Raw genomic sequence first — 62467 nt, 5'->3', positions numbered from 1 at the left:
TACTTCTGTCTTGTCAGGATTCAACCTCAATCTGTTAGCTGCCATCCAACCTCCAACCGCCTCCAGACACTCACACAGGGCCTTCACTGGTTCTGATTTGAAAGAGAGGTAGAGCTGGGTATCTTCCACATACTGATGGACGCCCAGCCCAAACCCCAATGGCTGCATATAGATGTTAAAAAGCATGGGGGAGAGGACAGAACCCTGAGGCACCCCACAAATGAAAGTCCAGGGGTCTGAGCACCCATCCCCCACCACCACTTTCTGAACACGGCCCAGGAGGAAGGAGCGGAACCACTGTATGACAGTGCCCCCAGCTCCCAACCCCTCTAGGTGGTCCAGAAGGATGTTTTGGTCGATGGTGTCAAAAGCCGCTGGGAGATCCAGCAGAACTAGGAAACAGCTCTCACCTTTGTCTCTAGCCCGCTGGTTATCATCAACCCGTGTGACCAAGGCAGTTTCAGTCCCATGATGAGGCCTGAATCCTTACTGGAAGGAATCCAAATGGTCAGCTTCTTCCAGGCATGCCTGGAGTTGTTCAGCAGGGCAAAGGTAGCAGCAGGAGTGGCGCTCTAGGAGGCTGAGGCAGGCAAGGGCCCACAGGACAGCTCACTAACTGGCCAGGTGGAGCTTGCTAGCTCTGGGAGAAAGCCTGTGATTCCTCATCTGTTGTAGGCTTGGAACCAGTGAAGGTCACATGCCTCATCAAGCCCAGGTGCTGCAATCAGCATGCAAAATACAAAAGGGAAGCAGAGCTTAGTTGCTGTGTCTGCTCAGCTGTCCATATTGAGGGACCTTGACGTGTGTGCTCCTGGATCTCTATGGCACTGTGCTTCAGGTTTGACTCGGGAGTGTATCCTGACTGTTGGACTTCAGACTTGGCTACTTGGATTGACTCTGGACTGTGTTTTCTGACCTTGGAACTTTGCTTGTGTGGATTGAGCCCTGGACTTTGGACTTGACATGCTGTCTTGCTGCCAGGTAGGCCAGGGGTTCAGGGCAACCAGTGAGTGGTTAAGGAACAGGAAGTAGAGTAGGAAGAAAAATACGGTTATAGATGGACCAGTGGTCTGGGTATATGGAAGCTTCCTATGGGAGTGTTCCTATGACCACCTTGGAGCATAGGGATGCTGTATGGTGTGTTTCACATCTCTTCCTGCCATAGCTGTTCATATCAGCATGGCTTCATGTACACACAGGGGGCACTGATGTGATGGGCAGGGATGTCTTCACTCTATAGCTAGAGGTGAATTAGGAATTAACTCCATCTGGTGCGAAGCTGGTTTGAGAAGCAATGCACTGAGCAGTAGCATTTCATAACAAAGCACAGGATACATATGCATTTTGAATAATGTTGTGTGAACACAGATTAAAAATTAAGTCAGAAGTAGCAACACTTCTAAATAGCCGCTGGCAGAGCGCGTCAACTGCGCGAAAGGCGCCGCGCCTGCCTCCCTTCGCTTTCTCGCATCTAGTCGGGGCGTCACGTGAGGGAATCTGCCCTTGAAAAAAATGGCGGGCCTCCCAGGCAGAATGACCAGAGTCTGCCCGCTGCACGCGCGCCAGCCACCCGCTCCGAGAGCGGCAGCTCGGCTTGGGCAGAAGGCGCTCGGCCGGCTGCTGTTGGGGTGCCTCAACCCCGCGTGCGTGTGTGTGTAAAGAGACGAAGAGGGAGCTGGAAGGAGCCCTTCCTCCTGCTGTCCTTTTGCCCAGGGTGGGAAGCGGGAGAGCGACACCCGCGGCCACACGCGCCACTGACAACAAACACCCTCGCAGCTGCTGCTCCGGCGCCGCAGCAGGACAGGCGCGCGCCCTCATTCTCGGGATGGCGGGCTAGCCGGGCGCGCTGTGTGGCTCGCTGAGATGGAGTCGCGCCGCGCGCGTGCACAGCTAGCCTCGCGCAGCATCCCTCCGCGGGGGGGGGGGACAAAACGCAGCACCCCGAGTCAGCTCCCCCTCCCTCCGTCTCTCGTCGTCCCAGTAGACGCGCACGCACCTGCTTTCCTTCCCATCCCACACGCGCGCAGAGAAAACCCCCGTGCCTGTGGCTGAGGAGAAGCTCCGCGCGCTTTGCAGAAGCGAAGGGGCGGAGGGTAGTGAGAGAGAAGAGGCGGAGCTTTCTCGGCCGCGGCTGCTGCTAGGTGCAGCAGTGCGTGTGTATTCGCCTGTCGCTGGGGTGGGATTGTTGCCCGCGGTAACCAGGGAGCCAGCAGCCCGAGGCGTCTGGCAGCTCCGGAGCCCTGGGATTCGGGAGAGAGGCAGCGGTTCGGGTGTCGTCCGCAGAGGGGCCGAGCAGGGAGCGCTGGCCAAAGGGGAGCACCAGCAGCTGCGAAGAGTCCCGGACGGGGAGCGTGAAGGAGGTACAAAACCCACAGCCGGCATTGGAGGGCTCTCGCGTCCCTCCTCGCCGGGCGGCGCAGAGGGGATGCTTCTGCTTTCTGCGCTGTCATGTCCGTCGAGGAGGCAGGCTGGGGCAGGGCAGGTACAAGGGACAGCATTGCTGCAGCCTTCGGAATCGGGCAGGTGGAAGGGCGCCTTGAGATCTAGAGCTCTGCATCAGCGACTCGCAGGCAATGAAGCCGGAGCCTAGGGCCATCCAAAGCAAATTTGGGGCAAAAGTCGTTCTCTTGATTTGTGGGGTTCTCAGCTTCGTGGGCGACTGAGCCACATCTAAAATCAAGTATTTGTTTTATTTGGGCGGAAAACAGCCCAAAAACCGATTATGGATATTTATCCAACACAAAATACAATGTCGACTGGGGAGGGATGGCAGGGTGGGCAATATTTGCAAGCGGTAAATTGGCAGGGGAAGACAGGAGTGCCTGGCGTGCTCTGGTCCATGGGGTCGCGAAGAGTCGGACACAACTAAACAACAACAACAAGCTGGATATACCTGTCACTCTGATAGTTTATATTCAGCTCATGTAACTGAAAGCAAAATAACACTGAAAATTCCGTTAGTCCATAACATGCCAGCACTGGAGATTCTGTTGGTGGATTAGCTCAGCCTAGGAGGTAGTCAGTTGCTCAGTGATTTACAGCTCTTTCTGGTCAAGGCACCTCATGAAACATTTTGTGGGTTGGTACTTTTTATCCGCTGGGCTGTTCTAACCTTGTAATTTGTTGTTGTGCTACTACTGATTGTAACACTAGTAACCAGCTTTGCACACAAAGCAGTTCATGCTAATGCCAAGAAATCAACAGCCTTCCTGTGTGTGCATGTGTGACTATATTTTTGTCCATATGGCTTTGGACACCTACAGGGTGCTGAGATTCATAGAATCAAGTCATAGAATTGTAGTGTTGGCAGAGACCCCAAGGGTCAAAACCCCTGGACTGTTGTCTGAGCAGAACTAAAAGCATTGTATTATTTTATTCATTCATTTAATTTATATACCACGCTTCATCAAAAGATCTCAGGGCAGTTCACAAAATAAAAACACAAGATAAAAGCACAAATAAATAGTCAAAACAATAACCTCCCTCCCACAAACACTTTTAAAAAGCTATGTGTGTGATACTAATCCTGGCCCAATTTGTAAATAATGAATTATGTATTTTATTTCCAACAGAGGAACAGGTGTATTTTAGCATTTGATCCTAACAAATAACTGCATAATAAAATGTTCATAATTATAGTTTTTTCCAGGGTGGTGGTGGTGGTGTTTTAAAAAAACTATTTTAGAAGAAACAAATCTTCTAAGAGCATTAATCAATGTCGCAATGCTTCATACACTTCTTTGTGAGAAAATCTCTTTGAACACAGTAATTTACTTCTGAGTAAACATGCATGACATTGAGGGGCAAGGCTGGAGTCTTGGGCATATTTGCAGCTAGTCTGGTCGTTTACATGCTTATTTGCTGATAGTTTCACTGAAACCAGGGATCAGCTACTCAGTAGGTGTGCAGCTACCACATAGGATTGTGGCTTTACAAGGAAACAACTGTCATTGAACTTAAAGCATGTGCAGGATCAGGATGTTTAGCTTAATAAATGGCATACTAGAAACTTAAAGGAAACATATTTCACTATAAATGTTGCCCCTCCTTACTTTATGAGCTTTTATTTGTTATATACAATAACTTCAATTTTGTAATAGTCTTGGGGCAGTCATTTTATGAAAGCAGATGTTATGTTCAGGAATGCATGATACATTTTTGACCTAGTACACACTGTTTCGGATCAAAGTGGAAGCATCTAAACTAGTTTTCTCCAGTTCTTAAAACTTGTGTTACCTACTGTGGCTCCCCAATCCAGCATCAATAGCTCTCTATGGTTGAGTATGCAATGGTATCTGCACACAGTTGTAAGCTCAGGGGCTGTTACTGAGTTGAAGGGTCAATGAATGTGAGAAGTAATTCTGCACTAACAATGTGACAGGTTAACTCTGACTCCCATCTCAAGTCACTTAAGTGGAAAAAAATATGAACAGTGCAGCTCTTTAGGAATGTTTTATGCTCAAGTCACTTTGGAATAATGGAGCAGAAAGGGAGGTGACCACCTGAAATCACCTCATTGGTGGGAGGATTTATTCTACACAGGGCTTGACTGGTGCCATCTACCTCTAGAACCCCCCCCCCCTGCAGCTTAACACATATTTTCTCCCAGTGTCCCATCCACCCCCTTCAATGAGGCTTGAGACTCACTGAGCTAACCTCAAGTAGAATAGTATAAAGTAGTATGCAGAACTTGTTTTCTTCTTTCCTTTTCATTTGTGATGAGGCTGGCTCTGATTCTCAACTTCCATAATTTTTTTTTAAAATTTAGTGACTAATGATTCTACTGTTTGTTACTTATTATGAACAGGATGGACCTTAATCTTCGGACTGCCCAAGTATCATGTGATTTAGAAAGCTGTAGAGGGAGCATATGTTGTATTTCAAACAAAAAGTTTACTTAATGGCTTGGAAACAATAGGTTTAAAAATTATAATGTGTATCTTGGCTTATTGAAGCTGAATTATAAATGTGAAAGACCAAAAGTTCCCCACTCCTGTTCCATAACCAGACTTCCTCTCACTCTCCAATAGTACCTCATCTGTGGACAGTGTTGTCAGTTCTGAGACAGCCAGTCCACCATCCAAGCGTAAAGTGGTCACCAAAGTCCAATCGAATGCAAAGAAGGCTTTGCTAAAATGGGTGCAGTACACAGCAGCAAAGTGAGTAATCTGTAGATTGATATTAGCTAAATGATGTAGTAATAATTTATGGCACCAGCATGAATTAAGAAAGTTTGGGCCAGAGAGATCAATAAAAATTGGAAAGGAAATTGGCTTCTGTCAGAATGGCTGTAAGAGGCAATACATTGTCAAAACACTTAAAATTCTTTTCCCAGTTTGATATCATGAGCAGAGCAATTCAGTGCTATCAGATTTTGTACCTTACTTCACCAATTGAATTTTCCTTCACTTTGCCAATGTATCCTCACAACTTGGCCTGTGATTGAATATAACATTCTCTTTGTAAACATCTATGTAATTTTACAATACCAGCTTTAATTTCATATTTCCACATAAAGAAAAATATGTGTATTTCTGTACCTTCAATTTTAAGCTTTTAGAACATAATGGAAAGAAACCTTTGGCCTACAGTTTGTGGCACTGCCTTTGTTTAATCTTAACTGAAGCCAGAAGAGTGTGGGATATATAAGGCATCAGAGGAAGATGACAAGACAGAGAAACTTAGATGAAAGCAAGCAACTGGAGCAGTGTATAGTAACAGCTTTCAGCTGTTTGAATCTCTTAACAACTTTCATCAATAACATATGTAATCAGACTATTAACCAATTCGTGTCTGCTTTGAATAGCTGGTGGACGTGAACAACCTACAATTCAACTGTCTGTGATTTTGGCAGTGCTGGTGTACTATCCATCTAGTCAGTTTGGACAGTTGCTATCTAATAGCCAGAATGGATTGGACAAGAGAGAATGTATGTTTTTCTAGATAGTTTCACTAGTGCAGAGTGTGCCTTTATGTTGCTTGCCACCTTCTGAGTATATGACCAGGATAGGATATGACCTTGATAAATTAGGTAACTCTGCAATAAATAATGAAACGAAACTGAGCAGGAGACAGCAATATCATGTCATTGCAACAGAGGGCAAATACTGTTCTGGGATGTACTGATGGAAACATAGTATATATGACACAAACACCAATCCTTCAGTTTTTCAAGGACAACTGCAGTGTTCCCTTTCTTGTTTATTCCTCTGCCTTGTAAAGAACTCTCCCAGCATTACTGTTGTGGACTTCAAGGCTATTATCTAGAAGTTAACTATTTCATAGGCAGAATTAACAAAGTCTGTTGGGGTCCATCATTCAGTCTCCACACGCTTATTTAGTCATACATAAATGAGAGCTTGCATGAATACGAGTTGAAAAGAATGACTGGGGGGTTTATGTCAAACCAGGAACAGCAACTAATTCAACTGAAAAGTAAGTTCTGCTCCAGGCATTGCAAAAATTGTAACCCAAACCCAGGTTAATGATATAAGTGAAGATAAAGGTTGGGGGTCAGAACAGGTTGTTACAAAGTAATTTCTTCTTGTTGTGAAGGCAAGCTGGAATTGAAGTCAAGGATTTTGGACGAAGCTGGAGGAGTGGTGTTGCCTTTCATTCAGTTATCCATGCCATCCGTCCAGAACTAGTGGACTTGGAGAGGTTGAAAACGAGATCGAACAAGGAAAATTTGGAAGAGGCATTTACAATTGCAGAGTCAGAATTAGGAATTCCAAGACTTCTTGATCCTGAAGGTAGCATATCATTGAATTTAACCACTGTTGAACTGTAACCCTGTTACCTGTAATAGTAACACTGTAACTCACCTTAGTTTTGGGTTTGGGAGGGAGTTCTTTTTAAAATACTTGTGTGTGTGTGTGTGTGTGTGTGTGAGAGAGAGAGAGAGAGAGAGAGAGAGAGAGAGAGAGAGAAATGTCCTAACATTTTATACAGTTCAGCTTTGTGTTAATTTACTGTCTTCCTCATTCTTTTCAGATGTGGATGTGGATAAGCCAGATGAGAAATCAGTGATGACCTATGTAGCACAATTCCTGAAACACCTCCCAGATCCTCATAATGCAGCCAGTGATGCACAGGAGACAGATGTATGTTCTTAATTCTATTTTACATAGACTGCACAACTTTTACACAATATGTGCAATGTGGGCAATATTTTACATAGACACTCATTCTGTATTCTCTGTTTGTCAAAGCACAATAGGGTTCTAAAGAAGCTAGGAATAGTTTGAGTTGAGAGCTGTTGAGAGAAGTACAATTTAAGGGGGAAAATGTGAATAAATGTTTGCAATAGAAAGAGAAGAGGCAGTGGACTTGAACTGCTTTCTAATCTCAAGGAGCATCAGAAGTACCTTTTAATAAATAAACTGTTCAACTTGGCTTTAAGGATATAATTCCAATAACTGCTTTCCATAAGTTTTGTTGAATCAGTTTGCTTTCCTATCAACTATTAAGCTATATGCAGCCCAATCCTGTGCAGATTTACTCAGAAGTAAGTCTAATATAGCTCAATGGTGCAGTGTGTGTAGGATGGCAACATAAGGGAAAATATATAAGTAAAGAATGCATAATTTATTACAGTGCAAATAATTGACATGGGGATAGACGTTCATCTGTCCTTTCTAATTCACTTGGATTGTCAAGTAATTTGCTGGATCTCCTGCTACAAGGCCAGTTATTAAGGTGGATACTCACATGAAGTGATGGTAGCATGATAGACTTATTCACTAGATCACTCGTCACATGAATCTTATCACGAAGTGATTACAAAAATCACTTGTGACGGTGACTGTATGACTTTATGTGCCTCTGTTGTACTGTTTTGTCCCACAGATGCTACTTAATTCTTTTAATCTAACGTTTTCATACTACTTTGTGTGATATTTTAGTTCTGTTTTCATTGGCTAACAGTTCATCAGTTTTCACAGAGAACCAAGGTTTCTTTTGTTTCTTTCATGCAATTACACTAGGAGATACAGTAAAATATATTCAGAGATTTTCTGTTAGTTGGTATGACTAGTCATGTGAAGTCTCAAAGAGTCATGCTGATTGGTACTTAACCATTTCTGCCTGTAAAATTGTTTATAATTGGTATTCACATGTGCCATAAAGCATAAGAAATAAACAGTGCTCTCTCTACTTCCAAAATTGTGTTAGGATGAGGAGGTTAGCAAAGGTGCAACCACACACACTAATTTAGTGTCAATCCAAATACAGTGGTGCCTCGCTAGACGAAATTAATTCGTTCCACGGGTCTTTTCTTATAGCGAAAAATTCATCTAGCGAATCCCATAGGAATGCATTGAATTTTTTTTGAATTTTTTTTTGCCCATAGGAACGCATTAATTGAATTTCAATGCATTCCTATGGGAAACCGCGATTTGCTAGACGAATTTTTTGTAAAACGCATTGGTCTAGCGAGGCAACCTCTGCTCGAAAAATCCTTTCGTTAAGCGGAAATTTCGTTAAGCAGGGCATTCGTTAAGCGAGGCACCACTGTATAGTGAGGGTTCACTACTAGGGACATTCAGTCTACCCTTATCTTGCCTAGAAGGGAAGGCATCTCATGTCTCAGGAGCCTATTTATCCCTAGAACTTTGTGCCCACCTCACATCTGCTTCATGGCTACCAAGAAATATACCCAGTATCTACAGTTGCAAACTGCAGAGAAAAGTTATAATATTTGATCAACAAGGAGCCAAGACTCAAAGTCTTCTCTCTTCCATGAGGTCTGGACCTGAAGATTTAGCAACTTCCTGTGCATTGAAGAATAATGTGCATACATTTTTCAATGTACCTCTCTCTTCTTTCTTTCTTTTTTCTATATTTATTTATTTATTTGCCTTTCTCTGCTCCCGCTATCCATTTTTCTTCATATCGCTAGAAGCCACTTCAAGCAATTTCATCTTTTGTTATTTCTAAACCTAAATACAAGGTAAGGTTTAAAAATGGTAAATTAAACTGACTCACTAGTTTATTATTTATCATTATGTATGTAAACCACTTGATCATCAAAAACCTATAGTTGGCATTGCTAGATATTAACTATTTTATCCCATGTTTGAGGGGGGGCATGTCTTCACCTTTTATCTTTACTCTAGACACTATATTTAACTGATCATCCTTATAAAATGTTTAATTAAGCATCTGTTATAGAACACACTTTCTATGTCTTCTAAAGTTGCATATACTAGCTAGTTTAATATAGCAAATAACAAAATACTCTTCAAGGCAAAACTGTGTAGAGAACATTTCAATAGTCCCCAGGTGCTGACAAAGCTGACAACCAGCTCTTGTCAACAAAAGTCAAACATTCAACACTTTGCAGCTACTCTTGGTCTAGGAAAGTATTACATTCAGAGGCAGCTGCTAGATGTGAAATTCCTAACCAAATAAGGGATGCAGAATCTGCATGCAAAAACCTGCTTCTGTACACTAGTCTCCTTTGCCAGGTTAACTTTTGAAGTGGCTGACAACACGAAAAGAAAAATCAACAATAAAATAAAGTAACTAAACTGAAAGAGCATAAAAAAACATTGTGAAATAAAAAAATCCTCAGATTTAAAACAGCCAGGTCACTAACAATATTTTAAAAAATGCAAAGTAGAACAATATCCATACAATTGGATACACATATGCCTTGTTCCATATATTAGTGGATAGATTAATATACATATTTTGACACGCCACTCAATTTCTGAGCTGTGTGTTCCAGGTGCTTACCCTGGGTCTGTGTTTCCTTTGGAATGAGATATAGTGGAGACCGTGGAGTCTTTATGATATAAGGTTTATTTACACGTATATACAAACTGAGTCTACAATGGAGGGGTTCATAGCATTAACACCCCACAGCCTTGGATTCCAGCAGAAATCATGCATGGCTCTGTCTTTCTGGCTTCCCAGCTTGCTTCCAGCTTCTGGCATAACACAAACTCTCAACTCTGGCCTTTGTCTTTCTCACTACCAGACAGTTGAGAGAAGAGGGCCCACCCATTTTCTGTCTGGCACAGAACCGCTTCCTTTCATGGGCGTAGGCAGGGGGCAGGAGGGGGCAGCTGCCCCCCCCCAGAAGCAAAAAATTAATGTATTTTACAGGCCATAACCAGCACTTTTCCCCTCCAAAAACTGAAGTGGAATGGGCTTTGCTTTAGCAAGAGCAGCTCAGTCTCCGCTTGCTGGGGGGTGGGGAACACAGCTATAACAAAAACACATTAAATAAATAAAGCAAAGTGGCTACCGGTAGTTAAGCAGTTAAGACAATGGAGCAGATATCCCCAGGCAAGATGTGATAGCTCACCACTTCACCCTATTGTTCTTCAGTGGGGGTTGTTAATGAGCATTCAGGGATCGCATTAAGATTTCTATTGGCAATTCAATTTGACTAAGGTGGCTCTGCAAGGCTAAAAGGAAGTGAATAAGAAAAGGGGGGGGGCTGTAGCTTTGATAGACACAGTTATGTTTATAAAAAGCAGTGGTGTTCCAGTCTGCCCCTCCTCCTGCATCTGTATACTGTAAATCAGGGGTGGCCACCTCCCAAGAAACTCTGATCTACTCACAGAGTTAAAAACTGGGAGTGATCTACCCCCTTTTGGGGGGTTCAGATCAAAGCTGTTGAGTTTTTTTTTAAGGAAGGGAAGCCCTGTTTTGTGGGGTTTAGGTCAAACTTGTTGAGCTTCTTTTAGGAGGGAGGGAGGCCCATTTTTGTTTAGGGCTTCAGGTCATAGTTCAGCTTTTTTTAGGGAGGAGGAACATTTTGGGTGAGCTTTTTTAGGGGTGCCAGTGATCTAGCAGTGATCTACCACAGACATCCAGTGATCTACTGGTAGATCACAATCTACCTGTTGGACGTGCCTGCGGTAAATCAAGCAGAGAGAAAGCTGCTTACAAGGCTCCTGTACAGGCGTACCGTATCTTCCTCTTGCTGCAGAGTTCCAGCACCACAGCGTCACCCAGAGGCACCCACAAATATGAGTTATCCCTCTCTCTATTTCTTCCTTCCTTCCTTCCCTCCCTCTTCTATCCTTAATAAAATACTGGGGGGGGGGCAGATAAGCCCCACATAGAAAGCCCATCAACACGGGGGGATGACTCTTTCAAATATGGTATTTACCAGTAATTGGGGGGGGGGGAGAGGCCCCTAGGCCCCTAGGAGTTGGCTGCTATGCCTAGGAGTAGGACAATTCAAGAAAGCAGAATGATGCATATCCTATGGTAATATATCAATAGAATCATAGAATTGTAGTTGGAAGAGACCACAAGGGTCATCTAGTCCAACCCCCTGAAATGCAGGAATTTTTTCCTAAGGTGGGGCTTGAACCCACGACATGGTTGAAATATTATGTTGATATGCAGCAACGTCTCGGAGCTGTCATGACTGCGGCCGTGCCTTGCCTCGCCCTCGCCCGCCTTGCCACCCCCTCTCGCCTGCCCGACCCTCTCCTCCTCTCCAGCCAAGCAGGGTAGCCGCCGACGCTGCCAGCCCCAGAAGCCACGATGTCGTCGGGCCCGCTGGCCCTGTAACCCCGCCCACATTCCCACTTTGTGGCCCCTCCCCTCCCATTCCTTGGCCCCACCCCTGAATGACCATGGCTTCCCCCCCCCTAGTTTTGATCCTGGCTACGCCCCTGCTTCCTTTGTTACCTTAATGAACCATGCATAGGCCATTACCTCACCAGGAACCTCAGACCTTTTGCAAGCATAGCATATACTCTGCTAGCTCAGCTTGAAATAATATTTCTATTTGGACTCTGGAGACGTGAAAACGTATCAGACTAATTGCCTGCTTCATATGAGAGGAGTTCCCATGGGCATCTGGTTGTTGACTGTGACAACAGTGTTGTAGTAGGTGGGCCTTTGGCCTGATCCAGCAGAGTTCTTCTTAGGGTCTTACCTCTTGCACCTTTAACACTACCATTCCAAAAACCGCAGCCATGGGACAGAGGTTGGAGCCTTTCCCCCTGTGCTGTTGCCCTTGACAGAGTTGCTGTTAGGCAGGAGTGGAAAACTTGCTTTGAAAGGACGATTCACATCAAGGGATCAGCACAGTGGGAAAGGGGTAAACCTCCCTTCTCCCATGGCTCTGAACCAAATGTTACCCACACGTCCGCAGCTGCTTTTATCAGAAAAATGAAGAGGGGAAAGGATGTATGGTCTGGAGATGTGTTTTCACTTTTCCAACATTGTGTCTAGTTTGGTCTTTGCATTTTATTAGTGATGCTCTATAGAATATTCAGCAAATCTTCAGAAAGGTATTCACTTTTCTTTATACAAAGCTAAAACACAACATTTTGAGAGTAGCCGCTATCGCACCTGTGACACAAACCAATGATATTTTCAGTGATAATAAAATGTCTTTATTGTCTGCATATTTCATCGGTTACATTCATTTTGGGGGGAAATAGTAAAGTGTCTCCAGTCCTACATATACAATGGTATATTGAATGGTATATATAAATTGTATATGTATGGAATTAAAGTAGGTGCAAGAAAGTTTAAATTGAAGGCCTTTGCGGATGATCTAGTTTCTAGTTTTAACTTTGGAAAATCCCAATGAAAGTGTTGCAGAAGTTATAGAAGAGATAGAAAAATTTGGACAATTGGCTGGATTTCAGCTAAATAAACAAAAAATGAAAATGGTGATTAAGAATATGAAGATGGAGGAAAAAGAATTACAACAGAAATATGGTATCGTAGTGGCAAAAAAAGTACAATACCTGGGAATATGGATGACAGCAAAAAATATTAACCTATTTAATGACAATTATGAACCAGTGTGGAAGGAGATAAAGAAGGATTTAGAAACATGGAACAGAATGAAGTTGTCATTCCTTGGAAGAATAGCAGCAATTAAGATGAATGTATTACCCAAAATGTTATTTTTATTTCAAACGATTCCTATAATAAAGGGAACAGGACAATTCAGAGAATGGCAAAAAGTTTTGCAGAGATTTGTCTGGCAGGGGAAGAAACCAAGAATATCCTGGTGGATAGAAAAGAAAGAGGTGGATTCTCCATGCCGGACTTGAGGATATACTATGAGGCATCCTGTCTCTGTTGGTTAAGAGAATGGATAACATCGGGAAATACAGATTTATGAGATTTGGAAGGACATGACAACAGATTTGGTTGGCATGCATATCTTTGGTATGATAAAAAAAAGTTCATAAAGGATTTACAAATCATGTGATAAGGAGGTCTTTATATGAGGTGTGGGAAAGAAATAAATCGCTGTTAGAAACTAAGACCCCATGGTGGATCTCACCAGTGGAGGTGTTGACAGTTAAAAAGATAAATATGGAAGGGAGGAGGGCCACTTACGAGGAAATACTGAGGAAATCAGAAAGGGGATGGAAGTTGAAACCTTATGAGGAAATTAAAGAATCTCTGACTAGATGGTTGCAATATCACCAAGTAAATGATGTGTTTACAAATGATAAAAAAGTAGGTTTTGAAGATAAAAGGTCCAAATTTCAAATAGAACTGTTGGAAGGCAGAACAAAATTGTCAAAAATGTATGATTTGTTGTTAGAATGGTATACGAAGGATGAATTGACAAAAGATGTGATGATAAAATGGGCAAAAGATTTTGGGCATAATATTGAATATGATGCATGGTTGAAATTGTGGAATCAAACATTGAAATTTACTGCATGTACTGCCCTGAAAGAGAATGTTTTGAAGATGATGTACAGATGGTATTTAACACCAGTAAAATTAGCTAAGATGTATAGGATGAGTAGTAAAACATGCTGGATATGTAAAGAGAAGGATGGTGGATTTTATCATATGTGGTGGACGTGCGAAAAAATTAAAAGATTTTGGGAAATGATATATAACGAATTGAAAAAGATTTTTAAATATACCTTTCCCCCCAAAAACCGGAAGCTTTTTTATTAGGACTTATTGGACAGGAGGTAGTGAAAGAAGATCAAGTATTATTCATGTATGCGACAACCGCGGCTAGGACTTTGTTAGCCCCAAAATGGAAAACCCAGGAGTTACTGACGATTGAAGAGTGGCAGACAAAAATGATGGACTATGCGGAATCAGCAAGACTGACTAGCAGGATCCAAAACCAGGGAGAGTCAAAGTTCCAAAAGGACTGGAGTAAATTTGTGGACTATGTGGAAAAGAACTGTAGAAGTTTAAAGACACTTGCAGGACTGAAATAAATCCTACGAATTGACTTTAAATAGAAGGAATAAAGAAACTGCAAGACAGGAATGGACAAAAAACCCGATTGGGGGGAGGGAGGGAAGTCAAAGCTCGGCAGAGCAAAGAAAAATGTAATAATTGATAAGATGTCTAGAAGAAAATTTTTGTGTTTAGTATGTTTATGTTGTGTTTGTTGTTGCTTGTTTTGTTATGTTATTGTTTAAATGTGTTTAATTGGAAAATCTAATAAAATGTCTTTTAAAAAATGAATAAATTGTATATGTATGGTAAACATAAACAATTTTCACTTCACAATATATCTGTTTTGGTTTAAATACGGAAATCATCTCTTTGAAATACTATGAGAAACTCAAAAAAATAGTTTGATCTCATCTTTAGGATTTTTTTGCAGGGTTTTTCTTTTTACGGAGTTGTCTTCAGATATGCTAGGGAGAGAGAAAAATAACACGTAGTACTTTAGAAACATTGATTTAGAAAATTATGGTAACACTTACTAAAAGATTGTACAGTAATCCTGAATTTTTTAAAAAAAGTTATCAATGCATATGCTAGAAATGGGTCTGATTGACCCACTCAGTCTTTTGCCTACTTACCTGGGAGTAAGTCCCATTGAATTCTTTGGGACTTACTTCTGAGTAGATGTATAGGATTGCACTATAAGTAAAGAAATCAAATGAACCATGATTGCTATTGCAATGCTTCTGATGGTATACAATTGATGTAACAGTTTCCCACTTGGTGACACTTATGCTGAGCCCTCAGGGCATTCCCTTCTCTTGAAGAACAGAGCTGTGTGTGCTCTATGCTCCTCAAGCTAGCAGGCCACCCTCAGGTATAGCGAAAAGAAAAACTATCACCTCATCATTGTTGAAGTATGAGTCAACTGGTGGAATGGGTGGGAACAGGAGCACAGTTTTGCCTTTCAGCTCACGCAGCAAAATGTTTGGGGCTGGTGTGGCTCAGGTGGCAGCCATATGCAAACACAGGCACTGTACCCACTTAGGTCAGTGTAGAGGATAAAAACCTTTTAAATGTGACTTCTGTCTTGTCAGCGCCAAGACTCTAACTGGAACGGGACCTTAATTGGTGGATATTCTCCTACTGACAGTCTGTGGCAGCTGTGGACAGCCTTTGGTGCTCTAGATGTTGCTGAACTACAACTCCCATCATCCCTGGCCATTGCCCATGCTTGCTGGGGCTGATGGGATTTGTAGTTCCGCAACATCAGGTGGGCTAAATGTTCCTTACTGCTGGCCTACAGAGTCAGTTGTATGATCTGGAGATGGAAGTGAAGCCAGGGTAAGGGCTTGGGCTAAGTCTTGGAAAGCAACATATTGAAGTTGCTTGTCCATTGCCTGGTTAAGGACAGAAGGCCAAACTTCTAGTATTTCTATCAGGACTATTCAATCCAGGGGCCTCATATTCTCTGCCAGCATCACTAATCGTTGCACTTGCTTTCAGGAAAGATCTGGAGCCAGAGACAAGGCTCTCTCTTCCAATGCTGTGGGCTTTGTATAAGAGATGAGAAACCTGTGGCACCTCCAGATGTTGCTGATTCCAACTCCCATCAGCACCAATGGTCAGGGATGGAAGAACTTGTAGTCTGACATCATCTGGTGGGCGACAGCTTTCCCATCCCTGGTTGTTCAATAGTGGCTCATGTTGTTGGGCTGTTAGCCAGTAGACAACCATAAACTTGTACAAATGCAGGCCTCCTTGGAAAAATGTTGTGGTAAATCAAATCATCTTCATGGCATGGCCAATAATGTCATTTAGCTGCCCAAATAGGAGCTGCAATAAGATACAGGGACTTGTCTTTAAGCATCTCAATGGCAAAATAAGAATGATTATCTTATCTTATCATTTTCTCTAGTAGCAAACCGAGATGGTTGAGTGCCCAGTAGGATTGGAGCCAAAGTAGAAACAAGAGAGAAGTAGCAGGATGCTTGGAGTTATGCAGAAGAACTAAGGGGTGGGGGTTATTTCTTTTAAACAAATAAAACAAAGGGGGCAAAATCCCAAAGTACAGTCTAGTGAGACTGAGCACACTTAGTGGTATCCTGAAATGGACCAGTCCTGTTGATGAGTGGGGATGCATGGTTTAAATAAATACATAATTTCTCTCAAGTTATGTTACACAGGACACCTTCAGGAAAAAAAACTTCACTGCAATAAATTCAACCTCTAATAAGTGTAAAAATAATTTTATGTTTGACACTGATTGCACGCCACCCACCCATATTATCTTCGGTACTTACTGAGAAGAAGCCAATGTCCTTCCCACAGTGCCTCTTTTGACCCACTTAGGCTGCAATCCTACCCATGTCTACACAGAAATAGCTTCCTTTGAATTCAATGGGGCTTTCTCCCAGGTAATTTGTGTTAGCACTGCAGCCTTAGTAAATAGCAACCCACAATGTGAGTGTCACTACTATGAGTATGAACCAGACTTCTGGCCAAGAATCTTTTTATGCTTACCCACTAACTAGATGGTCAGATTCAGAAGCGATTAGTTGATTACACCAATCAGAAGGTCAGGAAAGGTGTGAGGAAAGGTGTGGGTGGACTTATTTTTGTTTTAATTAAAAGAAATGCCAGTGCAGTTATCCTCAGAGAGACAGTACTATTCACCCTAATTAAACAAGTCAGATTGGGTTTCATGCCTTAGCACACACAATCTGAGAAAACCCAAGTGAGCCAGGTGAATTAACATTATCAAACCACTCATTTTCATTAGAAATACTTCACAGATATCATCGTTATTTAATCCATGCAATTATCTTCCTGCGATGTGATTCCCACAGAAATGTCATATGGGAGTCATGTCATTAAGAGCAATTTTCTGGAAAACCCCGGTAGCACATATGAACTATGTGAACATAATAAACATAAGATGGCTGCTCTGGTTGGGAAGATGTTCAGACTTACCAATGGGTGGTGATTCAGAAGCTCAAGGTCATCTACAGTGACATCATCATCATAGTTTTCGGAGAAGGCAGGGTCAAGCAATTCCGTTTCATCCCGAAGGCTGGCTGGGTTTAGCTCTTCCTGACTGTGGCAGAGCAGAAGCTTGGATTTAGTTTAATTTACTTCTTCTTAGAATTCATCTCAGAAACTTTTTCCTTTGTTGCATTTTATTGCATCATTAGCCTTTATTAAAATGATTCAACCTGTCTAGCTTTATTTTACAAAACAATGTATAGCACTTTTATAGAAATCAGTTTACTTCAAGGCGTAATGCTGAACATTTTAGTTAATTCTGTAATTGCTGCTTGAGAACGAGCGGGTTAGTTCTCACATTCTTAGTTAAATCATGCCTTCTATAGAAAGCATGGAAAAATATGGCTGGATCGTGATGCCCTTTCTTTCTGTACACAATCTTTGTTCTTTTAAGCTATTTTTGTTATAAATTGCCCTCAGAAGAAAGCCGCTTTGATACAACCATCGCTTGTACTTTTCTATATATTAAAAGGAAGATTGCGTTAATAGCTCGTCGCTGCTGGAGACTTCTAAAAAAACCACTTGTCTTTTGTGCACTCTTTCTTCCTACCTTCTTTTCCCAGTTAAAACAGAGTTCAAATATTTCTTCACAGCCATCTGCTGTATATTCAAACAGCCATATTTGGTATACTGCTTGTACCAGTCAGCACCCTCGGAAGCTGCTCAGGCACCTGGAGCTGCAAACATGTGCGCTACATAGCGGGGCGCCAAACTGCTGCTCACGCTGCCCCTCGAAACAGGGAGCTGGGAGCGGCCCGCTCCCCCCTTGCTATGCCCCTGGTCCCAGTTATGGATAAGCTTGTACAGTGGTACCCCTTGTTGCAAATGGGATCCGTTCCGGAGGCCTGTTCACAACATGAAAAGGCGCATCCTGAAGCGTCGCATCTGCGCACACGCGTGATGCAATGCGGCGCTTACATTTTGTGCAAAGCGCGATTTAGGGCTTCTGTGCATGCGCACACGTTATGGACACGCCAAACCCAGAAATAACCCGTTCCGGGACTTCCAGGTTCGGCGCGTCCGTAACCTGAAAAGACACAACCCACAGCGGAGAAATGAGCACTGGGAGGAGCACAGAGAGAAGAAACTTCATGGTGCACCTGCAGCAGCCAGATGCCTTCATCTGCCCCAGATGCAACAAAGCATGTCTCTCCCACATCGGTCTCTATAGCCACAGCAGGCACTATAACTCTCCAGCAGTTCAGCTTCACCCCCAAAGTTGCACTCCTCCATTGTCTCCCAAGATAGATGCCAACAAAATACAAACACGTGATGATCGTATGATCAGTGTTTGAATTCAAACATAGTGGAATACGCGTATTTAAGAGGCATGTAGGGGAAACCAGCTGAATCTGGGAAACAGGAGGAATAGTTACTAACCCAACTTTTCCTATATGTATAAGCGATTCCAAATACTTTCTTGCCGCAATTTGACCCAAAAGTTTGCTGTAGTCGTTTGTGAAGAGTCCATCAGCATGTCTTTTGTTCCTGCAATTGAAAGTCCTACAGTAAAAATCTGTGACCTACATTCTCAAGATTGTATATAGTTTCATATTTACAGCTAATGTACAGACAACCATATAGTTACTGCAGCTAAAGATATGTGGATCCTTACAGTTCCAAACACATAATTCTAGTAATGCAAACATAGCTTAAAGACCATGAAAGAGGGAGAGGAATGGTCAGAAAGCTTCAGTGAAATTACAAGCAGTTCAGTATTCAGATTTGCAATGATTAATAGATTTTTTTAATTAAAAAATGCCTTAGCTCTGTATACATCATAATAGAACTTGTCATTCTCAGGTAGTGTAGTTTGCAAAATGTCAGCCTCAGATTTTAATGAACCTTGAGAATGATCAGATTCACTTGCCCCATCAAATGGCATTCTGTTTCCTAATCTAATGGAGAAGAGGAAAAGAAAACAATGTTTGAAGATGCTAGAGAATTCTTACAATCGCCTCCCAGGTTAAGATTGACTATTACTATAAGATGCCTATAGTAAGCCATTCATAAATGCAATCATTAGTTCTCATTCATTATGACAATGAAGAATATTAGTCACAACTGCAGATATTTTAAAACTGTGTCCATATCATGCAGATGTCCCTACTCTTTCAATTATTTCAGTACAAACTTCACAATGAACAATTACACATGCAGAATGATTCCATTATGTGCTGATAAGATAATACAGAAAACATGGTCCTGCCAATAGGAGAGATTTAAGTACACTAAACCCTCCCATTCAAATCAAGGGGACTTCAAAGTAGTTCACTTCAGTTGATCACAACCATAACAAATGACCTAAGGGTGTTTCAATGTGAAAGGGAGATTTTTATAGTGCAATCCTATTCATGTCTGCTGAGAAGTAAGACCTATTGACCTCAAATGGACCAGCTCCCAGGTACAGGTTTATAGCATTGCAGCTTCAGTCTATAATTTAACTGATTGTATAAATGCATGCACATGGCAGTCCCCATGGTGTTATATTGATAAACCTCAAGCATTATGATGGAAGCAGGACAAGAGAAATTAGAACACTATGCAAAAGTCAAATGCCATGGTTTAAGTACGGTGACCAGGTAAAAAAGAGGACAGGATTCCTACACATAGCTGTCAAGTGAACCTTTTTCTCGCAAGCATAAGGGAATTTCCCTTTTAAAAAGGGGAGAACTTGACAGCTATGTTCCTACACCATTAACAGTTGTGTAGAGGAGGGAATTCTAGCACATGAAGCTAGCATAATAAGCTGTTCCTGCCAAATTTCCCTCTTCTACACTATTAAAAGTGTCAAAGCTCTGTCCTCCATTTCACCTGACCACCCTGTTACCAAGCTCCAACAATCTTATACAATTTAAGAATGAAACTCAATTTCTTCAAAGGATCTTACAGAGCCCCCAAAGGCTTTCTGTAAGTAAAAGAATGTTTCCTTGTACGAATACACAAATGTAAATGAGAAGCCTCCTCAGTCTGCTGGTGCTGTTGTTCATAAAATCAAACCCCAGCTAGCAGTCTCTTTGGATAATTTACCTGACAAGTTTGGGGAACCTTCAAACATCACTGAATTGTCTCTGAATTGGCCAAACATTTGGCTTCCCAGGGCTGATGTGACAACTATAGCCAATAGATAATCTCAAATGAATGAAAATCTCAAATTACAAATCAATAAAACAATTGTAATAGATGTTTAGAAAGAATGGTTGGACAATGGTTGGGTTTCCCCAGCCACTCTAGGCATGGATCCTAGATCACACCAAGCTTACAACAGCAATTTCAACACAGTAATAACTAGTGCTGAAATTCTGATAAAACAGCCTTCCCTAACCTGGGACTTTCCAGATGTTTCAGACTACATCAGCCCCAGCCAGCATGGCCAGTGGTCAGGGAGGATGGGAGCTGTAGTTCAAGAACATCTGAAGAGCTCTATGTTGGAGAAGGCTGTGATAAAAGGATGGAATGGATGTAAAGCAGATATAGCAAATGGTAAAGAGAGCCATTGTATTATCACTCTTTGGCTAGGTACTGCAAGGTTGCAGATGCACTTCCATTGCATGCAAGGAATCTCAGTGATTTTTCAAGGGTACTGAACTGAATAATTTGATGAACATTTTGGACTAACATCTATCAAAGTTACTGCCAAGTAAATATGTCCTCATTTCTTCCTGTCCATTCTCATTGAACTAGTTAGCTATTTCTAGCCTCTTAAGCATGAAACAGTGAGAGTCAGTAACAAAAGGCGTAAAAGCATACATGAAATATCCAGTCAAGCTATGCCCAAATCTAAGTTTGTTTGTTTTTAAAGTGCTCGGTTCCCTTTTGGCTAGTCTAAGTAAAATGATTTTGCAAATTTTCCTAAGCACATTCAGCTTGGCCCTTGCAAGGTAGGCAGCATTAGGGCATTTCAAACTGGAGGGCTGGTTTTTCTTGTTACAGTTCCGTGACATCTGCATCTCCCGTTGGAGGCTTAGCTGGAGCAACCCTTACCTCATAGTTCCCAGAGGAGGTAAAGCGAGTGCTTGAGTGCAGAGAACATAGAGGAGAGCAAAGCAGAGGAGAAGCTGGGGGCCACTTCCATGTTCCATCTCCTTGGACCTGCCTGGACAAAGATAATTTAAAAAATGTTAACCTCTTGTTGTCAATGCCCAAATTTTGCATAAACAAAAAGACATGGCACAGGGTGATCTAAAAACATGAAATTGGTAATTCTGAATAGGAAAAGGAAGGCCACTATAGGGCACATTTTGAAATATTAATTTAAAATAATATTAATTGGGCAAAATCATTTGGATTCCTGGTGTTAAGGCATTGTTCTTGAACAAGAAAGTTGAGAGAGGCAAATAAGTTTCTTATGACAGATTCCTAGTGAGATAAGTAATGTACAGTTGGTAGCAAAGGCATGGATGATTCTGGTATGAATGTGAAGATGAATCACAACAACTATTCATTACAGGGGGTTGCACTAGATGACCCTTGTGGTCACATCTAGGTCTACAGTTCTAGGATTCTTTGCTGCCTTGAAAGATCAACTTCTTCATGCATTACAATTGCTTATTTTGGTGAGATACACAGAATAAGTTACCTAGAAGCTTTAGGCAAAGCTTAACTTTAAAAAAAGTCAGGGGGTTGACATGCAAGCCGGCAGAGAGAGAAGACAAGTACACAGCCTGACAGAAGAAATCATCTTGTTAATAGTATATTGGGGTCAAAATGTTAACTTAAATCACTTTGATTTTCATAGTGATTTTCCTGTGTCTGGTATTAAAATATGACCATATAACTTTGATATTTCTGCCACCTGACTTACTTTCTTACTGAGCCTAAATGTATTTTACTGCTTTAACAACTGAAAACACACCATGTATAATTCAGCATATAAAATCATGCTATTTATGAAATGTACAGAGTAGGCATGTTTACTCAGAAGTAAGTCCCACTTTGTTCAATCAGAGACACTGATCCCAGCAGGCATGTAGAGAACAGGCTATCTGTCCTAGAGGTTTGTACCCACCAGGAGTGCCAACTTGGCCCCACAACTGTGAGTGCCTGGGGCTGTGGGTGCCATGCAACACGCATGGCCCTGGCATCAAAATTTGTGGATACCCAGCCCCTTCATGGGGAATTATCGTCCCCACCCATAAATTTTTAGCATTTCCTAAAGCTAGGTTTATGCCTTCCAAGTTGATCACCATTTGCACAGCAAAAGAAACAGTTTCTGTAATAGCAAATTTTAGGAGAGGTGTATACTTACCCCCCAGATTTGCTTTCATTACTTTGGTGGAACTGTTGTTTTAATTTTATCTCTCTCAGTATGCAAGCTGGCCAGGCATCACAGGTCTCTGACCAAGTACAAAGTGCTTTTTCTCAAACATTCAGTAGCCACGGTCATCCCCAATAATATATCTGAAGAAGTGTGCATGCACACGAAAGCTCATACCAATCAATGACAAACTTAGTTGGTGTCTAAGGTGCTACTGGAAGGAATTTTTTAATTTTGTTTCGACTACGTCAGACCAACACGGCTACCTGTCTGCCCCAATAATATATTAGCTTTGCATTAATATATTTTCATTTTATAATATTATGTATATAATTTCATATCAATATGTTCATTTTATGTTGTCCACTTTATATGTTGTTTTTGGAAGAGGTTTATGCCAGGCTCCGAGTTTTATGCATTGCATTTGCATATTTTACCCCATTTGGTAAACCATCCAGAGGACGTCAGTCTTGAAATGGGAAATTAGTAAATAGGTGATCATAAACAACAGTTTAAGGACCAGGACTATGGGATCAGAGGGAATGACTTTCATCCTGTAGTGCCTAAAACCCATCTTTCTTGACTGCTTAAGCTAATGGGAGTTGGAGTCCAATAACATCTGGCTTCTTGTTGTTGTTGAATTTATATACCACCCTATATCCAGAAGTCTCAGGGTGGTTCACATAAAAGATCACAAAACAATAACCCAACTTTAGGTTGAAGCGTTTATAAAGCTGTGACACACAGATCTTACATCCCTTGAAAATGCAGAATTAGGAGATATGCAGAAAAAGTATTCAAGGGCCAAAACTGATATGTACATTCCAGGAGCCATCTGCGCAGTGGAGCAGGGAATTGAAGTTTCCAACCCATGAGCAGCAAGGTTGGGGCTCTGAGGGCACACCAGCAGGAGCACCCATGCAGCCCCAACCTTGCCAGGGTCACCCTCCCCCACAGTCTCAGTAAGCGGCAGCGATGCCACTGTCAGGTGGATGCCTCTGGAACCCCAAACCACCGCACTGACCACTCCTGCTGCATTCCCCATCTTTATATTTCCACCACATTTTGTAGGCTTACACATGATTTATGCATTAAGCATAGGCAACAGGTTTCTTCTGCCTGCAAAGGATGTGGCTACATAGGTTTCTTCTGCAAAGAATACTTTGTACAAAGATTTGTACTAATCCCAAATAGAGAGGCGGGGTGCATTGGAGGTCTCCTGCAAGGCAAGGTTTAATTTCCACTGAATGGAGCTGTTTCTTCTCACTCTTAAACTAAGCTAATTTCTCCTGATCTTTATCCAGAGATTTCAAAATCATAACCCATCTGCTCATGAGCAAGTGCCACTGAAATTTAAGATGACTTGCTCAAAAGTAAATCACATGAGACTCATAGCCCCCAAACTCAATAAATATGGAAGATATTACCATTTCCTCTTCCTTCTAATAAACTTCCCATCTCTCCCCTGTTTCATGTTTTTGCGAGTTTAGGCAAACCTGATGGTGAATATTCAGTAATCCTTAATCACATTTTCCAATTCACTTACATAAAAATTAAATGAATTAAACCCAAAAGTGACTTAAACCAGAGTTCCTGCAAAGGACTGATTCCAGGAAGTTTGTGTTAGGATTTCATAGTAGATTCTGTTCCACCTTAAACAGGAACAGGCTTGGCAGAGGATGTTGAATGTATCACATGATATATATTTCCGTGGGTTGTACTATTGTAATTGTGATGCTGTTAGTTAGTCTTGCTTTCGCTTTGAGGATGGAGACAGACACGTTTGGTCTATCTTCCGAGATGCTTTAGATGCTTTGTAATAAACGCTTGTAAATATGCAAGGACTTCTCTCTGAGTATTCCTTCTGCTGCTGCTGCTGCTGCTGCCACACCACGCTAACGCTGGAGATGAGCTCTGCTGATTGCGTGCTCAGGTCACTGAGACCTTGAGTCGTGTTCCATGGGAATCACCGGGACTGAGGAGAAGAGGAGGCTGCCGGCTGGACCTCCCAATGGTGATATCCCAACAGTTTGTTCCCCTTCTTCCTCTGTAACTGGCTGGGAAACAAACAGTCATGCCCCAGGGTGACAGGCCAGGCCATTGGTTTCTTGTGATCATCCAGTTCTTCATTAAGTTTCCTAATATTTGACTTTGCAAGTAGGATATAGAAAGTGAGCAGGAGGATAGGAAAGGGTGCTGAAATAGGAGGACTCAAAGTACATAGTCCATAGCAAAGTTCTGTTATTTATTATAAACACCAGTCTCTTTTTTTTAGAAAGCTGAACTCAAAGCAACTTACAAAAATGAATATTAAAAACAAGCGTAAAAACAATCTAAAATGCACCATTAATATATATAAAAGAGCAGAAGCAACCCAACCCCATTAAAAATAAGCACACAATTAAAATTTGGGTGAATAAGAATGTTTTTGCCTGGTGTCTAAAAATAGATGGTTATGGTTCCAGGTAAGCCTCCCTGGGAAGAGCATTCCATAAACGAGGAGCCACCACCAAGAAGGCCCATACTTGTGTCTCTTCCCTCTGCACTTCCCTCAGTGGGGACACACAGGGCCTTGGATGATGAAGAATTCAGGGTCCAGGTTGGCTCTTGTCATATCATCCAACTTTTTCATATAAAAAACTGAGGTGTGTGTCTTCTGGGACGCACTTCCAAGTGAGTCACGTGACCCATGCCACAATCTCACCCTCCCAAGAGCTCTTTGGGGGGGTGCGTTTTGGGGCACCACACAAGTTTGTGACCCTGGAAAAAAGGCTTTTGGGGGGCAAGTGTGAGGGGCAAGAGCATGTGAGATTACAGCACTGACAATGGCCACCATGATCTCGTGCGAAAAAGCTGGCTGCCCCATTTTTTTCCTGGACACTTGGTGTGTGTGGGGGGAGAAGCAGGCCTTGAAGTATTGAGGTCCTGAGCCACAAAAGGCTTTGCCGCTGAAAACCAGCACTTCGAACTGGGCCTGGAAACTAACTGGTAGCCAATGCAGTTAGGTGTTCAGACCCATCTTGTCAGCCTGTAATGGTGGTGTCCTGGTGTATGTGGCAGCAAAGTTGGCATCTGGGTTTATTGCAGGCTCTGGTACCAGTGTCCAAGTTAAGTCTGGTGGTTTTATTATTGTGGGTGAGGAGTTATTGGATAATAATATATATATGATAAGAATAATATTGGAGAAAACTGGATATTGAAACTTGCTTAACCTAAATCATATATCCCAGTTTTCAGTGGCCCTTTAAAGTACGCTTCACGCAGAGTATACGCAGTCAGAAGTTGACCTGGCTAAGAAAACACCACCAAGAGTGTAGGGTATTATCTCCCTTATGTGAAACCCCTTACTAACTGCACACTTGTAAAAGTATGCAGATGAAAATACAAACGGTTGGGTTTCTTTAACTGAAAAACAAACTGACTCTAAAGAGACTTTAAACTAAAGATAAATGCTTTCTCTCTTAGCAATGTTATCTACCCACATTCAAAACCTCCCACAAACCACCCATTAAAACTACCCAAGAATTAACAGTAAACTAGCTTTATAACTAAGCAACTCTCAACTGAGGAATCTCTTAAACTGAGAACAACTGAGAGAGTGATCTACTATGAGATGAATCAAACTGAAAATCTAACTAAGAGATACAGAAGGCTTTCTGGCAGAGCCCACGCCTGTGAGCAATTAACAGAAACACAGACACCTGTTTCTCTTAAACACAGTATTTACATTAGACCGGCTTTAAAGAAACTTGAGTATTCAAAAAAATCCAACAGTTGTTTAAGATTGGGTGGCTGTCTGTAGGCAATGAAAGGTCTTCTTCCCAGAGCTTGAGAAAGAGAGCTGTCATTGTCTAGGAGAGGTTGTAGATCTCTGATGATGCGTTGTACTGTTTTAACTTGGGAGCTGTATGTGATCAACAACATCCAACATATCATCTCAAGACTATTTAATTGCTCATCTTCTAACATTGTGTATGCCATCAAATGCCAACAGTGCCCTTCAGCTCTCTATATTGGACAAACAGGCCAAACCCTATGCCAAAGGATAAATGGACATAAATCTGACACCAGGAATCACAAGACAGAGAAACCAGTAGGAGAACATTTCAATCTCCCAGGACATTCTAAACCAGTACCTCCCATTCATTTTAGTGAGAAACTTCAAGTGTCTGGAATGAGCTTGAATGCGGAGTACTTGTTTGTTAGTTTGTTTTAGAATAAATATAAGGAAAAATTGTTAGCATAAATAGTATTCTAACAAAAACAACTAGATCCTTCTTAGTAAATCTGCATTTCCTGCTCACTGGGAAAGAAGACATGAAACAGCAAAGAGAAGGAAAGGTTGTAAGAGAGCATCGATCTGAACAGCTCTGGGTATTTGGAGGTGGCTAAGGGAACATATATTTAAAAGTGATAGCCACATGTTCTGCTTTATGTAGACACCATACAATTCAAATCTTTATTCTGAGAAAAGTCACAGGCCTACTATAGCAACCACAAAATGGAGTTCAAAGTTTTATGGCTTGAGAACATGGTGGTTCAACATGGCAAGAGAGCACCACCTTGCGGTGAAAAGAAATAACTTCCTAATCTAATTTTGGCTTCCCATAACACATTTTATTAGGGTTGATGGCCATTAAAACATTTCTAGTTTAAATGTGAAAGAATCTCGATTCATTTTCTCAAATCTCTGGCAAGATGCTATATTTCTTTTCCCCTGTGAAATCTTATTTATCAAAAAGTGATATTTATCAGCTGACTACTCCCTCCCCTTATCTGAAACAATTTTTTGCCTTGCCCTACTAACATCAGCACCAACACAAAACAGATCCTTTCATAAGCACATCAGACCAGAGTTTATGAAGGAAACATGTTTTGAATTAAATAGTGCTCACCGGAAGGACAGATCCTGAAGCTGAGGCTCCAATACTTTGGCCACCTCATGAGAAGAGAAGACCCCCTGGAAAAGACCCTGATGTTGGGAAAGATGGAGGGCACTAGGAGAAGGGGACGACAGAGCAGGGCCGTTTTCAGCGCCCCTGGCGCCGTGGTGCGACGCATCCCTCCGGCGCCCTCCCCCCCGCCCCGTTTCCCAGCGCGGTGGGCGGGCGGGCGCAACGCACATTGCGGCTGCCACAGGTGCTGCTGTGTGGCGGGCAGGCACAGCGCGGTTGCCGTGGGCGCAGCTGCGCGGCGGACCGGCCGGCCAGTGGGCCAGCGCTGTGGTGCCCTGCACCACCCAGCCTGGCCGTAGGGCCGGCCCTGCGACAGAGAACGAGATGGTTGGATAGTGTTCTCGAAGCTACCAACATGAGTTTGACCAAACTGCGGGAGGCAGTGCAAGACAGGAGTGCCTGGCGTACTATGGTCCATGGGGTCATGAAGAGTCGGACACGACTAAACTACTAAACAACAACAACAACATAGTGTGCTTGCAAACCCTGTGCTGAGATGCTTGCTGCAGCATGCAAAGTTGGGTTTTTTTATCGTCCACGTGGTTTTGTCAGTATCAAAATGCCAGCATTTTATATTCCCACTTCCCCATTTAATCTGGATTTATCCTTCACAGGAAAATCGAATATGTATTTAAGATTATTTCTTTTAACCCATTTGAGCAGGTGTCGGCAAACTTTTCTTCCCGTGGGCCAGAGGATTCCCATGGACTATCGTCCGTGGGCTGAACATGGGCCACACAGGCGCAGAAGCCATTTCCGGTGGCGCTGCGGACATTTTGGAAATGGGCAGCCAGCACCGGAAATCGCTTCTGCGCATGTCCGCGGCTGCGCAGAAGCGATTTTTGGCGCTGCTCGGTGAGTCCCCGCGCCACACTGCGGCTCAGTTCACCGGCAGCCCGTAGGCCAGATAAACGGCCTCCATGGGCCAGAGGTTGCTGATGCCTGCGTTTGAGGTATCTGAATGCTCACCTGCAATATTAAATAAACCCCTCTCTAGAAGCACTAATAGTTTGCCTCACTGTACATGCAACAGGAAAAACCACTCAGTCATAAAGCTGGCCACGTTACCTTGGCTCAGTCCCTCATTCTCAACCCAACAAACTTCTCAGGGTTATTCAGAGGATAGAATGGAGCGGGAGAGTGAATAGAAGTGTAGTGTAATAGCTTTAGATGAAGAAATAAAAAGGGAGGAATGACCGCTTCCCCAACATAAAGGGGAGGCGCATTTTGCGCAGTCGCGTGCAGCCCCCCCTGGGATCCCTGAGGCAGCCCTGGAAGTTTGGAGGCTGGCACTGCCTACCTGAGGCTGGAGGCTGGGGTCAACGCCCACTCAGTCAGCCAACCAATCCGGCCGAAGGGGGCGTGCCAGGGAGATCGGCCAGGTAGGATCAGGTAGGCTTACCTGCACACAAAGAAGAGGAGCCATTCTTGGGAAGCAGCCGACCTGAAACTAACCCTTGATTTGCAGCCCATAGTCTTGTTACAAGAGTGTGCCTGGACTCTCATGTGCACAGCCAGCAATCATGTATGTTTATATACACACTGCTGAGAGTTTTAGGATCTTTTGCTGAAGTTACAATGCACACTTGCTTATGAGTGTGTGTTTTACTGTTAACCCTATGTCCCCAAGAAGCTCTCACACAGAGGAATAAAGAAAGCTTGGTTGAGCCTGGATGGCTCAGTTGGTTAGAGCACGGTGCTCATAACACCAAGGTTGCAGGTTTGATCCCAATATGGGACAGCTGCATATTCCTGCATTGCAGCGAGTTGAACTAGTCAGGGGTCACCAAACTTACCACGCTTCAGGCCGGTGCCTGCAGCACCGATAGTGCAGCGGGCCAGAGGGCCCATACGCGTGCACATGCACTATTTCCGCCACACTTCCAGGTCGCAGGAGCACCGGAAATAGCTTGTGCGCATGCGAACGGGCCTCCTCCGACCCGGAAGTCTGCCGGAAATGATGCTTGCGCATGCGCGCGAGCTATTTCCAGTGCTCCTGTGACCCGGAAGTGGGGAGCCGCACTGCATCGCGCCAATAAATGAGTCCTTTGGGCCATATCCGACCCCTGGGCCATAGTTTGGGGTCCCTGAACTAGATGATCCTCAGAAACCCTTCCAACATTACAATTCTATGATTCTACGATTACATGAAATAAAAGTGACTATTTCAATTGTAAAAATTACAATTTAAGCAGGCAGCAACTCCTGCAACATCTGAAGAGTGATGGATTCCCTACAGAAATGTAGACATGACAATTTTGCCATCAACCCTAACTAGAAGTGGAAGGGGTGAGGAAGGAAAGTTTACCTGTTCTTAAAGTGAAGCAGAAGTGTGCTGAGTCTTGGGGAGCACTGTGTCAGTTCTGTCCTGTTGGGGCTGGAAGACAAGACATAGCTGCCTATTAGCAGAGCCAACCGCCTACTGGGAATCTGGGGTTTAAAAAATAACATTCTTTCTAGTAGGGAAGGGAGGGGATTTAAAATGAACAGTGTCCTACCCCTTTCTCACCTTGACCATCCTAGTGAGAAATTGCTAAAACCTGGTCATCCCATTAGTTTCTCGCTCTGTATGTGCTCTGCTTAACAAAAGGGTGAATGACTTGTGACAGTGAGCAGTTAACTGAGTGGCCATCTCTTTGCCTGCCTCCTGTACCATCATTAGCTTGAAGGCATCCATTCAGGAGTTTGAATAGATTTTGCTAGCAACTTGGATTGCATGTGTTGACTTTTCCAAGGTGTGAAGTATTTCCTGAGATGAGGCCAGTATCAGGCTCGCACCAAAGTCAAGCAAGGTTCAAGGTGGAGAATCTCATGTCATGTTTAATTTAAACAGTGGTGGACTTGGGTAATACAGTGCCCTGCGTTAGGCCAAAAACTTATGCCCCCCCCCCACAGCCTTCCCAAAGGTGGTTAAGAGAGACAGTGCTTTGGGAAGGAGGGGTGAGGCTCTGGCAGGGTCCTAAAGCCCTCCCATCTCATTCTCAAAGCTGGGAAAGTGCTAACTAGGCTTTGGGAAGGAGGAAGGAGGACTCGAGGACCCTGTCAGAGCCTCCTGGCGACCCCCTTGGCTCAGTGCCCAGTAAAAAACCAATCAGCAATGAAATGTAAATAAAACCATGGGGTTTACTTTTAAGGTATCTCACTTTGGGACACTGGTTGAGAAAAAGTTATCAGTGGGTTATCCTCTGATACTATAGTTTTCTGATTCTTGCTATTCCTTTCCGGGGCTTGAAATGTATTTGCCCAGACTCGAGTGATCCATGCCAAAGTCGTTAACCTTGAAAGGTCTTACATCAGTGATAAATGAGTTGTTGAATTTGCGTTACGTTGAGAGTGCCATTTAAATCAATCTGCAGATCAATGTTATATCCAGACTCTAGCAGGAAAGACAGCAGCTATTTATATCTCTTCTTGTGATCCTAGTAAACATGTTTAAATGCACTTTATGACATGAAGGATTAGGAGTTGAAGGATATAAATAGTGTGTGTGTGTGTGTGTGTGTGTGTGTGTGCGTGTGCGTGTGTGTGATGTGTTCCTGGTGAAATGACCAAAAGCGACAGGTTTGTAGCTGGATGAGATTCAGAGTAATTCTTGGGAGGTTACAATGTATAGGACCTTTTAGTAAGAGGGCAATGAATGAAGTATATAAAATCATTGATAGTGTGCAGCACATGCACAGAAAGCAATGCTTTCACCTCACCCTTCTTCTTTCATAATACTAGAACTTGGGACCTCCCGATGAATCTGAATATTTGAAAATTCGGGAAATATTTCTTAACACACTAGATAGTTAAAACCTCCACAATAGGGCTTCCGGTTTTTGCCGCCATGGTGAACGGTGGCTCCCACGATAGCGGACCCCAGGCATGCACCCAATTAAGGATAATTTGAGAGTAGTTAACCTTGCAAAAAAAAAAAAAAACCCCGGTCAGAGGGAAGAGCTTTTACTCGCAGATGTCTGGTACCTGCCTCCGCTCCTACGAAATGCAGGGGAGGGGACTCTGAGTGCATAGCGTCTGCACACATCAGAAACTCTCCAACGCAGTCACTGTGAGTGGAGATTCTTCTGTTTTTTAAGATATATCAGAATTTGGACTTAAGAAACTAGCATGTTCTGGAAGAAGGAGACAAGTTAACCTGCTAAATAAATCAGCCACTGAGTGCCAATGTCTTGATCTGGAAAAGATTTTCTTCATAATTGGATTGGTATGTGGTGGAGAGAAGCCTTTGTTTTCTCTTTATATATTCACTATGCTGTTTATGATTTGGCAGCTCTTCAGAAGAAAAAGTTGGCTGCTAATGGATTATAATTATTAATGGATAGCAATTATTAATGGAGGGAATAAACAAGAACTTTATAATGCTTAGGATTAATTGAAAGAATGGAACTGTGTGGGAAATATTGGGATGTTCTGTGGCAATACCCTCCTACGGAGGACTCTAACTTTGATTTATTATGATGTTGGCAATATATGAGCTTGTTATCGGATGGGAAAGTATTCAAAGAAAACGCTGAAAGTTTGCCTGGAGTAATGGTCAGATGTCAGACCACTTTCGGTTTTAAGAAAAGCATGATGGCGAAAGGTCACTACGCAGTAAAATTGAGTCCTTGGAGTGGGCGGGGGGGAAATGGCAAAAATGATTGATTGCAACAAGAAAGGAAGATTGAACTTGAGACTTCCGGTCTATCGTGCTGGCGGAGAGACGCAGAAACCTCGAGCTCCGAGGTTTCTGGCTCCGTGGAGGGGGGGAATCCCGCGAGGGCCACACGGATCCCCATAAGAACCCCAGGTAGAGCGTCCCGGGGGCGAAGCAGCCCAGCAGAGCCCCAAAGTGACTCTTCCGCTGCCCGGTAAGCTTGTAAGAGCCTTGAGAGTCAGCGGAGTGGCAGTCGCGGGAGCCTTTTTGGGCGCCATTGTTACCTCCATGCAACGAAGCTCTGAGCCTCCAGCCTAAAAGATTAGATCTGGACTAAGTAAGTCAAAATTTGCGATTTGGACTGAGAACTTTGGCGCTGGGAGGAGGCTTAAAAGGGAAGTCAGCCCCCCCCAATTGAGTAATGGACGATGCAGTAAAGCTATGGAAAGCTCAGAATTTTTGCTTTAAAAGGAAACCTTTTCCTGATGCAGAGTAAGGGAAAAGGAAAAAGTGCTTAAAATCTCTGTAAAAGACTGTGATCTGTTAAGGGGAAACCCCCCGGTGAACTTGGAGTCGGGTCAAAGGAAGGAACGGCTAGCCGTCTTTATGACGTCACAATGGAAAAGAATGTGTCTGCTTGTATGAGACTGAGACCGAGAGCTGCAGACAAGCAAAAGAGAAAGTTTTAAAAAATAGACTTTAAGGCTACTCAGTGTTGAATTTGAGACTGAATAATAAGGGGGGGGGAGTAAAGAAATAGAGATTGGATCCAGTTCAGATGGGACTTTATTCTTTTTATATTTGGAAAAGGCAGTGGAATTTGCTGCCAAGGAGTGTGGTGGAGTCTCCTTCTTTGGAGGTCTTTAAGCAGAGGCTTGACAGCCATCTGTCAGGAATGCTTTGATGGTGTTTCCTGCTTGGCAGGGGGTTGGACTGGATGGCCCTTGTGGTCTCTTCCAACTCTATGATTCTATGATTCTAGGACAATAACAACACCACTTCCTGCACTGTCACAATTATGGAGGCGGAAAGCATCAACAGGAAGGAAGAGAATGTTCTGGACTACGAGAAGAATAGTACACAGTGGGACTTGATTTTGACAACAATTTTGGAAATGACAGAGGAGATTCGTAATCGTAAAGGTGTTTTAACAAGTATGGATGGAAGGACTGATGAATTAACAGAAAAGAATTTTCAAGTAGACGATCCATATGAATTCAGAGAGGAAGAAGAGGGAGAAGACGAAGAAGGACCAGGGGATGCACCAGAAGAAGATGCATGCTGTGATTTGATTATGGGAAAAACTCTAGAAATGACAGAGGACAACCGCAATCCTGCTGACTCAAAAGATCTGATTTTTGAGACAGAAGAAGAAGAAATCACTGTTCCATCGGTGGGAGGGGTGGAACAGGGAAGGGTAGAAGAAGAAACCACTGTTTCGCCGGTGGGAGGGGTGGAACAGCGAAGGGACTCAATTCAAAAGCCCCCCCAAAAGGGGAAAAATAAAAAGGTTGTTACCCCAGTGAGAGAGGGGGAGAAGGAAGCAGGTGGGGGGCTGAAAGAGAAAGAGAATGAGGATAAAATGTTGGGAATACAGCAGGGGAGAGAAAGGGGTGAGCAAAATTTAGAATACGACAGAACAGGAGTGGGGTGAGGAGGAATTGAGATGATTTTTATGGGTTAAACACGGTCTGAGCTCAGAATGCAATAAGGTGCTGGCTGAAATCTCTGGAGACACCGATTCCAAGGAAAGGGGGGAGATCTAGTTTTTAGGGTAGTAAGAAAAAGGGGGGAGAAGATTTTGGAAATTAATTATGAATATTTTTGGGTAAAAAGTTAGAGAATATTGGGTAATAAAGGTAAAGAGAAGTAAGATGGGTAAATGGTTAAAAAGAAGTTATAAATTGGATGAAAGAAGGTAATCTTAGATTTGGAAACTGCAATAATTAGTGATCGATAAGGAACTCAAGAGGGGGAAATGAGGAAGTCCGAAATATTGGATTAGAAATGGGAGAATGTGATAATGTTTTATGCCTTTTTATTTTTAATTTGGGTCTTTTTCTTTTTCCTCTCTCTATCTTTCCTTCACTCTTTTATATACAACGAATAAGAATGATTTAAAAAGAAGGTTATGAAACGTGAGATAAGATGTAATTTTATGATATCTAGATGAGATTTGGAAATAGTAAAAGTTAATTATAAACAAGGATAGTAAGAAGGGGAAGGGAAGATGCTGGAAGAAGTAAGAGGGGATATACATTGTCTTTTTTTGCATTTTGTATTTTTGTATCTCTTTTTTTAAAACATTCTTTTTCTTTTCTTTCCCCCCTTTTTTCTCTATGAAAAATTCAATAAAAATTATTTTTTAAAAAAAAAGAAAAGAAAGGAAGATCGAACTTTTTTTAAAAAAAAAAAATCCACACAGAAAGGTACCAGATATAAACTCCTCTTGCAAATTAAAGGATATGGAACAATTAAATATGAACGGAAGTCAACACATCAGTGGCTGTTAAAATAAAGGATTAACACCAGAACTGTACTATTTGGATTAAATAAGCAGATTGGAGCGGGAACAAGGAATCAATATCTCCTAAAAAATCTGCTAAAATCAGAACATGGGAAGTCAACCAAAATGTTTAATTTGGAATCTGACAATTGGCTTTTTTAATTGAATTATGATTTGCTATTGTATTAATGTGGTCTATATTGAATTGTTATTAATGAATAATTAATTAAAAAATATTATTTAAAAACCCTCCACAATACATGGTGATGTCCATTAAGCTACATGGTTTTAAAAGGAAGCTAAATCAATTTATGGAAGATAAGGGTTATCAATTGCTGGTAGTAAATGATAACTATACTACCTCCAGAATCGGAGGCAGCATGCTGGCTGTGGCCCTCATGTTCCGCTTGTGGCCTTCCCAATGGAATCTGCTTGGCCACTCTACTTATGTTCCTTTGCTAGGTCCAAGCTACCTGAAAGACCATGCTCCCTCATATGAACCTGCTCAGGGTTTAAGATCTTGGGAGGAGGCCCTTCTCTTGCTCCCACCACCCTCAGGGATGCTTGGTAGGGATGTGGGGAGAAGGGCCTTTTTGGTGGCTGCTCCCAAACTTTATTCCCTAGAGAAGTTAGACTGACTCCCTCTTTTTCATCCTTGCAGCAGCAGGTGAAGACTTTCTTGCTCTAAGCCCCCCTGAGTCCCTGTCAGGGAAAATTTCTCTAATACCTGGGTGTCACACACAAAACAGCATAAAAGAAAGAAACAATAGCAAGTGAGCTAGGAAGGCTTACGTTGCTTGCTCCGCTGTACTTGACCAAAGCACTCCTTCTATTTGTGAACTTTTTGATACATACCCTTTTTCCCATAACTATGTCCATCCAGGGATGGAGCTATAAGAACACTGTTGAGGGCAGCACAATTCAGCACACAGGACATTCATGAACTATGCTTTTTCTCATTGGCTTCACTTATATCCTGGAGTTAATGCATGGAGTTAATGCATGATTTCCCTGTAATGACCTTCTTCTTCCTTAATCATCTTGCAGTAAATGACGTGCCATGCTACTGAATGATAATCACCATGTCAAATGAGAATGTTCTGGTTTATTGAAGTCAATGAAGCAGAAGTAAGAAAACCAATGGAGTAAGGCTTTCAGCTCTAAAACAATAACACTGGTGTAGGGAACATTTGGCCTGCCAGATGATGCTGAACAAAAACTCCCATCAGCCCCAGCAAGCATGACCAGTGGCCTTGGATGGTGGCAGTTGTAGCTCAGCAACATCTGGCAGGGCAAAGGCTATTGACACCTGCATAAACAAAGGAATGTGAGGACAGTAACTGCACGTCATTCAATAAGTGACTTGCCTTATGAACATTCCTTATTTATTACAGCATCAGGGAAAATAAGAGGTGGGAGGGTCATTTATTCTGCTTGATAGTCCTCTATTTGAAGGACTCTCTTTTGCAAGTCCAGTTTAAAGACCAAAAAATGAGGGGACAGCAGGGGCGTTGAACTTGCTCATCAACAGCTAATACCTGGACAACACACTTGAGTAGTGACACACAGGCCACCAAGCCAGTCCCCTTCAGTGTGGTGACATGATAAGTCACATCCTACCACACTGTGAGGAGATGTCCTGTATTTCCATGTAAATAACAGTAATTCTAAATTTGCAGAGGTACTAGCAGCCACCCTAGTTAGACATTAGAAATTTTAACAGCATTCATCATCATCATCATCATCATCATCATCATCATCATCATATATTTATACCCTGCCCATCTGGCTGGGTTTTCCCAGCCACTCTATAATAAAAATAAAAATAATAAAAAACAACAACATCTAACATTAAAAACTTCCTAAACAGGGCTGCCTTCAGTTGTCTTCTAAAAGTCAGATAGTTGTTTATTTCCTTGACATCTTGACATCCGAAGGGAGGGCGTTCCATAGGGTGGGCGGCCACCACTACCGAGAAGGCCCTCTGCCTGGTTCCCTGTAGCTTCACTTCTCGCAGTAGCATTTCAAGACAGAGATATCAGCTATAACTTAATCCATTGCATTATATATAGCTATTCTGTTCCAAAAGAACACAAACCCTGATTAAGTGCCAAGACTCCTGGAATTTCATGCACCTCTTGGCAGAGATTGGGGTGGCCAGCAACAATATACTCAAAGACACAATACCATACCAAAATAAAAACTTAGTTGGTCTTTAAGGTGCTGCTGGAAGGAATTTTTTTATTTTGTCAAAGACACAATAACATTGTTGAGCCATGAGCAGAATTAGAATGGAGGACAGGCTGGCGTTACACAAGGGCCTTGATGTTTTCTGGCTGCTGGTTCATATAGCATGGATTTACTAGATTTTGCATGGGCAGCTGAATGATTTATGAAATAGCTGCTGTGTCTCTGGGTGGCATGCAGCGTGGGATTACAGAAAGGAAAAATAGTGTCTCCATATTAGCAAACAATTGTCTGAGAGCTTGTCAAATAAAGCAAACCAATAAATTTTACAGATCAATTCTTTTGCTAGAAATGACACTGTGAAAACAATGTAAAGTACTATAGTTGTCAAAGTTTTCTCTGCTCGGGGTTCCTTTTAATGTCACATAAATACATTCCTGCATGCGTTTAAGGACAGTTCATTTGCTCCTGAACCAAATGGCACTTTTACATAGCCATTTTGCTTCAGATTCCCAGCTAGTCCTACAATGGGATTTTGTTTTGTTTTCAACCAATTGAAATTTAACTATATTTACTAACTGATCAATGGCCCTGTTTAAAAACTCTGTATATGCGTGTGTGCATGTGCCATGCACATGGTGGTATGAGTTTCCCTTCAAAACTTTGGAATAATCACAGATATTGTTCCTCCGATACTGCCTCAACTCACTTTGTGCTGTTACTAAGCAGGACTGGATGAAGTGTTAGTTGGAATTATTCCTTGTATAATCATGTTTGCATCAACATCTGCACACTTCATAAAAGCAATGTACAAATTGACCCTGTCATCCATTTTTGAAGGGAAAAAAAGTGGTTGAGGTGGTTCCCTTTTTCAAATAGGTTTCAGATTTTTGCAAATAACAATGGAAGAATCAGCCTACCACCACCGAAAAGGCAAGATCCTTAAACAACAACCAGTTGACACTTTAGTTGCAAGCTTACACATTTTTAGTCATATCAGGGCTTGCAGTCCAAAATTTGATAGCAGTTCAATTATCAGCCATTGTTTACAGGTAGGTAGCCGTGTTGGTCTGACGTAGTCAAAACAAAAAATAAAAAAAAATCCTTCCAGTAGCACCTTAGAGACCAAGAAGAAGAAGTGTGCATGCACACGAAAGCTAATACCAATGACAAACTTAGTTGGTCTCTAAGGTGCTACTAGAAGGAATTTTTTTATTATTTTTTGTATCAGCCATTGTGTTATCAAGTCAATGATTGGGGCGGGGTTGCGGCCTGCCTTTTCTATGAGATGCATCAGCTGTGTTAATTTTGTTTCCTTTGGACATGCTATGCCAGAGATATGTTTCCTATTCCTGTTTCTTTCATTTCTCTAGAAACTGATTTGCATCACTAGCATCTTCTAATCTCATAAAGTAATCTAAAGGCCAGGGATCTGGCATGTGTCATTACAAGTCTGAGCAGACATTTCCAGTAAATACAGTTTTCTTTTTACACTTAAAAACAGATACTACTGAGATGACTCAAAACATGTGGTGATTTGCTTGCGAACTTTAAAAATTTGATTTCATGAAGTAGGAGCAGTTGTCTGTGTCTGAACGGCAGTGTTGAAACTCTTTACCAATGAAAGGTCAACATTCCAACAGATAAGGGCTGGAATCATTCATCTTCTTTCACAGAATGCGACTCATCATTATGAGATAGGTCACCAGGCTTCTGTTTAGGAAACAGGGAAATGTGAAAAGTGCAAACAGGCATCAGAATCTATGGATTCTGCTTGGCCCTTGCTGAAGAAACCTTGCAACGGTGCTGTTGTAACACCAGGAAGCAGCATTCAAGCAAAATGATAAAAGCAAAGTTATAACACTCTCAATATATGCAAAATAATCTCTTTACCCTTCATATAAAAGGAAATGGGAATGGGATTTACCAAATATTGGTTACAATGCAAATATAAACACACAGTTTGATCTATTCCATTTTAGCAGATTGTACCCCTCAATTTCAACATTTCAGTCATGGATATCATCCTACCAGGGTTCAGTAATGCCTATTAGATCATAGTTGCTCATCAGCAGTCAGCATTTGGATACCAGACTTGGGCACAGTGTCCATTCTATGAGGATATTTACTTCTATCCAAATTATGGTAATTATTTTAAAATTTGAATTGATATGTATAGATTAGCACATGCAAATTTTAGGCAAATCTGAGTCTTATTCTTCTTCTTCTTCTTTCTCCACGATCACTCATAGCCAAGTAAGATTGTCTTCCATAAACACAGTTTTAACAATGAGTCTGTAATTGACTGTGGAGGCCAATTCTGGATCCACACTTCCTTCCACAGTGGGGACATTGGTTTCCAGGCAGGAGTTGATCACAGTGTGGATTTGCCAAGCATGCCTTTCTCTTAGCACATTTCTCCCTTGCGTCCTGAATTCGAGTTCTTCAAAACCCATGACACCTTTGGTAAAGGCTGTTCTCCAACTGGAGTGCTCACAGGCCAGTGTTTCCCAATTGTCACTGTTTATACTATCTTTTTTTTTAGATTTGCCTTGAGACAGTCTTTAAACCTCTTTTGTTGACCACCAGCATTACACTTTCCATTTTTAAGTTCGGAATAGAGGAGTTGGTTTGGAAGACGATCATCAGGCATCCACACAACATGACCAGTGCAACGAAGTTGATATTGAAGAATCATTGCTTCAACACAGGTGATCTTTGCTTCTTCCAGTACACTGATATTAGTTCCCCTGTCTTCCCAAGTGATGTGTAAAAATTTCAGAGACACCATTGATGGAATTTTTTTGAGGAGTTGGAGATGGCGTTTATAAGCGGTCCATGTTTCACAAGCATATAGTAAGTGTCAGGAGGACTCCCTATAGGGAGCCTCCCCCCCCCCCGTCATCCTGACCAGCACTTCGCCCAGTGACAGCACGAGCAGGGAGTCAGGAGGATGGAATGAGGAAGGGACCTGAATGGAGAGAGGGCTCAGTGAGGTGTCTGAGCCCTGAGAACGCTATGGGGAACAGAGCATGCAGGAGGGGCTCAGAGATGCGTCAGAGCCCTGGTACTGCTCTGGTCGAGGGTCAGCGGATGAAAAACAGAACACATAGTGACCCCACCACTACCCAAAAGGCTTCTTGGTTTTTGATAAGAAGCCTTTAGAACAATGTGCCCTAGCAGGAATAAATGTTCCTGCTATTGCCCCATTAAAACTGGAGGAAGTTGTCTTGCAGTTCCTCCTGTGGCTCCCAGATAACATCAGAGCAGACCATGAGTGAACTTGTTGTTTAGTCGTTTAGTCGTGTCCGACTCTTTGTGACCCCATGGACCATAGCACACCAGGCACTCCTGTCTTGCACTGCCTCCCGCAGTTTGGTCAAACTCATGTTCGTAGCTTCGATAACACTGTCTAACCATTTCATCCTCTGTCGTCCCCTTCTCCTAGTGCCCTAAATCTTTCCCAACATCAGGGTCTTTTCCAAGGATTCTTCTCTTCTCATGAGGTTGCCAAAGTATTGGAGCCTTAGCTTCACCATCTGTCCTTCCAGTGAGCACTCAGGGCTGATTTCCTTAAGAATGGATAAGTTTGATCTTCTTGCAGCCCATGGCATGGGCGTAGGCAGGGGGGCAGGAGGGGGCAATTGCCCCCCCTAGAAGCAGGGCCCCTGGCCAGCCTGCCCCACTGCCCGCCTGGTGCCGTCTCCCTTCTCCCTGGCTGGCTGTGGGGCGGGCGGAGGGAAAGCACCAGAGCCGCGCAAAGCGTTTGGCTGGCTTTCCCTCCCTCCGCCCCACAGCCAGCAAGGGAGAAGGGAGACGTCCCTTCTAGCCGGCTGGCTGTGGGGCGGGCGGAGGGAAAGCCAGGCAAATCTGAGTCTTCTTCTTCTTCTTCTTCTTCTTCTTCTTCTTCTTCTTCTTCTTCTTCTTCTTCTTCTTCTTCTTCTTTCTCCACGATCACTCATAGCCAAGTAAGATTGTCTTCCATAAACACAGTTTTAACAATGAGTCTGTAATTGACTGTGGAGGCCAATTCTGGATCCACACTTCCTTCCACAGTGGGGACATTGGTTTCCAGGCAGGAGTTGATCACAGTGTGGATTTGCCAAGCATGCCTTTCTCTTAGCACATTTCTCCCTTGCGTCCTGAATTCGAGTTCTTCAAAACCCATGACACCTTTGGTAAAGGCTGTTCTCCAACTGGAGTGCTCACAGCAGGGCCATCTCAAGCAGGTCGGGCGCCCTGGCGGTGAGGCGTGGAGATCGCTCCGGCGCCCTCGCAGCGTGCAGCATGGCTTCGCCGTGAAGCGTCCCCCTGTCAGCCTGGCGCCCTGGCACCCCGCGCCACTGGGACTGCACCTAGAGCTGGGGCTGGCTCACAGGCCAGTGTTTCCCAATTGTCAGTGTTTATACTATCTTTTTTTAGATTTGAGACAGTCTTTAAACCTCTTTTGTTGACCACCAGCATTACACTTTCCATTTTTAAGTTTGGAATAGAGGAGTTGGTTTGGAAGACGATCATCAGGCATCCACACAACATGACCAGTCCAACGAAGTTGATATTGAAGAATCATTGCTTCAAAACTGGTGATCTTTGCTTCTTCCAGTACACTGATATTAGTTCCCCTGTCTTCCCAAGTGATGTGTAAAAATTTCAGAGACACCATTGATGGAATTTTTTTTGAGGAGTTGGAGATGGTGTTTATAAGTGGTCCATGTTTCACAAGCATATAGTAAGTGTCAGGAGGACTCCCTATAGGGAGCCTCCCCCCCCCCCCGTCATCCTGACCAGCACTTTGCCCAGTGACAGCACGAGCAGCGAGTCAGGAGGAGGGAATGAGGAAGGGAGCGGATTGGAGAGAGGGCTCAGTGAGGTGTCTGAGCCCTGACAACGCTATGGGGAACAGAGCATGCAGGAGGGGCTCAGAGACGCGTCAGAGCCCTGGTACTGCTCTGGTCGAGGGTCAGCGGATGAAAAACAGAACACATAGTGACCCCACCACTACCCAAAAGGCTTCTTGGTTTGTGATAAGAAGCCTTTAGAACAATGTGCCCTAGCAGGAATAAATGTTCCTGCTATTGCCCCATTAAAACTGGAGGAAGTTGTCTTGCAGTTCCTCCTGTGGCTCCCAGATAACATCAGAGCAGACCATGAGTGAACTAGACCTGCAAAAATGCTGGCCAGGATGGTGCCGAGGAGGCATGTCTTTGAGCCAATCTGTGCCATTTGCACTCAACCTTGGGTTATAAATATGGACAGGAGACAGTGTGGTTACATTTTCACATCACCTTTCTTGGGGCAGTTTGGAATCCTTCTCTTCACACTGTCTCAGATAGAAGTCTGATTTCATCTTGTGTATCAGATTCTGTGGTGCAGCTGATAAACAACACCTCTTCCAAGTCAGCAGGTCAATCAACTGATGAGAAAGGGGAGGGGTAATCTCTGTTTCCGTTGTGGTGCTGAGATTTGGCAAAAAGGCCAAAAAAGGGTTTCTGCCCAACCCAACTACATGGTGGGGATGAAAATCGCTCTGATCCTGCAGGTGCGCTCTACCCTTTTAACCCGTTGCTGCCAAATTAGGTTGAGGGCCTGGCTGGGGATTCATTGAAGAAAGCTTGGCAGACCAGATCAGACACATGAGCTGTCGACTGGTCATTGATAATGTACGGTAGTTCACTGAGGACTGGATCTGAACGTGGGAAGCCATAGTGCAAACCTCACTCACAGGCAAGCTCACCAGATGACCTTGAGCATGTCACTGTCTTAGACTTAAAATGCCTTGTTTTGAGATATGAAGATTTGCCTCCCAAGGTCAAAGCCAAATGACAGACAGACTATCCTTAAGGCATATGAGATTCAGAAGAATTGAAATCAAGGCTCAATCTTATTTTACTCACATCTGACTTCTCTCTCCTTTCCTACAGGTCAAATTTGTCATGGCTCTCTGGACCATTATTCTTCCTCTCCTACTAATCCTTTCTCTTTCTGATGGCTTTCCTGATGATGAGCGTGTTAAGGAATGTGGAGCTCACTATGTGGAGATGGTTAATAAACTATGCCCAGGTATGTTTTCTGTCGCCTACCACAGATAATTTGCTTATGATTGCTTTACAAAACTCAAATTGATTTTTTTGTTTCTTGTTTTATTACCTTTTATTTCTGATTAGCTTTTATTTCATGGATTAGCTTCTTATTGCATTTTGAATATGCTCTCAGTGACTTTCAGCTCTTCATGGTAAAGAAGAATTTACTTAGCTAGCAAGCTTTCAGTGGGCAGAGAATATCTGGAGAATAGTCAACCTCAAACTTTACAAAGGAAAGTTTGGGGAACAGATAAGCTATACCCCAAACTCATTCATCAGTTATTTCAGAACAATGGCCAGGTATCAATGCATAAAAAACCCCAAGAGCTGGTCAGTTCTCATTTAAAATAAGCAAAACACTAAAATTCAAATAAAACTCACAAATGGTTACAAACAAAACTGCTTGATTCTAAAGTTGACAATCTAGGCACACTTACTTTGATGAGAGCCCCACACTGAACTCAGCTGGAGTAAACAAGTTCAGGATCAGCCCTAAATGTCACCACATTTCCAAAATATCGGCTCTTTTCACTAACCTTGCCATGATCCCTGATTCACATAGCCTGAGCTTTGCCTAAATCCACAGGATCATGGCTCCCCTGAGTCAATCTTGTCTCACAGGAGTGGGAAATCTACTCATGTTTACACCTGTTATGAAAGTTACCTCGATGGGTGACAGAATGGGTGAAGGATGGCATCCTGCATATGTCCGAAACCTGGCTTATTGGTCACTTGCTCTGCACACACACACACACACACACACACCGTATGTTGACTTGTAAAGCAAGGAAAATAGGAATGATAGGATCAAGTCCTGCTAGTGGTGACTAGTAGGCTTGAGAAGGACTACTTCTTTACTTGCAGGAAGCCCCGTAGTTCTGGACAATTGTACACAAGGCTTGAAAGATGCATGTACGAGAGAGTTACTTCAGCTTTCATACAGAATGCTGTATTTTAAATATAGATCTCCCATTCTCCTGCAGGAGGTGTGAGTGGGACTGTTGGAGAAGAGTGCTGCACCACTCCCTGCGCCTATAAGGAGATAAAGGAACGCTACTGTCCCTGAACAATGTCTATGCGTGCGTGGAAAAATAAGCACTTTGCTATTGTGGCTTTAAAGTAATTGAAATAAAGTGCTGCCAACAGAAATATAAGCAGCCACTGTGCCTGATTACGTATGTATGCATGCATATCTGGAAGTTATGTACTGTATTTCATCAGTGCTGTATTACAGTGGTACCTCAGTTTGCGACCACAATTGGTTCCAGGGAGCCGGTCACTCCCCGAGTTCGCCGCTCCCTGAGGCACGCTTCTGCACGTGTGTGAAGCTCCAATAGAGCACTTCTGCGCAGATCGCTTCTGCACATCCGAGCACCGCGGAACCCGGATGTAAACACTTCTGGGTCCGCGGTGGTCAGAAACCGAAGTGGTCACTCCCCGATGCAGTCACAAACCAAGGTACCACTGTATTTTAAAATCCCTAGATTGCAAAGTTCAGAAGAAAATAATTGCATCACTCTTTCCTTCCTTTTTATAAAAAGAAAATATTTGCCTTTACAGTCGTACCTCGGGTTACAAACACGATCCGTTCTGGGTCGCAGTTCGTAACCCGGAAAGGTCGCAAACCGAGCGCCATCTTTGTGCATGCGCAAAGCGTGCGCGCCCCTTCTGCGCATGCGTGCCGAAAACACTTCCAGGTTTGCAGAGTTCGTAACCCGAACTGTTCGCAACCCGAGCGGTTCGTAACCCGAGGTACGACTGTACTTCCAGGCCCCAAAGGGGCCCCCCAAAACACCATCCAGCTTTTAAAATAAGCTGTTAGAATTCAGTACATGGGTTAAGAAGTCCTTTGTGCCAAGTGTGTGAAAAGGGGTTGGATTAGATATTAGATGTGGAGAGGTGTTTCCTCACTACAGACCTGGGGGAACAATTAGGATGGTCCACCCCAGAGACTGGCTGAATCTAGTTCATTTCCAGGGGCCCTGAGGGAGTTCCCTATACCTGCTTCTGTTGAAGCCCTAGTAATTTTGTGGGAAAGACCCTCACTAAGAAAGGGAAAATACACCCCCACAAAAGATGACATGGATTTGCCAGAAATATGTAAATGTTTATATATATATATATATATATATATATATATATATATATATATATATATACTCATGCAAATTTAGTTATAATTGCTGTAATTTAAATAGAATATAGTGACTCTCCTTGTAGTTGGGAAGATTATACCCAGCTAGCTGCAGTTGGAACTTTCCAGAGGCTTGACACAGCTGACCCACATCTCCATGCAGCTTCAACATCTGTGGAGGGGAGCCCTATTCCTCCTTGGCATACAATAAAGTGGGGGATAAAGTGGAAGGGATAAAGTAGCCAGGGGAGCAGTACAGATTTGGAAGGAAGAGATACAGTGGTACCTTGGTTATCGAACTTAATCCATTCCGGAAGTCCGTTCGACTCCTGAAACCGTTCGAAAACCAAGGCGCTGCTTCTGATTGACTGCAGGAGCTTCCTGCACTCAATCAGAAGCCATGGAAGCTGCGTCGGACATTCAGCTTCCGAAAAATGTTCACAAACTGGATCACTCACTGCTGGGTTTGTGACGTTTGGGAGCCAATTTTCTTGGGAGCCAAGTCGTTTGAGTACCAAGATACCACTGTACTTTAAAAGTGAAGCATGCAGAAAGTAGAAAACAACAGAAAACTTTTTCTGAGCCCAAAAGAACACACCTTCCAGGGACAGGAATTGAGGGGGAAGAGAAATAACTTTATCCAGAAACCCCAGGAAGGACTCTATACTTGGAGCACCACCACGGCCCCTTGGTGAATCGCTGTGGGTACCAAGTCTGTTCTTTCTACAGCTTAACATGTATTAAATAATAAAAATAATAGCAGCCTCTTCCCCCCTAGCAAGTCAAAAGAAACAGAGACAGGGAGGGATAGGAACAGGTAGCTCACTTGCTATAGGGCCTTCCTGCCAAGGAGGAGAATTAATCAAGGGAATTTGCACAAATAGCTTGTCAGTATCAATGGTGCTAAAGAGCAGAAAGAGGTCCTGCTGGGGAATTTTCTATATCGTTCTCCAAGTTCTCAACTACAGCATAAGGAAAGAATGAGTGCTTTGTTGTAGTCAGATTTTCAAGTGTACAAATCTGGTAGCATTCAGTCAGGGAAAAACTCATTTCAGGTGTAAATTGGAATATTTCTTAAAATAACCAAAAAGATAACATAGAGCAATATTTCTGACTTTATTTAAATCCCAACATTTCCAACATGCTGATAAAAAAAGAGTTTTGTCTAGTCTTTAAATATACCGTACTTTTCTGTGTATAAGATGGGGTTGTTGTTTTTTTACTAAAATATAATGTTAAAAAAAGGGGGGTAGTCTTATTCATGGAGGCAATCTCCCCCCATTTTCTTAATTTTGAGTCCCCCCAAAATAGGGGGCGTCTTATACATAGGGGCGTGTTATACATGGAAAAATACAGTATACCATCAAGCAACTGACCAAAAACCACAGGATTCATATTTCAGCTTCCCTGAGCTGAGCACACAAAACATTCCTTTGTGCATCCTGTGTGAATTATAGCAGGAAAACACAGTACATAATGCAGTCTCATAAATTCCCTATGAGAACTAATGCTATACATGGGATATTACCTTATATAAGCTATATACAGATCATTTGCAACATTTCCAGAAGTAAATACTAAAAAAACAAAAACAAAACCCCATTTATTTAAAGAGCTTTTCCATTATCATCGAAAACACAGACTGAACAAATTATCTATGCACTCTGGAGGAAATCTTACTCTCTTCTGAACAGCAAGCGTATTGATCTCAGCAGGGAATGCAAACAGAATAAAGGCTCAGGGATTTTTCATTGCAGTGACATATTCCTAGGAACACTAATAATATCAGTGGCAGTATCATAGACAATGAGGTTAACCCAAGGCATGATTATTGCCAAACTGAAAACTGTGACAGTCTGCAAGCATTGGATTGCATTGAAACCAGCTCAGAATCTAACATTATGTGATTTGATGGCAACATCCCAATAAAAGCAGCAACACTCATCACAGTGAAAGAGGAAGCAGGACTGACATATATCTACTTCTCCTTCGCACAACTCTTTTATTTCATGCTTAGGAGGCTTTTATTTTTTTTATTTTTTTTTCATAATCGTTTTTATTGGCTTTTCCTATACATACATCAGCAAGAATCGGAAAGAAACATTTCAATACAAAAAAGGTTGAATAAAGAGTATACAAATTCCAGGATGTGTCTTGTCATTTTTTAAATAAATTAAGAATTGTTACAATTTATCAACTTCGTTTTATAACTTGTTTGTTTCAGTTCCCTTTCCCTTTCAGTAATTGTTTTTATTCTGCTCCTCTTATGGTCGACTTCCACCTCTCTCTCTTTCAGGCTTGTTCTTCCATTTATTCAGTTTTGCGCTCTCTAAAGTTATACCCGTCACAGATTATCTTACAAATTAAACATAGGTTTTTGACTTAGGTTACTTTAAGCTGTTGCATTTTATAATGTTGACCTACAGGCGTTTCATATCTTACCATGCTCCTTCAAATACTCTATAAATTTATTCCATTTCTTTTGGAACTTTTGCTCCTTTTGGTCCCTTATTCTTCCCGTTAGCCTAGCCAACTGCAGATATTCTAGCATTTTCTCTCTCCAGTCCTCTATAGTCGGTATTTCAGTCGTTCTCCACCTCTGGGCCAAGATAACTCTTGCGGCGGTGGTGGAATACATGAAGAGTTTGTGATCCTCCTTTTTAATGTTCCTGCTCAGTATCCCTAATAGCATTTCCTCGGGTTTTTTTTGGGAAAGTATATCTTAATAATCTTTTCAATTCATTATATATTTGCACCCAATAAACTTTCACCTTTTCGCAAAGCCACCACTGATGATAATAGTTTCCCTCTTTAACATTACACTTCCAACATTTTTTGTTATTGGATTTATTGATTTTGGCTAATTTAACAGGCGTTAAATGCCATCTAAACATCATTTTCACGATGTTTTCCTTTAAAAGAGTACAGGCCGTGAATTTAATCTGATGTTTCCCATGCTTAGGAGGCTTATAGGAGGGATTGGCTCAGGAAGCCCCTCATCCTGGGGTTAACATTGACATCCTTACACACATTTTTTTTTAAAGCTTTAGGGCAGTGGTTTCCACCCCCCCACCCCCATGGATCACTTGGAAATTGTTGAGACTCTGGGCAGGCCACTTAATTATATTTTCCTGCCTGTTGTCACAAATGTAATGTGCTGTACAATGTTTGATTGTGTTTTGATTGTTTCTTTTATTTCTGATCATTGCATTTTACTATGTTACATTTTGCATTCCATAGAATTCAATAGAACTCAAATTGGAAGGGTTCTTCAGAGACACGCCACAGACTACCTGAAAGAAGCTCGCAGACCACAGTCTGGGAACCCCTACTCTAGCAGATTTTTCTTATATCTACCCTGACGTTTAGCCTCTGAATTCAATGAGGCTTACTCCTAGGAAAGCATGTGCAAGCTAGCAGCCTTCATCAGACAATGGTTCCAACTAGAAAGATCTTAAAACATAAATCGGGGATCTTAGCCCACAGAAATATAAAACAAATACTAAGCTATTTACATCTGTTTTTAAAATATCATGTAGATCTTGTAATCACATGGCACTATGGCCAACTGATGAACAAGTGGTAGGATTTATTTATTTATTTTGTATATCAAAATGCCCAAAGGAAAATGCTTTGACCAAGAAAAGAAAAGAAACCCTAAATAAAAACAGCAATTTCATCACTGTGTTTAAGGTTAATTGGAGACTATCTACAAAGAAAACTATTTTTACATTCTGTGTCTCCAGAAATGAGTCAATGTGATAGACTAGATGAAGTCTGCATCTAAACTAAAGGCAATGGTTACAATGCAAATATAAACACACCATGATGCAGCAGACCATTGTGAATACTAGCACAAGAGAGGTATTTGTCGCTGAAAGAGACATCAGGGTTTCACTCCAGCAAATGCCTATCATAGAGGGACACAGAACTATCACTTGGGTCTCAGCACTGCAGGTCCTTGCAATGGTAGACTTCAAAGGTGTCTTCATAGAGCCCACAGAAAATCATACAACTGAGATTCTTTCTATATACATACATCCCCAAGAATTGGAGTCAAGAGTCTGGGAACGCCTTTATGATAGAGTCGTAAGCAGGAGGTGGTGTTTGTGTTGAGTTGGAGACACGAAGACTATTATTGGACCAGTGGAACTCGGGACGAGATAGGCTGTTGGTGGTGGTCCCAGTAAGGGTGGTGGTGGTGGTGGCTGGTACCAAAGTAATCACCTGACTTTCCATTTCTACAGGAAGCGGGGGGCTCTGCAAGAAGGGATGAAACGTTGAGGCTCGGAAACTTGATTTCCTTGGGAAGGAGTTGGCCTGCTCCAAGGAAGCTTGCCTTTGGAAGGTCAGGCTGGCCAAGCTGAGGTTACTGCGGCGTTCACAGCTGCTGTTGCGATAAAATCCTGGCCTGCTGGCAGAAGATCCACGAGAAGCTCTGGGACGCCGGCTGGAGGATGAGGTGCTCCACTGGGAAATATGGGCACTGGCTCTGCGACTAGACAGGCAAGCCAGCAAAGCCCAGATTATGCCTCCGATCACAAGTCCAATGACCATAGAAACAGAAAATGCTATTATCATATGATCTAAAACAAAAGAAGTAAAATGGGGTGAATATTTCACAGAATCATATAATTGTAGAGTTGGAACGGACCCTGAGGGCCATCTATTCCAACGAAAAAAATTCCAACGAAAAAAATACAATTCTCATATACAATGCAATCCTATGCATGTTGACTGAGCCGTAAGCCCTAAATCAAATGCACTTTTGAAGTGTGTTCAAGATTGATGACTGAGATAGACCAAACAGAGTACAAGATTTATCATACTGCAATTTTGCATAGCTTTACTAGTCAGTTTTCACATTAATTAAAAAAATAAGGTCAGTCAGTGTTCACAAACTTCTGTATTCATAATCTACTGTATATTATTTTGAATGTATCTCTGTCCTTAAACAAGTAGAAAATTTGCCTTCATTTGATTTGTAAAGGCTAAATTTTTTTTAAAAGCAATTTTAAAAATGCTTTGTGGCTTTTTCTGTAATCAAGTTGTAAATAAATTGTATGAAATACATAAAATATGAAATAAATTAAAATCACTCCACCCTTTGAGAATGTGTCCAATTGCACAGTGGCATTCCCCACACATCAAGTTTGTATTCCATAAGAAAGTGGATTGTGTGACGGGTATAGGGCTCCGTTGAGTTGTTTATGACTCAATTAGGAGCCTCTGATTATCGCCCGGCGCGCTTCCTCTCAGCTTCTCTGCTTACGTAGAACCGGGCTGGCAGTAAAACACACACACAGCAGAGTTCTTCTTCTCACACAGCGAAAGCTTGTATAGCCGTTGGATAAAAAGCCTCTTAAGAACACACAGAGTCCAAAGTGTTCTAATAACTACTTAAGTTTATTCTAGAGAGAAAATAACAAACAACCTGGTGAGAGCGCAGACATCTTGCGACCGTCTCCCAGGCAAAAACGAAACCAACTGCAACATACAGAAACACTTCTGGTACATTCTGTAACATGATCTTCCTCAGTGGTCAGGTGCTACAGTACACAGTTAACTCTTTAGTTACTTGTTACTCATCACACCCCCTCTCACCTGAACACTGGGGATGGCGGGTATTCAAACTTACCCCAAAACCAACCCTTCACAGAATTCCCCATGCCGTTGGAAACTCAAGGGTTTTGTGAACCCATCTGCTAGGTTCTCTTGGCTTGGACAATACCTCAACTTTACCAAGCCTACCTGTATGCTCTGACATACGTTTCGGAAGCGGATGTCTAAGTGTTTGGTTCTGGCCTTGAACTGTCCAGACTCCGCCAGTCTCAAAGATGGTTGATTGTCGCCCCAAACAGTGATGGGCTGGCTACAATCACCCCAGATTTCCTGGACCAAACATCTGTAGTACTCCAATTCAGTGCATGTCGCAGACAACGCACAGAATTCGGCTTCCGTTGAAGACATTGCTATTAGGCTTTGCCTGCGCGACCGCCAACCAATCAGGGCATTTCCAAACTTGACTACCAAACCAGTCACTGACTTCCTGTCCTCCTGATTGGCCCAATCAGCATCTGCAAAACAAGTGAGTTGTGGCTCACCTTGCGCTGACATCTCCAAACAATACTCTTTGGTCTCCTGCAAATACCTAAGTAAGCACTCTCTTAATGCCATTCCAAGCATGCACGCTAGGTTTCGATGCTTCTCTACTGAGCAAATTGACTGCAAAAGCAATATCTGGTCTGCTCCATTGTGACAAATACAACAGACTCCCTAGCGCTGACTGAAACACTTCAGGACTCTCAAACGCTACTTTGTCCTTCACTTGTGACTCTTTCACAAAGTTTGTCTCCATGGGTGTTCTGACCCCTTTACAGTCAGACATTCTGAACTTCTCAAGCAAATGTTCAATCTTGCCTTTCTGACTGAGCAAGAAACTTCCATCCTCAGTTCTGTCTATCTGCACACCTAGATAAACATTCACTGCACCTAGATTCTTGAGTTTGAACCTCTTGCCTAGCTCTTTTGCAAACTTCTGCACTTGCATCTGGCTCTTTGCTAAGCAAATCAAATCATCAACATAGACAAGCAACAGTTCTTGCTGTTCTCCTTCACCTCTGAGATACAGACAACTGTCAGCTAGACTCTTCCTGAAACCTAGGCTCTTCAAAACAGAATCAAGACATGAATTCCAATTTTTAGCTGATTGCTTCAGACCGTAGATCGACTTGTGCAGCTTCCACACCTGACCTGGCACGTCACTCTCAAACCCTGGAGGAGGCATCATGTACAACTCCTCCTGGAGGTCAGAGTTCAAATAAGCGGTGTCCACATCAAAGTGGTTGACCACTAGGCCTCTCTGCGCTGCAGTCGCTAAAAGCATCCTGAAAGATTCCGCTCTCGAAGTCGGACTAAAGACATCTGTGTAGTGGATTCCTTTCTTCTGAGTAAAACCTCTAGCCACTAATCTAGCCTTGTACTGAGGCTCTCCAGTCACTGTGGGTTTCAGCCTGTAGACCCACCTACAACTGACTGCTTTCTTACCTTCTGGCAACTGTGTTAGGCTATACACACCAAGAGATTGCATGGAGTTCAACTCTTTCTCCATTGCAACTTTCCACTTCCTAGCTTCCTCCACTGACAACTGTTGCACCTCTTCAAAGCTTTCAGGCTCACACACTGCTAGGTTCGCCCATACACTGACAGCTGAAAAACCTTTCAGGTGGTTTACCTTTCGTGGTGCGTTTTGAACGCCTTGGTCCCACATCTTCCCCCTCTAAATCCGAACTGCTTGTCTCTGACTGTGGCTCTCTCGGACTAGCAGCACTGTCAAGAGACCTACTACGCTTTGCAGCCCCCTCTGGGCTTGCTTTGGGTGAAGTGGGTGACCTACCACGTTTGCTGTACTTCCCAGGCTTGACCTGGGGTGAAGTCGGTGCGCTTCTGACTACTTGCTTCACTTCCCTAGGAGCTACACCACTTGGACCAGCTGCCTGACCTGGATCTGGTCCTGCAGCACCTGGAACTCCAGCATCAGCTACCTGAGTTTCCTCTTCCTGGTCAAAACCTGAAGACCAGTCAAGAAGAACTTCGGGGTTAGCATGAATGCGTCTCCAGCCCTCTTGTTCACAGAACGTAGCACTCCTGCTAATGTGAACGCGGGTTTGGTCCCCCTCTGCTGGTACAAACCTCCAAGCCTTTGAGTTTGGTTCGTAACCACAGAAGATCATTTTTCTGGATCTTGATCCTCCCTTTCTGCGCTTCTGCTTTGGAATTAGAACCCAAGCCTCACACCCAAAAGTTCTGAAATAGTGCACCTTCGGAACTTTGCCATACAACATGTAGTAGGGTGTGTTGTCCACAACTGAATTAAAAGCGCGGTTGGAACAAAAATTCACAAATTTATAGCATTCCCCCCAAAACTTCTGGGGTAGTCCTGCATCAAACAACGTTGCCTCCACCAGTTCAGACAGCGTTCTAAATTTCCTTTCAGCTAAACCATTCTCCTGTGGACTAAAAGGAGCGGTTTTTCTGTGCCTAATTCCCTTGCTTCGGAAAAACCCTTGTAGTTCTGCACTCAAAAACTCTCCCGCCCTGTCACTCTGAAAACACTGGACAGTGACGGAGAACTGTAGTTCTACCTCGGCTACCCACTCTTTTATCACTCTGGCAGCCTCCCCCTTCTCTTTCAGTGTTATGACCCAGGAAAAATGGCTGAAATCATCCAGAAGACACAAAACATATTTTGAACCACCTAAACTTAACGTTGACATAGGCCCAGAAATATCCAAGTGCACTAACTGAAATGGCTTTGTGCTCTTCCTCTCAGACCTAGGATAAGAGCATCTCTTCGTCTTCGCTTTCGCACATGCGCGGCATTGCAGGTGTTTTTGACATGGCTTGAACCTGCAACCTTTGACAAAATCAGGGGCTTTTTGCACATAAGGAAAAGACATGTGACAATATTTTCTGTGCCAAGCATGAATACAATCCTTATGGATAGCGCCCTCTGTGCCCTTTGGGGTATTGGCACTTTTAGCCTGAGCATCACCAGTGTTACTTCCACCTGCTTGCCCCCTCCCATCTAGGACAAACAGACCATCAGACCCAACAGTAACACTTACCAGCTCAGCCCCATCTCTGGCAATTTTGCAAACACCATTGGCAAAACTTATTTCAAAGCCCTCACGCAATAAGCAAGACACACTTAAAAGACCATTCTCCATGCCTGGTACAACATAAACATCAAGGTTAGTGTCTAAGCATTGCATATAAAAAACACCCTTGCTTTTAATTGTTCCAGAAGAACCATCAGCAAGATGCAGGCTTTTTTCATCTTCAAGTGGCCTGCAGTTCAGGATCTGTCCTGAAGGAGGTACAAGATGATGGCTGCTGCCTGAGTCGATAATAAAAGCGAAACTGTCCTGTCCTTTGTTTCGAACCGTTGCTAAGGCAGCAGAAAGACGGCTGACAGGCTTATCTGGAGTTTTCCCACGTCCTCTGCCTTGGCGCTGCTGGCTGGTCCCACGACCACGTCCGCTGGGTTGCCTGGCACCTGGCTGAGTGACCTTGGCTGCTTCCGGAGCTGGGCAGAATCTCACTACGTGCCCAGGCTGCTGGCACCGATAGCAAAGCCTTGTTGTGCACGCACTCACAGTGGATTCCTCAGTGCTTTTTACTGCACCCCCACTGGCTTCTCTGTGCCCACGGCCCCCCTTCTCAGCCGATTCTTTCTGGCGTCTCTGTTCCTCATCCGCCAAACTGTCCCAGGCTTGCTTGGCATTCTCAGCATTTTGCACATAGGGCAGTTGCGTAGTATCGCAGCTCATGGCAATGGCACATAAAGCCTTATTGTCTTTCCTGGTTTCTGCTGCAAACCTCTGTGCTTCAGCTGCTGAATTATCAGCGACAGGGGTTGGAGGATTTAACACACAACTCCACAAATCCTTTCCTAGCAACCACATTCTGGCCCTTTCTCTCCACTCTGCATAGTTGTCGCCATTCAACCTCTGGAACGGCACGACAAATGACTCCTGTAGCTGCTCCGCCATCTTGTCCACCCCCGGGCTCCGTGTCTGTGTACTCACTCAGAATAGCTCACGTTGCTCCTCCGGGTAGACTGCGGATCCCAGCCTTCTGGTACAGGGTCTTTCTGCTAGCGAGTGCATCTGTTAATTGCCGACTGCAAAACAACAGGTTTCTCCCAGCTAGCTCTTTACACCGGCTTTCTCCAAGGCTTTTACAGCTGCAATCACCTTTTATTGCTTTGGTGATTGATTAGGTTCTATGACCCATAACCTGTGACGGGTATAGGGCTCCGTTGAGTTGTTTATGACTCAATTAGGAGCCTCTGATTATCGCCCGGCGCGCTTCCTCTCAGCTTCTCTGCTTACGTAGAACCGGGCTGGCAGTAAAACACACACACAGCAGAGTTCTTCTTCTCACACAGCGAAAGCTTGTATAGCCGTTGGATAAAAAGCCTCTTAAGAACACACAGAGTCCAAAGTGTTCTAATAACTACTTAAGTTTATTCTAGAGAGAAAATAACAAACAACCTGGTGAGAGCGCAGACATCTTGCGACCGTCTCCCAGGCAAAAACGAAACCAACTGCAACATACAGAAACACTTCTGGTACATTCTGTAACATGATCTTCCTCAGTGGTCAGGTGCTACAGTACACAGTTAACTCTTTAGTTACTTGTTACTCATCACAGATTGTTCTGCTGAACAAGCCCTTCAGTTAGAAGAACAATATTGCCATTTAAAACATGCCTTCAATTAACAGTTGAGGTAAATAAATTTTGCCTTTGATGTGAAGAATCTCTAGGAAAGCTAAATCATGTGAATAAGTGTGGCAAAAATTATCAGGAGTGGGATTTCACACATCTCTAGATCAGGTGGCAGAGATTAAGCTAGCCATCTGTTGCAGAAAATAAAACCAAAATAATATTGTCATATCTTTTAACAACAACAACAAAAAGTTGTGTCCCAGACTCTGCAATTTTTCCTTAGAATGATAAATATATCTCTATATTGCCATCTGCTGGAAAACTACATAAATGAATATATCAGTTTCACAGCCCAACACCCCTCCCCACCCCTGCCAATCCACACATCCATTAAAAAGAGAATAAGAAAGAGAGAGAAAATTACCAGAAGTTTAACACATTTAGTAGGATTTTGAACCCTTACATGACCACTTTTATATAACAATTCATTTCACAAGGTTTCCTTGTGTAAGTAGCTACAAAAACTGTTGAAACCAAATTGGCAATTTATGACTCTGACTTTAAATTTGTCTTTGGTTCTTCTGGATATATTTGAATTTCCGCTCATTTCTTTTTCATATCTAGGCTTGGATGTGTATGTGTTGATATATTTCTTCAGAAATATTTGGGCAGTTCAGTTTACAGCTGTTGTAGGAAGGTGATACGTATTATTTCCAAAATATACTTCCCCATAGTAATCCACCACAATCATTACTACCAAATGTCAACTTTGCACCAGGGAAAGTCTTTGTGACTGGTTTCTTTCCTGTGCCTTTCAGCAACAGCTTGATATTAGGCAATGCTAATTGTTGCCATTAAAAACTTGCCCCGTGATTCCCGCACACCACGCTACTCTCAGAGCCACAAAAACTGGTTGGCCAGATAAGTGCTGCCTGTTTTGGGTCCACAGTTAATGGCAATGCTCCAATCATTTCAACTCCCATGGGGAAGTTTCAGGAGGTACTCTCTCCTTCTTCTTCTTATGCTGCTGCAGCAGCTCTGTAACATGGCAAGCTACGTACATTCCCCCATCCTAAAAAAGTATTAAAGGTACAAGAAACTGAGTATTATGTATTTTGCTGCTCTGCTGTGGTGTTAGGCACAGAACGACACGTTAGGTCCCAGGACATTGTCTAAGCAGGGGCAGAGGAAGGGGGGAGCGGTGGGTACAGGCCGCCCCGGGTGTCACCATTGAGGGAGGTGACAAAATGCCAGGCAGCACTCACTGCGGGGCCTGCAGCACACCCGAGCCACATGTCTCTTCTGGGAGAGACACGGTGGCTTCAGCGTGCGCAGGCTCTGCGCTGCCCAAACAGTCCACCCGCTGCCTCCCCTCCAGCTGTAGGGCAACTGAGTGGGAGGAGGCAGGCAGGCAGGCTCTGGAGACTGCAATGCACCCTGCTCCTATGGGCGGCTTACCCTGTTCGTGGGCCTACCGCTGGGTCTAAGGGCTCATGCAACCACGCTGCTGAAGCTAAGCAGGCCAAGGTCTGACAATTCAGGGAAATGTCTGAGACCCTGGATTCCTCAGGCTGTTTATTAAATGAGCAAGCTTATTTTAGAGTTGCTCGCTTGCCTGCTTACAGTTAAGTGCAGGTGCAGAATGGTAATCTTGTTTCCTGAACTTGCTTTTCCCCTTGCCTTCCTCCTGTAATTCCTGGGTTGGAATACACTACAGCTAGCCCAGTGCATTCTGGGAATATGGTCTGGATCAGCCATAAACATGGGATCCCTCTTTCCCCACTGCATACGAAATCACAAGCATAATTGAATATTCACAGCACTTGAAAACACTTCTACCACAACTGTACAAGAAAAAAACACATTGAGCCCCATGATGGAAGAAGATTAAGAGGGCAACCAAAATGGTCAAAGGCCTGGAAACGATGCCTTATGGGGAATGGCTTAGGAAGCTGGGTATGTTTAGCCTGGAGAAGAGAAGGTTAAGGGGTGATATGATAGCCATGTTCAAATATATGAAAGGATGTCATATGGAGGAGGGAGAAATATTGTTTTCTGCTGCTCCAGAGAAGCGGACACGGAGCAATGGATTCAAACTTCAAGAAAGAAGATTCCACCTAAACATTAGGAAAAACTTCCTGACAGTAAGAGCTGTTCGGCAGTGGAATTTGATACCAAGGAGTGTGGTGGAGTCTCCTTCTTTGGAGGTCTTTAAGCAGAGGCTTGACAGGCATATGTCAGGAATGCTTTGATGGTGTTTCCTGCTTGACAGGGGGTTGGACTGGATGGCCCTTGTGGTCTCTTCCAACTCTATGATTCTATGACTCTTGGTGACCCCATGGACCAGAGCACGCCGGGCACTCCTGCCTTCCACTACCACCCGCAGTTTGGTCAAACTCATGTTCGTAGCTTCGAGAACACTGTCCAGCCATCTCGTCCTCTGTCGTCCCCTTCTCCTGGTGCCCTCAATCTTTCCCAACATCAGGGTCTTTTCCAGGGAGTCTTCTCTTCTCATGAGGTGGCCAAATTATTGGAGCCTCGGCTTCAGGATCTGTCATTCCAGTGAGCACAGATACCAGGGGCAAATCAGATACCAAGGGGCAAATCAAGCACTCAAAACTAGTACTGAGACTAAACCCCCAAATGCCATTAAAAAGCAGTTTTATTTTCAAACTGGCTGAAGCTGAAAACATCAGGACAACCAGGGATTCCCCATCCCTGACTTAACAGTATGGTAATAACAAGCTATCTCCTTGAAAACAACAGGGAGAGATCTCCAACTGTCAAAGTTTAGCTAAACATTTAGCCCACAGGCAAGTAATCTATTGAACAAAGCAATGGCTGGCTACCACTATAACAATATTGCTGAGGTTCTAGAAGTTCTTTAAAGTGCATTTTCTTGAAATTAAATGTCATGGAAAGCTCATTGACTTGATTCCACAGTTTACAGCTTTGCTATAAGATTCCTTTAGAAATATAAGGGGGGAAATGCTGCTGTCCAGAAGGTGGTGGTATGTGACTACCTTTTATATAAATGTAACAAATTAGCCATTATACAATAACTTATTTTTAGCTACTGACTTTCCATGATATTTGTCTATTACTAAAAGGCTTGCAGCACAAAACATGCTTAGTCAGAAGTAAGCAACAAAGTGTTCAATTTACCTGGTGCATGTGTGTAGGATTAAAGCCTTAGTTTGAAATGACAGGAGAATATTTTCACCTGACAGATTTATTTATTTTTTAAAAAATTGCAAAATGCATTCTTACTTTTCACCTTGATCTCAGACAAACCTGCCATGGGAAAGATGCTTCCTGGTTGCTTTGTGAAAAAGAAGTGCAAAATTTCAAGGAGCAGCAAATTAAACAGGAGCAGAAAAAGTAGGGAAAAACAGCAGCTCTTTAGAATCCCATAGATTCCTATTGCCTGGTTCCAAACAACTTAACTCATCAATCACAGGTTTGACTTCACTCATTGGCTAAAAAGACTGAACGATAGGAACAGCCAGGTTGGCTCTTTTCACAGAAATAACTTAGAAGGGTATCTGTTCATTTAATTTCATTTCATTTCTTTCTTTCTAGGGCTACTAAATATATTTATTTTATTTTATTAAGAAGTCTGCATGCTCTGGCCAGGGATGCCAATGGAGGAGTTTCATTGGCAGCTTCTGCTGCAGATGATTCTGACAAGGTAGGCACAAGTCAAATGAAACGGAGACAAACAACAACAACAACAACATAGATGTGCTGGAGGTCAGGCAGGAGAGCAGGCAACAAGATGCAGGCAAGGCCAGAGATGTAGTTGGAAGATTGGCTGGATCTTAGTACCAGGTTGGCCAGAAGACAATGTTCAAAGGCAAAGGCAAATTTGCTCACATTTAGACACGCAGCTTGGAACAGGAACTGTTTATAACCAACCAAACGCCTAAAGTTACATGATCCTGGCTGGACTGAACAGCTACAGTTCTGCTGCAGCATAACAGATACTGAGCTGGTAGATCCTTAGTCTAAGAACAGTCCCAGTGGCAAATGCAGTAAGGTGTCTAAGCTTTGCTGCCAAACTCCCCAGTTCAAGTCCCCCCCACACACACACACTTTAAACATTATTCCCATCCAAACTGAACTTTCACTTCACTCACATAATTTGCACTGTTTGTCAGCATTCTGTGGGTGAGTGGCTAGAGTGTTCATGAACATTACAGAGCCAGCCATTGTCCCACCCTGGAAATGAAAGCTTCTCCCTGTGATTTTTTAAGATACTCCATTTTGAACTGCAATAATCTGCAGACTTATTAAGGCTGCCCATGTACTGAATATGTTGCCCGCATCACCACTGTATAGTCCCGTTCCTGCATCTGTGCATGGGGCCCTGGGGAAGACCAGGTTTCTGAATACCTCAGCATGTGAGGGCTTCCTTTGAAGCAACTGTTCAGGTGAAGATGCAGGATGAACAACAACAGAAGTGGCTGGGTTACTTTGCAGAGAAGAAAAACTTACACCCGTACTGCATAGCTGAAGTCTAAGATCTTGCAAGCAGCCTTTGTACTTAGCGGCTTGTACTTGTACACAGTGCTTGGGATATTTTCAGAAGCACAGCACAGTGAGAATGCAGGCTTCTGCCCTCCTGCTTGCATTATTCAGTTTCACACTTTTCTCACTGTGTGAGGCACCTCAGAAGGCAGATGAAGCACTGAAAACCAGTTGTGGGAGTAATGGTGATGCTCTCTCTTATCTTCTGAAAGCTAAGAGGTAATAAAGTATAGGGAATAAGCACACCTAGACTACAACTAGGCCTAATATTAAGATTAGATTGCTAAGAGAATAATCTACAAATACACATAAGCCCCAACATTTCTTAACTGAAAGAAACAAACAACCCTTACTTTTGAGGTAGGAGACCTCTCCTCCTTAGCATGTAACGTTTCCCTAATAAGCAAAACAATTCGCTGCATAACCATTCTGAATCTCTCTTTTTTTCTGAAGAAGAAACATTATGAGATATTTACCTAGTAAGATTGAGAATGTGCCTTTAAAAGGAAACAGAGGCAAGTATGAAACCAACCACTTCCTTTTCTGCCAACTTCCTCAGTGCAATCAAATAACGTAAGACACACAAGAACAGGTACTGGTAATGCGGTCTTTTTTTTAAAAAAAAATTGTTAAGTGACTAATGCTTCACAGGGATATGGTCCTAATTTTTTTGTTAAATAATGATAACAATATGAGATTTCCTGTATTACTACTTTAATTTGGATTAGTGTGAGGCTGAAATGGATTTAATGCATAAATATGTACCCTATCCTTGGGAGCTTTCAGTACCTTGATGACAGCCACCTATATTTATTTTAGGGACATTGGTGGTGCTGTGGTCTAAACCACTGAGCCTCTTGGGCTTGTCGATCAGAAGGTTGGCAGTTCGAATCCCCGTGACGGGGTGAGCTCCTATTGCTTTGTTCCCAGCTCCTGCCAACCTAGCAGCTTGAAAGCATACCAGTGCAAGTAGATAAATAGATACCATTGTGGAAGGAAGGTAAACCGCATTTCCGGGCGCTCTGGTTTCTGTCACGGTGTTCCGTTGTGCCAGAAGCAGTTTAGTCATGCTGGCCACATGACCTGGAAAACTGTCTGTGGACAAATGCCAGCTCCCTCAGCTTGAAGCGAGATGAGCACCACACCCCATAGTTGCCTTTGACTGGACTTAACCATCATGGGGTCATTTACCTATTTACCTAATTACCTTTACCTATATTTATGTTATATATTTGTTTCTATTTATTACAACTTTCATCTCACCTATTTCTCTCCATACCTAAAATTTGTTGGTGGTAAGCAGGACCGGATTTAGGTTTGATGAGGCCCTAAGCTACTGAAGGTAATGGGGCCCTTTATATGCCCAGCTGTCCTTTGTCAACAACAAATTGTCACTGTTTTTGTGTTGAATATATGCTATATGGTAATTTATGGACCCAATATGTATCTAAAGCCATTTACACATAACAAAATATGTATTTTAGCAAAGTAATTGTTGAACTGAAATACAATAAAGAAGTATATTAATAGTGAAAATACAATAAAGAAGAAGTATATGGGGGGGGGCAAGAGAGTGGGGCCCTAAGCTATAGCTTGTTTAAAGGGCCCCTGACCATCAGGTCCAGTCGTGTCCGACTCTGGGGTTGCGGCACTCATCTCGCTCTGTAGGCCGAGGAAGCCGGCGTTTGTCCGCAGACAGCTTCCGGGTCATGTGGCCAGCATGACAAAGCTGCTTCTGGCGAACCAGAGCAGCGCATGGAAACGCCGTTTACCTTACCGCCGGAGCAGTCCCTATTTGTCTACTTGCACTTTGGTGTGCTTTCGAACTGCTAGGTGGGCAGGAGCTGGGACCGAGCAACGGGCAGGTACAAGGGACAGCAAGCCCTAGACTCTGTGGTTTAACCGCTTGTTTAGCTTATATGTAAATTCGGTACTGGTTAAGACAAAATTACCTTTCCCCACCGATTTCAACAAGGCAGAGGAGCAACTCTAATGCTCTCTTGCTTGTGGCGAATACAGAATTCCCATGGCATTTCTGGAAGGCCTGTAGCTCAGTGGTAGAGCATCTTTGCACCCAGAAGGTCTCCACTTCCATCGCTTGCATTTCTAGGTAGGGTTGGGAGAGACTGAAATCCTGGAGACCCTCTGCCAATCACTGTAGGCAATACTGAGCTAGATGGACTCAGTAGAAGGCAGCTTTCTATGTTCCTAATCTGGTTCAATTCTGCAAGCAGCATTCTAGCTGGATGGAAGTATTTGATGGAGAAACTTCCATATCTCTCCCTTCTGAGACATGTGTAGCTTGTCCCCAGCACAGAAATGCAACAAACCCCTTCCCCCCACCCCAGAATAATTCCGACATGTAAATTGCACACAGCCATATGACTCCATCCTATCTACTCAGTGTTCTACCTACCTTCTTCTATCGCAACTAATCTTCACTTCTTATGATAAAGACATTTCTATAGCATAACTCGAATTCAGGCACTGCTTTTTTAATGTCCTATTTTCTGGCTTTATTTTTAGTAATCAGTATCCATTGTACTCTGTGTGCTCAAAAACTCAGCTATCTATAAGTTGGATGGAGGGAGTTGTAGTATTTATATTATGCCATCAAGTTAAAAAAGACTCAGTGAGCAGCTGTGCATTAGGTTCTATTGGAGAGACTGGAAATTTGCAAGTGCAAAATCACCCAGGATCCAAAAAAATCTGATGCAGACATCTAGGAGCTTAATTTTTATTTTTTTGTTCCAGTG

At 43.0% G+C, this 62467-nt stretch overlaps 2 protein-coding genes and 1 long non-coding RNA gene across 4 annotated transcripts; 1 reads left to right on the top strand and 2 right to left on the bottom strand.

The window, feature by feature from the left end:
- Nucleotides 1-2116: 2116 nt before the first annotated feature.
- On the top strand, nt 2117-13884 carry LOC132591902 (uncharacterized). Of its 2 annotated transcripts, XR_009557355.1 has the most exons (5): nt 2117-2360; nt 5031-5159; nt 6556-6752; nt 6994-7103; nt 8900-13884. It is a non-coding gene; the product is annotated as an uncharacterized LOC132591902 (long non-coding RNA). The 2 variants fall into 2 exon arrangements; XR_009557354.1 differs by lacking the exon at nt 8900-13884 and having other exon boundaries at nt 2118-2360; nt 6994-8890.
- Nucleotides 13885-15927: 2043 nt separating this feature from the next.
- On the bottom strand, nt 15928-29253 carry LOC132591939 (VIP peptides-like). The gene is made up of 6 exons (XM_060273268.1): nt 29199-29253; nt 21175-21286; nt 18953-19088; nt 17741-17790; nt 17119-17242; nt 15928-15981 (listed from the first exon to the last, which is right to left on the bottom strand). Exons 1-6 carry the CDS (start codon nt 29251-29253, stop codon nt 15928-15930), a joined length of 531 nt encoding a protein of 176 aa, XP_060129251.1.
- Nucleotides 29254-45789: 16536 nt separating this feature from the next.
- On the bottom strand, nt 45790-49609 carry LOC132591901 (myc target protein 1 homolog). The gene has a single exon (XM_060272765.1). It carries the CDS (start codon nt 49527-49529, stop codon nt 49005-49007), a length of 525 nt encoding a protein of 174 aa, XP_060128748.1. The 5' UTR covers nt 49530-49609; the 3' UTR covers nt 45790-49004.
- Nucleotides 49610-62467: the final 12858 nt, after the last annotated feature.

The sequence above is a fragment of the Zootoca vivipara genome, chromosome 3, assembly GCF_963506605.1.
Source record: "Zootoca vivipara chromosome 3, rZooViv1.1, whole genome shotgun sequence".
Taxonomy (NCBI): domain Eukaryota; kingdom Metazoa; phylum Chordata; class Lepidosauria; order Squamata; family Lacertidae; genus Zootoca; species Zootoca vivipara.
The sequence above is the reverse complement of the archived record's forward strand: the minus strand, read 5'-3'. Positions and strand labels throughout refer to the sequence as shown.

What these genes read in the sequence shown, in the direction of transcription:
- LOC132591939 (XM_060273268.1), bottom strand. Translation starts at nt 29,253, where the DNA reads ATGGGCCCTCTGGCCCGCTGCACTATCGGTGCTGCAGGCACCGGCCTG. An exon ending in AGGCACCGGCCTGAAGCGTG is followed by an intron (nt 21,287 to 29,198) that starts GTAAGTTTGGTG and finishes ATCTTTGTCCAG; the next exon opens with GCAGGTCCAAGGAGATGGAA. An exon ending in ATGATGTATACAGAGCTAAG is followed by an intron (nt 17,791 to 18,952) that starts GCATTTTTTAAT and finishes TTGAATATACAG; the next exon opens with CAGATGGCTGTGAAGAAATA.
- LOC132591901 (XM_060272765.1), bottom strand. Translation starts at nt 49,529, where the DNA reads ATGATAATAGCATTTTCTGTTTCTATGGTCATTGGACTTGTGATCGGA.